Source organism: Hemiscyllium ocellatum, chromosome 47 (genome assembly GCF_020745735.1).
Source record: "Hemiscyllium ocellatum isolate sHemOce1 chromosome 47, sHemOce1.pat.X.cur, whole genome shotgun sequence".
Lineage (NCBI taxonomy): Eukaryota > Metazoa > Chordata > Chondrichthyes > Orectolobiformes > Hemiscylliidae > Hemiscyllium > Hemiscyllium ocellatum.
The window spans coordinates 21,522,810-21,594,898 of NC_083447.1; the positions used below are offsets into that span (position 1 = coordinate 21,522,810).

General features: G+C 40.2%; 1 long non-coding RNA gene and 4 gene segments (V, D, J or C); 3 read left to right on the forward strand and 2 right to left on the reverse strand.

Annotated features, from left to right (window-relative positions):
- Positions 1-3,771: 3,771 nt before the first annotated feature.
- LOC132836649 (T cell receptor beta variable 24-1-like) lies at positions 3,772-5,096 on the reverse strand. The segment is given in 2 exon segments: positions 3,772-4,133; positions 4,964-5,096. Coding segments are annotated over 2 exon segments (411 nt in total).
- A 4,160-nt stretch (positions 5,097-9,256) lies between these two features.
- LOC132836557 (uncharacterized) lies at positions 9,257-42,381 on the reverse strand. Of its 2 annotated transcripts, none has more exons than XR_009647376.1 (4): positions 41,469-42,381; positions 16,539-16,604; positions 15,830-16,005; positions 9,257-9,513 (listed from the first exon to the last, which is right to left on the reverse strand). It is a non-coding gene; the product is annotated as an uncharacterized LOC132836557 (long non-coding RNA). The 2 variants fall into 2 exon arrangements; XR_009647375.1 differs by having other exon boundaries at positions 41,275-42,381.
- On the forward strand, positions 12,111-13,227 carry LOC132836555 (T cell receptor beta variable 30-like). The segment is given in 2 exon segments: positions 12,111-12,195; positions 12,749-13,227. Coding segments are annotated over 2 exon segments (351 nt in total).
- LOC132836554 (T cell receptor beta variable 10-3-like) lies at positions 33,200-38,233 on the forward strand. The segment is given in 3 exon segments: positions 33,200-33,288; positions 33,570-33,889; positions 38,030-38,233. Coding segments are annotated over 3 exon segments (387 nt in total).
- Positions 42,382-44,816: 2,435 nt separating the features above from the next.
- Positions 44,817-65,408, forward strand: LOC132836650 (M1-specific T cell receptor beta chain-like). The segment is given in 6 exon segments: positions 44,817-44,898; positions 50,345-50,404; positions 60,558-60,899; positions 61,173-61,193; positions 62,383-62,489; positions 64,734-65,408. Coding segments are annotated over 6 exon segments (639 nt in total).
- The last annotated feature ends 6,681 nt before the right edge of the window (positions 65,409-72,089 follow it).

Here is a 72,089-nt window from a genome sequence, read left to right on the forward strand (position 1 = left end):
TGACAAACTGAAGGGAGAAAAGGTATTTCCTCTCATGGGAGAACCTAAAATGAGTACCAATGGTTCAAAATAATATGTCCTCTATTTAAGGCAAAAATGAGGAGATCAGCGGGTATTTGGAACTCTTCTTCAAAAGGTAGTGGAAACAGTCTTTGAGGTAGATAGACATATCAGAAGCAAAGAATCACAGTCAGACACAGGAAGGTGGAATAAACAAATCACAAAAAAAGCCTTCACTTTCTCTTAATTTGAATCTTTGCACGTTCATACATTGAAATGTGCTGCCTGGGAGTGTAATATGAGCACAATCAACAACATGTTTAACAACAAAAAAAAGCATTAATGCATCGAAGGGATTATACAGACGAAATGGGGGAGGAACAGATTGAGGCAGATAAATTGAAGCGAAAAGACAAAGGCTGGGAACGATACCTGATATGTAATCACTAATAAGTCCATTTGGAAGTTCTGGAAAACTGTCAGAGAATAGTGGAGAAAATTGTTAAAATAATTTTGATTGATTGGAAGATTGAAGAACTTTTAAAAGAAAGCCAAATGTAAGTAGGCGGGTGAAAACAATAGAAGAATATTCTGATCGGAATGATATCAAAATCAGAAAGGCTTTTGTGATATCATTTTAACAAGAACTGGCATAGATGGGAAGAGCAAAATGACCTCTCAACAATGAAACTCAATAGTAATTGGAACTTTTCCCCAATTGTACTCAAAGGAAATCCTTCTTGATCTTGAACATTTGTCTTGCATTTTCCAATGAGAGGACAGCAAACTCAGATTTTATTTTTCTTTATTTTTGAACAGATTGTGAACATTGCTGGCCAGGATGGTATTATTTTTATCTCCCGTTGAACTGACTGAGTTTCTATTCGAATAAGTTGGTGCTGGAAAAGCACAACCGGTCAGGCAGCATCCGAGGAGCTGGAGAGTCGACATTTCGAACATAAGTTTTTAATCAAAAATTAAGATCTTATGCTTGAAACGTGGAGCATCCTGCTTCTCGGATGCTGTCGAACTGGCTATGTTTTTCCAACACCACACTCTTCGACTCTGACTTCCAGTATCTGCCGCTCTCTTTTTCTCCTGAATGAATTTCTAGGCCATTTCAGAGGCCAGTTATGGTTAGCCACATGGTTGTTGGTCTGAAATCTTTGCCATGGCAAGTTGGAACAGCAGAGTTGTTTTCGTGACAGTCAACCAATGATCACATGGTCTCTATTAGGCTAGCTTCTAATTTTTATTTAATTCACATTTCAAGATCTGCTACGATGGTATTTAAACTCATGTCCCAGAATCTAGATAGATAGATAGATAGATAGATAGATAGAACAATACAGCACAGAACAGGCCCTTCGGCCCACGATGTTGTGCCGAACATCTATCCTAGATTAAGCACCCATCCATGTACCTATCCAATTGCTGCTTAAAGGTCGCCAATGATTCTGACTCTACCACTCCCACGGGCAGCGCATTCCATGCCCCCACCACTCTCTGGGTAAAGAACCCACCCCTGACATCTCCCCTATACCTTCCACCCTTCACCTTAAATTTATGTCCCCTTGTAACACTCTGTTGTACCCGGGGAAAAAGTTTCTGACTGTCTACTCTATCTATTCCTCTGAACATCTTATAAACCTCTATCAAGTCACCCCTCATCCTTCGCCGTTCCAATGAGAAAAGGCCGAGAACTCTCAACCTATCCTCGTACGACCTATTCTCCATTCCAGGCAACATCCTGGTAAATCTTCTCTGCACCCTCTCCAAAGCTTCCACATCTTTCCTAAAGTGAGGCGACCAGAACTGCACACAGTACTCCAAATGTGGCCTAACCAAAGTCCTGTACAGCTGCAACATCACTTCACGACTCTTGAATTCAATCCCTCTGCTAATGTATGCTAATACACCATAGGCCTTCTTACAAGCTCTATCCACCTGAACTTTCAAAGATCTATGTACATAGACCCCAAGATCCCTCAGTTCCTCCACCTGACTAAGAACCCTACTGTTAACCCTGTATTCCGCATTCTTATTTGTTCTTCCAAAATGGACAACCTCACACTTGGCAGGGGTGAACTCCATCTGCCACTCCTCAGCCCAGCTCTGCATCATACCTAAGTTTTGCAGCCGACAACAGCCCTCCTCACTGTCCACAACTCCACCAATCTTCGTATCATCTGCAAATTTACTGACCCACCCTTCGACTCCCTCATCCAAGTCATTAATAAAAATTACAAACAGCAGAGGACCCAGAACTGATCCCTGCGGAACTCCACTTGTAACTGGGCTCCAGGCTGAATATTTACCATCTACCACCACTCTCTGACTTCGACCGGTTAGCCAGTTTTCTATCCAATTGGCCAAATTTCCCTCTATCCCATGCCTCCTGACTTTCCGCATAAGCCTACCATGGGGAACCCTACTAAAATCCATGTACACTACATCCACTGCTCTACCCTCATCCACATGCTTGGTCACCTCCTCAAAGAATTCAATAAGACTTGTAAGGCAAGACCTACCCTTCACAAATCCGTGCTGGCTGTCCCTAATCAAGCAGTGTCCTTCCAGATACTCATAAATCCTATCCCTCAGTACCCTTTCCATTACTTTGCCTACCACAGAAGCAAGACTAACTGGCCTGTAATTCCCGGGGTTATCCCTATTCCCTTTTTTGAACAGGGGCACAACATTCTCTACTCTCCAGTCCCCTGGTACCACCCCCGTTGACAGTGAAGACGAAAAGATCATTGCCAACGGTACTGCAATTTCCTCTCTTGCTTCCCACATAATCCTAGGATATATCCCGTCAGGCCCGGGGGACTTGTCTATCCTCAAGTTGTTCAAAATGTCCAACACATCTTCCTTCCTAAAAGTATCTCTTCTAGCTTACCAGTCCGTTTCACACTCTTCTCTTCAACAAAACGGTCCCTCTCGTTCGTAAATACTGAAGAAAAGTACTCATTCAAGACCTCTCCTATCTCCTCCGACTCAATACACAATCTCCCACTACTGTCCTTGATCGGACCTACCCTCGTTCTCGTCATTCTCATGTTTCTCACCTGAGCCTGGAGCTTTTGCTTACTAGTCCACCGATATTACAATTAGGTTACTGACATTTCCTGAGCATAACCATGTTTAAATAAGTGAAATCCATTCACATAGTTACAAATCCAATAAAGCTATCTTAAACTTAGAAGGTGCCTATTCGTATATAAAGTTTGGGATATTAACCTTCTTTCATACTGCGACATCGACTGCCCATTGCAGTTTTTTTAATATCTCGAGAACTTGGCCGTGATAGTCTTTTCAAAATCTATTGACTCAATGAGTGAGAAAGAGAATGCAGAATAGATGGTGAAAATATATAAGAGAGGGAGGGGATTTAAGGACCTAAATGAAAGAAGGGAGGCAGAAAAAGTTAAGGGAACATGGGAGAGAACAAGATAGAAAACACAGAAGGTGGTTGAGGCAACAAAACGAGAAAGCAAAATAGAACACACAACTCAAGAGTGGAGAAACCTGTATATCTATACATCTGCTTATAAACGCTTCGTATCTTACTCTACCTGCCTCGTCATCTGCCCCCTCTACTGATATTTCTGCTTCTTCCTTTTTTGCCTCTTTTTCTTCCTGACTCTCTCCGTCTACTGAAACGTCGAATTTCCTGTTCCTTGGATGCTGCCTGACCTGCTGCGCTTTTCCAGCACCACATTTTCAGCTCTCTCCGTCTACTGACCGTTTATCCGCAATTAGATCTAGTTAGGCGACCGTGCAACGGGGTGAGTTTTTGTAGCGCAGTGCAGCGGGAGTGTTCCACTGTGCATCACTGGAGGCGCAGAAATATCGAGCCGTATCGCTGGGCTGCACCATCGCTATCCTTAGATCAAAGGAGCCGCCGGCTGTCCTCTTGGCGTTGAAACGATCTGAGATCTCGTCGGACCTTGTCGGTTCACTTTTCTCAATAGCGTGCAGGATATACTGGAGACCCTCGCCCGGGGACTGTCTGTACCAGTACATGTAACTATCAGTCCCACGTTGGGTGCACGGGATAACCACAGATTCGGCTTTTCTCACGGAGATATGCTCCTGGACCTGCACAATCTTCTGAGACTCTCCGTGTCCTCAAAGCAAAATGAGAATAAAGATTGTTAAATATTTGATTTTCATCGACTTATATTTCACTTCCCACACATTCTCCCATTCTAGGTCAATGAAATAATATCCTGCAAAGTAATTGAGATAAACAGCCAAGCGGACGGGATAGAAGGAGGAAAATAAAGCATTGCTTGTTGAAGCAAATTTGTCCCTGGTGCATCAGGCAGCACGTCTGCAGCACTGAGACACTTCAATATTCAAGCTGCGAGTCACTACAAAGCTGAAACATTATTACATATCACCCTATTAAGATATTAAGGGTACACAAATAAGGCAAATAAATGGGATAAAACTACACTCCATTCGTGACCAGATTGAATGACAGAGCAGGCTTTTGAGGGAGTTGAATGGTTCAGTCTTTTTCTTCAGTTTTTTTCAAACAGACAGACAAGTTCTACCTGAAGACGTCGTTGTTTTGTTACCTCTTTGGTCAAAATCAACACTATAGACTAATGATAGGGGGCAGTTGACTGAGCCAAGTCGGTATTGTAAATGAGACTCAAATGAGAGATACCACTTGATCGTTCAAAATGTAAATGTCCAGTACGCACCTATCTAACACTATTTCTATTTGCTTTTGAATGCATACATCGTGTTTGATGAATAGCCCAGTCACCTTTCCAACATTGTCATCCCTCCTCCTCTTGCCCAGCTTTTTCTGCCTACTTCCTCTCTGCTCCATTCTCCCGTTCTTTTCCCTTCCAATTTTTTAAATTATTTGGTCAGCGAAATTTGCAGCATACTTTCTCTCCAACTCCTCAATAAACCTGTGACATTGCTGTCCTGCATTACTTACTCATCATTAGAAGCAGTTCTGATGTGAAGAACAACAGCCAAGTCCGCATGGTCCGTTACAGAATGTCAGACTGCAGGACACTTAAGATCAATTCGCAGCTCAGAGATGGCACACTGCTGTTTGCGGTCATAGAATTGACTGGTGTAACGAAGAGCAAACAACCTAAGAAGTAACTCACTGGCTACACAAAGCCATAACACTCCCTCTCTGATTGACATCCCAAACGTCATTCTGTTATAATAGCCCCGCCCTCGCACTCACTCAAGGACCAACCTTTCATACATTTAACTTCGCGATGACAGAGTTACTTAAGCTGTGTTTGAGAAGGTCCCCCCCGTTTGCCTTATAACAACCTTCAGAAGCTAAACGGTATTCCTCCTGTATCCATTAACAAGCTCAAAAGAGTCGAAGTAGCCTTTTGCAATTTGTCGCTAAAGTAGCCGAGGATTTGAATGATATATCCCTGTCCATTTATTTGGATTAAATCACCTTTTCGTTATTCAATTACAGTCACAGTTGTTCCATGGAGAGTCCATACGCAGCATCAGTGCATAAATGTACCAAAGTTTCTTCTCTTTAACTCATGTCACTCATTAAAACATAGAACATCGAAATGTGCAGCACAGGAAACGGCCCTTCAGTGCCAAACATGATGCCAAATTTAACAAATCCCTACTTCCTGCCTTTGGTCCATATCCATCCATTCCTTGCATATGTATATGCTTAATTAAACGTCTATTAAATTCCCCTGTCACGTCTACCTCCATCATCGCCTCTGGCAGCGCGTTACATGTTTCTACCGCTCTCTGTGTTAAAAAAAAGAGCCCCTCACATCTCCTTTGGATTTTTCTACCTCTCGCATAAAATATGTAATGCTCCTTAATATTAGATATTTCAACTCTGAGAAAAATATTTTGACCATCAATTCATTACTTTTAAAATAGTGATGGTAAAGGACAGACCAGATCTAAAAGTTGAAGGTTAATTTTGACGGTATTAGACAAGAATTTTCAAAGGCTGATTGAGGGCAAATGTTTGCAGGTAAAGGGACGATTGGAAAATGGGATGCCTCCAAAAATATCCCTGTTAGAGTGAAAGGAAAGGCTGGTAGGTGTAGGAAATGTTAGATGACTAGAAAGATGGAGACTTGTTTAAGAAAAAGAAGGAAGCATATGTCAAGTAATAGACAGGAGAGATCGAGTGAATCCACAAACGAGTAGGAGTATATTTAAGAGGGAAAGCAGGAGGGCAAAAAGGGGACATGAGATAGCTTTGGCAAATAGGGTGAAGGAGAATCTAAAGGATTTTTCTTAATACATTGAGTACAAAAGGATAACTAAGGAGAGAATAGAGCTCCTCAAAGATCAGCAAGGCAGTCTTTGTGTGGAGCAGCAGGAGATGGGGGAGGTACTAAATGAGCATTTTGCATCAGTGTTTACTGTGGAAAAGGACATGGAAGACATAGAATGTCGGGAAATAGATGGTGACATCTTGAAAAATGTCCATTACAAAGAAAGTGGTGCTGGATGTCTTGAAACAGAGAAAAGGACCTGATCAGGTGTACGCTAGAACTCTGAGGGAAGCTAAGGAAGTGATTGCTAGGCCCGTTGCTGGGATATTTGTGCAATTGATAGTCACAGGTGAGATGCCAGAAGACTGGAGGTTGGCTAACGTGGTGTCACTATTTAAGAAAGGTGATAATGACAAGCCAGGAATTATAGACCCGTGAGCCTGACATCGATGGTAGGCAAGTTGTCGAAGGGATTCCTGAGGGACAAGATTTACATGTATTTGGAAAGGGAAGGACTGATTAGGGATGGTCAGCATGGCTTTGTGTGTGGGAAATCATGTTTCACTAACTTGATTGAGTTTTTTGAAGAAATAACAAAGAGGAATGATAAGGGCAGAGGGGTGGACGTGATCTATGTGGACTTCCGTAAGCCTTTGGATAAGGTTCCCCATGGGAGACTGGTAAGCAAGATTAGACCTCATGGAATACAAGGAGCCTTAGCCATTTGGATACAGAACTGGCTCAAAGGTAGAGGGCAGAGGGTGGTGGTGGATGATTGCTTTTCAGATTAGGGGCCTGTGACCATTGGTGTGGCACAAGGATCGGTGCTGGGTCCACTACATTTACTCATTTACACAAATGATTTGGATGTAAACATAAAAGTTGGTTAGTAAGTTTGCAGATGACACCAAAAATTCGAAATGTAGTGGACAGCAAAGAAGGTTATCTCAGAGTACAACGGAATCTTGATCACATGAGTGGAAAGTGAGGACTGCAGATGCTGGAGATTACATGGTATTGATCAGATGATCACATGAACCAATGGGCTGAGAGTGGCAGATGGAGTTTCATTTCGATAAATACCATTTTGGGAAGTAAAACAAATCAAAGCATGACTTATACACTTAATGGTAAGGTCCTAAGGATTGTTGCTGAACAAAGAGTGCAGGTTCATAGTTCCTTGAAAGTAGAGTCGCAGGTAGATAGGATAGTGAAGAAGGCGTTTTGCATGGTTTCCTTTATTGGTCAGAGCATTGAGTATAGGAGTTGGGAGATCATGTTGTGGCTGTGCAGGGCTTTGGTTAGGCTACTTTTGGAATATTGCGTGCAATTTTGGTTTCCTTCCTACTGGAAGGATGTTGTGAAACCTGACAGGGTTCGGAAAAGATTTATGAGGATGTTGCCAGGGTTGGAAGATTTAAGCTACAGGGAGAGGCTGATTGGGTGGAGCTGTTTTCCTTGGAGCGTCAGAGGCTGTGGGGTGACCTTATAGACGTTTATAAAATCATGAGGGGCGTGGATAGGCCAAATAGACAAGGTATTTTCCATGCAATAATGGAGTCCAGAAATGGAAGGCATAGGTTTAGGGTGAGAGAGGAACGATGTCATAGAGACCTAAGGGACAAGCTTTTTATGCAGAGGATGTTGCGTGTATAGAATGAGCTGCCAGAGGAAGTCATGGAGGCTGGCACCATTAGAACACTTTAATGGCATTTGGGTGATCATATGAATAGGAAAGATTTCGAGGGGATTTGGGCTAAGTGCTGGCAAATGGGACGAGGTTCGGTTAGAATAACAGATTGGTATGGATGACTTGGACCGAAGGGTATGTTTCTATGCCATACATCTATATGACTCTGATGATTATACTTATGGACCTTATAATTTTATAGGCTTCTATCAAGACTCCCCTCAGCCTCCGTCACTCCAGAGGAAATAACCCAAGTTTTTCTGGCCTCTCCTTATAGCTCATGCATGCCCTCTAATCCAAGCAACATCCTGGTAAACCTCTTCTGCATCCTCTCCAAAGCTTCAACATCCAAAGATGTGCAGGCCATGCTAAATTGCCCGTAGTGTTAGGTAAGGGATAAATGTAGGGGTATGGGTGGGTTGCGCTTCAGCGGGTCGGTGTGGACTTGTTGGGCCGAAGGGCCTCTTTCCACACTGTAAGTAATCTAATCTAATCTAATCTAATCCTTCCTGTAATGTGGCGACCAGAATTGAATTCAATGTCGTGAAGCCTAATCAAAGTCTTATAAAGTTGTAACATGACATTTTGTCTCATGTACGCAATTCACCAAAGTAAAAACAAGCATGTCATACGCATTCTTTATCGCTCTATCTAGTTGCGTGGTCACTTTCAGGGAGCTATGGACTTGAACCCCAAGATCCTTTTGTACATCAATGCTGTCCAGACTCCTGCCATGAACTCTATACTTTTCCATAGCAATTGATCTCCCAAAGTGCAGCAGCTCACACTTACCTGGATTAAACTCTATTTGCCATTTCTCCACCCAAATCTGCGACTGATCTAAAACCCACTATATCCTTTGACAATTTCTACACTATCCACAACTCCACCGATCTTTGTATCGTCTGCAAACTTACTAACCTATCCACCTACATTTCCATGCAAGTCATTCACTTGTTCTTTCCTAAAATAATCTTAAAATCTTATTATGGTCTTATCTAGATGTACTTCATTCGACTTTTACTTGAATGGAAAGTAAATGTTCACATGGCATCCTTGTCTTTGCTTCACAAAGACTCCCAGCCTCCCAGCTAGAGCTAACAATTCAATTCAGATGGTACACTTGTAAATCCTCTCTCTATATATTTTATATATGTATTATCTGCAAAATAAACCTCAAAATGACAAAACACAACTTGATACCAGGTCTTATATTTGTTTCCTGGCGCTTTTGGAGTTTTATTGAATAGCTCTTTCTCTCAGTCACTGTGAATGCTCCAAACGCAGTCATACACGGGCCGAGTGATTCGCCAACAAGCTGAAGGACGACAGAATGGATTGGTATTTACTTGGTCGCTTCATTGTGAAACCGACCGCCGGCTGATCTGAAATCACGCTTTCTGTGACTACAGAATAAAATAGCAACTGCAGTTCCTTCCTTGGATATTGTCTGTACCAGTTCAGATTGATTATACGGTATTTCCCTCCACAGTGCATTTCGGTTCTAATTTACCCCGAGGAAGTCTGGAGACAGCGGTGGGAGTCTGGAGATTGTTTGCAAGTTCATGTCTGGAAATGAGAGTGAAAGGGTGGAGGTCAGAAAAATGGGAACTTTTGGAACAATTGAAAAAAGTCCGAAAAATAAAGTTATGAGATGTCGATTAGGTAATGTTATTTTTGTAATATATTCCGTACAATGACACATAATCAGAATTAGCAAAGATGACATCATTTTTCGGACTGAGTTATTTTCTCAATCCGTAAGAGGCGAGTGAAGAATTGGATAGTGTGCGAGTGACCAACTGACTCTACTCAAATTATGGGAAGGACATGAAGGAAGTGACGTCGACTGCGTCTGTCTTTTCTCTTGGCGAACCATTTGAATCGAGCTGGGTCTAAGTACAGTTTCAGTCTGACTTGCTCTCTTTTCTCTCTCTCTCATTCTCTGCCACTACTGGTACCGCACAGATATAGCTATCATGCACATCTGAATACCCGTCTCACTTTCTCCATCTCTCAAAAGTTGTTACTTCTTTCGTCCATCAGTCTCCATGCTGCCTCCTATAGTTTATTTTTTGGTTCTGTTCAGAGGTATTTTATTGTCCCTCCATTTCTGACACACTTACATTATTCCACTGCCCCAATCTCTCTGTCGCAGTACAGCGCATTCTCTCTCAAGTTCTCATTAAAGGGAAATTACTGAAAGGTTACCGCGAGTTGACTTGAATGGACCATCAAGTCAGATTTTGGAACGGGAAAATATTTATTAAGACGAACTATTGTTTGGAAGATAAAGCCGTCATTTTAATTAGGCAAGGTAAAAGATGCATTTTTTGCCTGGAGTTCCCTTTCAATAAGGGAAGGAGCGAGAGCAGGAGCATTGATTCTTGTGAAGAGATTAACCACTTGTTTCAAGTTACTAAGTAGAATATTTGAAGTTCAAAAGTTACTGAGGACAACTTGGATACGCCTTTTCTACATTCAACATATGGGGACATAAAATTGTTGTTTCATTTATTCTTGCATGGGCCATGGGTGTTGCCTGTTAAGACAAGCATTTATTGTCCATTGTTGATTATGCTTGAACTGGCATTTCAGAGAGCACGTCAGTCAATCACACTCACATGCAAATCAAAGTAAGGATATCAAATTTCCTTACCTAAATAGAGTTAGTAAACCTGATGTTTTCTTTCACAACAATCCACACTAGTTACTTGGTTTCAATTACTCTAATTTTTAATTCTAGATTTAATTGCATTCAAGTGGAGCCATCTGCCATTGATTCGAACCCATGACCAAGAATATTAGCCTGGGTCTCTCGAACTAGCCTAATGACATAACCACGATGCCACCAACTCTCAATATTTCACAATTTGTTTGAAAAAAAATTAACTAAACACAGCTGCATTCTTAATTATCAAAACGTACATTAAAATTACGCAGTCAAATTTGATGACTTCCTTCTGTTCCAATGTGGCAGTCTATAGGGATTAAATGGTTTCACGCTGCCCGATAGAGGACTTGATGGACACAATAGGCTCAGTCTGTCCGTAATAGCAGGTTCTAATTTGCAAAACGATTTCTGCGTCTTTATACGTAACAGTGTCAAGGGGGAGGGGGGTGGGGAAGGTGGTGAATTGCTTCACCCGTGTTGCTCTGCAAAAGGCTAGAAGAGGCTACAGACGTCTGCTGTTCGCGTGTGACAAAGCAAATTCCAAGCAGTTGTTTGTTCAATATCCCTCGTCCAGTTCTAGACAGAGAGTCTATGACGTGCATGGATAAAACTCAGTCTTTTTAATGATCATATTTTCTGACATTTGCAACCTATAAACTCGATGCCACTTTTTTTTAAGCAGGAGGATAAAAAAGATCAAAACAATGACAAACTTACGTCATTTTTCTAATGTCTATAGGAAGCTGTTATTTGAATTTTAACCCACACAGGTAGTCGCCCAAGGCTGAAATTGAATCATGGTCTCTCGTGCTGTGATATTGCAGTGTTAACTACATTGCCACCGTGCCGCCCTCATGCTCAGTAAACTCCCCATATAGTCTCCAAAATCTCTATACTCAGAGCTGTGGATGAGCTATTCTGTAACAAGTGCATAATGTTCACGTTTTCTTGGAATCTCCATTTCAGAGAGCAATTAATCAACAACATTGGATTGTATCCTGAATCACATAGAGGTCAAATTGTATAAGGATGGACATTAGTGATCCAGATTAGTGTTTATTTTCGACAATCCGGTACTTTCATGCTGATAATACTTTTAGTATTGCAGTTTTGATTCAATTTTCTGCCAATGTGGATAGCTAAATGCATATAACGAGATCATTAGCCTAGAGTTCTATATAACTACTAGAACAGAAACAAAACCAACCGTGCTGGATTCAGACGTAGCACTGGTTTCGTATGACAAAGGCAAAAATGATACAGCGCCAATCGCATATTACATTGGTTACATTCAGCCAAAATCGAACATTTCACCATTGAAATATTGAATGCGTCAGCATAACTGTGTAGCTCCGCCTCGGAAATGGCATACCTCAGGCAAGAACCAATGAACAATGAACCAATTGCTTCCTGTCTCTTGGGTGAAGTACTGTGAGGAGAATATATAAATTTCTCTCAGTGTCTTGAATGTGAGACATTCTACAGTGAAATGGTTTGGTGATTTCATACAATAAGCCCACGCGATTCTGCAAAGATGTTTGTGTCACACCTTTATATTTTAATCCTGGTGTTAACTGGTAAGTAGAGCTGAACTCTGATGTATTTGTGCTCTGTCTTTCATTTCTAGGTTTAAACCGCCTTTCTGGATCCTTCTCACCGTCTAAACGTGTAAATTCTATCTGTCACCGTTTCTGTCGGTCACACTGCCTTCCTCACCACTTCAATTCCTCTTCCTTTCGCCCTCTCCTTACCTCTTCTGTGGTTTTTCTTTAGCTTTGGCTTTATGAATGAGTCCCAAAATGAGTTGCTATACACGAAACGTTAACTCTGTTTTTCGCCTCAGGATCTTGCCATGCCTGCTAATGTTCTTCAGCATTTTCTGCTTTTATTTCAGTTCTGCGGTATTTTGCTTTTGTTTGAGGGTCTCTGCTTCTGTGTTTTCCTCTTTTCGGTTTGCATGGATTCTCTATCGCTTTCTCGACATTGTGCTTCATTCTCTCTAGTGTCTTTGTTTTTCTAGGACCCTCTTTTTATGTATCTGTCACTGATTCTTTCTCTATTGCATTGTACCGCTCTGACCTATTTTGTGCCCTTTCAAAAGTGTCATTCTTTACACTCTCCACTTTATAGATGCGGCGTCAGTGCAGATCCGACAGACTCCCGCTTTTGTATCCCAACGCCCAGGCACTTCAATCAGTATAGAATGCGTTTGCACAGAAGCTACAGCTAGCTCATCCTTCTACTGGTATCGATGGCATCCTGGTGGACAGCCTCAGAACCTTTTTTATTCTTATGCTGGAACAATCACCCCGAACACTGAAGTTGACGGCTTCACCGCCAGGAAATCTGGCAGCACTCACTTCTACCTCGAGTCTTCCAGCCTGGGGGTGAATCACACAGCCGTGTATTACTGCGCCTGGAGTTTACACACTGACTAAGAGAGATGGGGATGTTTAACAAAAACCCTCAGCGGATCCGTATGTGTCAGTCTGCCAGCCTCTCCTTTCTTCTATGTCAATCGAACTATTAACTGATTTGCGTATCAATCTATTCGTTTCTATATCTTTTCCAATTATTTTTGAAAAGTCTTTTCTAAGAAGAGGATTGAGGTGCTGAAAAATCTTCTTTTTATATGTAAATATCTAGAGGCTGAACTGTCATTTTCCTTCTCTTGTAATAACAGATTGGAAGGAGCTGAAAGTCCTCCTCGAACTTCTACATAACATATTCTGCCTCCAAATCCAAAACAAGCCCGTGACACTGGTCCCCCGCTTTATGCACGAAACATTAGCAGGACTTCTGACGTGCAGAACAAGAGCAAAGTCCGTATGGTATGGCAAACAGTGTCTGGCAGAAGGGCATTAAAGCAGCTCACAGACAGTATATAAGTAGGAGGCTGGAAGAACACAACAAGACAGGCAACACAGGGAAGTGAAGATGTCAACATTTCGAGTGTAACCTTTCTTCAGGACTGGGGGTAGTTGTAAGGGAGCTGCGGATAAAGGGAGTGAGAGGCAAGGTGATGACATGGGGATAGGTGATCATAAGTAGAGCGTACCACCTGGTTGGGAGGAATGAATCCGGTTGGTGGCTCGAAGGAAGGGCTGATGAGTGGAATGGAAGGGAGTTGGATGATGGGAAGAAAGGTTATTTGAAATTGGACAACTCAATGTTAAGTCTTCTGGGCTGTATTCTGCCTAGATGGAAGATGAGATGTTGAGTAGATGCCATTCACCAGCGTGGAATTGATGGGTGTAATGGGATGCAGTTCTTAATGAATCATCATGCTCTCACACTGTCTGAATGACAGACCAGACCTTTTCAAGATTCAGGAACATGCTTTTGAAATAGTTTATTCTTCCATTCCCTAACATGCCCCCTCACTCAAGGACCATACTTTTGTGCCTTTACGTACAAAATTAAAGATACCCGGAGTAAAATTGACTTTTGTTTCAGCTATGAACATTTAGCTGGGATCTAATTCAAATGCTGAAAATGTTGCAAGAATTTGAAAAGTAGAGATGGAGAAGTGGCATTCTATGGTGAGACAGTACTTTTCCCTATTGTATAACGAAATGCACGTGACAGTAAATAAATTAAATAACATGTCAGTCTGCAGAACAGGGGCATTAGTATCGGGTTAACAAGTGAGCTGCAGCTTGCAATAAAGGGTGGGGGAACAGTAAAAGTCTCTCACTTGACATGGTGAATAATGAAGATTTGTAGAAGATTCTGATGTGATTAATAAGTATCTATTCACTAGGTATATTAAATGTGACTGAAACAAAATTAGAGTAAAGTCTTCAAGTCCAAATTGGACAGGATTTGATAAAATGTTAGAATAGGATTGAGGAACCGATCCAACTCCTAAACCTATTCAAGTAGCTAGAAAGGCTTAAGTGCCATTCTCCTTCTCTTGTATTACAGATTGGAGGGAGTTGAATGGCGTACTTGAATTTCTATATAATGGGTTCGTGTAGGTCGATACCACCTCTTGTTCCTGTGTTACAAACTAGTGGAAGCAGGATGGGCCTCCTCCTGTATCCCTCGAAGAATGGCTGAATGTCTTTCTGCCATTCCTATGTAACCGACCTCAGGCACGCTTAGCCGATTCTCTCATTTTCCCATGTAGCAATCTTCGCAGCCTGAAAAGGATTTCCTCCAGAACCTGTGTAGCAGGCTCGACAGAAGAGAAATATCCTCGTCCTTTCCCTCGATAACACATCTCAATTACATCCTTCTATCCATTCAGTCTGATTGAACCATCTTTCATGTGCCCTTGCATTTCGCTATGTAGGCCCTGTCACCGTTCATAGAAACCATACAATGCGAAAGGAGGCCGTTCGGCCCATCGAGTCTGCACTGCCCCTCCAAAGAGCATCCCCCCCAACCCCAGCCCCCTAACCTATCAGCATAACGCCACACTTACCATGGACAATAGGATATATCCCTAGACAAGCGGGTCTAAGTGGCTGATCCACTTAGTCTACATATCTTTGGATTGTGGGAGAAAACCGAAGCCCCGGTGGAAACTCACGCAGACTGAGGAGAAGGCGCAAACTCCACACGGTCACCCAAGGTTAAAATCGGACCCGGATCCCTGGCGCTGTGACGCAGATGTGCTCACCACCGCCCATTGATGCCTTTGTCTGTCCCTGTTGTTCATGTAGCGTCAGTGCATAAAACGTCGTTGTGGTTTTTTTTGCAAAAAAACCCTTATAGCATATACAATATTATTATAATTATCTGAAATTATTGTTACGCTTTTATCTACATGCATCTCATTTAACCTTAACTTTTAAAAGGCATCGGCGAGGTTACCCGATGGTCTTTTCTTCACAATGACTCCTAGTCTCCCAATTAGTATTAAGAACTCACTTCAGCTAGCACGCTTGCAAATATCCGTTTCCATTGTATTCAGCACTCCGCACACATTCTGAATCTTTATTTGAACCCGGCTGGTGTATTCATCAAGACCATTTCACTCTGTAAAATAAACCTCAATAAGACAAAGCGCAGCCTGGTTTTGATTCTCACAACTGTTTCCTGAGTTTTTGTTGAGCGGCTCCTTCTTTCTGAGTCACTGTGAATACTCCAAGCGCAGTAATACACGGCCGAGTGATTCACCAACAAGCTGGAGGACTCCAGAGTGAATTTGTATTCACTTGGTCGCTTGGCTGTGAAACCGATAACCGGCTGATCTGAACTCACTCTTTCTGTGGTTAGGGAATAAAACATCAACTGCAGTTCCTTCCCTGGATATTGCCTGTACCAGTACATGGAGATGCTATCGGTGCTCCCCTCCACAGCGCAGTTCAGTTCTAATTTATCCTGAGGATTTCTGCAAACGGCGGAGGGAGTCTGGCGGATAGTCTGCAATTTCACATCTGGAAAAGAGAGCGTGAAAGGGTGAAGGTCAGAGGAGTCATTTGGGCTAATGGAGAGAAATAAACGCGTATTAAAAGAACGGGAAACAGTTATGAAGTGTTGATTATGTCATATTGTTATTGATATATATTCCTTACAATGACACATGATCAGCAATAGTAAAGGATACATCATATAGTATATTGCCTTCTCGATCTATAAAGAGGCAAGAGCAGAATTGGGGGGTACGTGATTAACAATACTTTTAAAGGATTGGAAAGAAGGTTAAGGGAAAAAGGACGTGACGTAACTACACTCGCCCTTCCTCGAATTGAACCAATGTGATCGACCTGACTGTTAATATTTTCCTTTATCTCGCATTTTCATTCTGGGCTGTTCTCTTGTCCTTTCTCTCTTAACAGTACTCCCTCTGCATACGCCGAACCACGCTCCCTGGATTTCCAGCTCAGTGATTTTATCACTCTGCCCCCACGTCCAAATTAACATAACTTGCTAATAAGATGCAACTAAACACATCTATATTCTTACTTACCAAAAAGATACAGTACACTCCCACGTTTGTAATGGCATGGCGGATGAGGTCAGTAACTAAGATGTTCTGGGATAGAAAGAAAGTTATAAAGAAAGATTATTAATGAAAGGATTTGCTTTCAAACTTTTTCCAGAGAAACATTTCCTTCAGCCCTAGCTGATCGCAACACTTCTCTTTTAAGATTGTAAATCCGAGAACACTGCATGAAGTCACACGGGGAACTGAACTACTGTTCCAATTAATTGAGTATTTATGAAGAGAAAAAATGAATTATATTACAATGAATACGCCTCTTCCTTCAATCAAATCAACCCGACTGGACGTTGTCGCTAAACTAGCGATTATAAATGTAATTATTTATCTTTAATCAGCCTTTTTGGACACACCTCCGAGCAAATAGTTCTTGAAGCCAGACATTCTTGCCCAGAGATAAATAATTACCACTGACGCTTTCAGTTACTGTTAAATGTTACACAAAATGATGCCTGTCATCGAAATTGTGCTAGACAATTGAAATCACCACATCTAGATTTTCAATTATCACATTATCTTCACTGAATCCTTAATCAGTTCCCAACAAACCAGATGTCCCTTAGTGGTCACTGAAGGCCTTTTGGTACAAGTGGCATAATTTGCAAAAATTTCCTAGCACGCAGAAATAAGCATATTTTTAGGCACGGGAGGATCAGGGAGAACTAATGACTTTCCCTTGATCGAGAACATTGCACAGGACCCTCACGGTATTGAGACAATTGGTATACCAGGCCACAGAAGTAATCCCTCTCAATAAGCTGAAGTGCGAATATCCACAAGTGTAAAACTAAATGGAACAAAATGTTTCTAACTATATGTCATTAATATTCTTAATTTCTGAAAATCAATTTCTCTGGTGTAGTAAATTCTTAAATGGCTTAGTGGTGTGTGTGAACCAGATACACAAGATTCACCTCCTGTGCCACAAATATGGGTTCAAAGGAGGGATCTTATATTCTTTACAGATGCATTGTAAAAAGAGGTCTAAATCGGCAATTAAATATTCAGAGATATGCGGCTTTTAGAAAGGACAGACAGGAAGAAAAAAAATTATATGGTAGGGTTTTTTTGCATGGATGGAATAATTGCATTAGCAAGAAATCATCATTATGTCGAATCCATACAGGTGAAGTAATAAGAAGAGGACGAAGACGCTTGTTGGTCCTCTTGTAGTGCGGTGGCAGTGCCTTTACTCCTGAACCAAGAGATCTGGGTTCAAGCCCTTCCTTTCAGGAGTTGCGTAATAATATCTCTGAACAGATTGATTAGGCAAATAGGTTAAATAAAAATAATGGAGACAGCGGTAGGAATGCTATTGATCCTATAATAGTAGGCTTACGGTAAACAATATGAAAGATAGAAGAAAGAGAACTCAGTGAAATACATAATTATGCCCCAAATATACATTGTAGAAGAAGAGAGATTAGAGGATTTAAGATACATAGTAGTAATAAACGGCTGGCCTTGTTTAAATGTAACCCAGGACATTAAGATAAGGAATGGAAGATGCTGTGTGGCCACTAGCAGAGATACTTGTATAATCTAAAGCACAGGTGAGGTGCCGGAAGACTGAAGAATGGCTAATGTTGTGTCTTTATTACAAACAGGCTGGAAGAAAGTCCAGGGAATGATGGCCTTGTGAGTCTGACATCAGTGGAGGGTAAGTTGTTGCAGAGGGGATTCTGAAAGGCAAGATCTGCATGCATTTGGAAAGGCAAGGGCTTATTAGGAATAGTCAATATGGCTTTGTGTGTGGGAAATCGAGTCTCACATACTTGATTGAGGATTGTGAGAACAAAATGAGGGCCTTTGACAATGTTCCGCATTGTAGTCTGGTCAGATAAAATTGGATCCAAGGAGAGGTAGCCAATTGGATACAAGTTTCACTGGACAGTAAGAAACAGAGAGTGGTGATTGTTATGGACCAGAACGGATCCCCTCAAAATATGTTAAGGTAACAGCCCAGAGCATAATTTTTCTCATTTCAAAAACAGATAGAACATATAAAAGTACAGCACTGAACAGGCAATTTGGCCCATGATGTTGTGCTGAGGTTTAATCCTAATGTAAAATATAATAACTGAACCCACACACCCCTCAACTCACTGCTATCTATGTGCATGTCCAGCAGTCGTCTAAATGTCTCTAATGATTCTGCTTCCTCCACCACTGCTGGCAATTCATTCCACGCATTCACAACTCTCTGTGTAATGAACCTACCTCTGATGTCTCCTCTATACCTTTCTCCTCATACCTTAAAGCTATGACCCCTTGTACCAGTCAATCCTGCCCTGGGGAAATGTCTCTGGTTATTGACCCTATCGATTCCTATCATTATCTTTTATACTATGTTGTGGTTCTGTTCGCCGAGCTGGGAATTTGTGTTGCAGATGTTTCATCCCCTGTTCTAGGTGATATCCTCAGTTCTTGGGAGCCTCTAGAAGAGTTATAGCTCGGATGCTCATTGTTGTGGTTCTATTCGCCGAGCTGGGAATTTGTGTTGCAGACGTTTCGTCCCCTGCCTAGGTGACATCCTCAGTGCTTGGGAACCTAGACAGGGGATGAACATGGTGGCACAATGGTTACATCTGCATTTTTCCAGAATCTGCCTGCATGTGAATTCTTCAAATCTCACGGCTGCTATTAGGTGGTCTGTAGAAAATCCCGAATGAGATGGCTGTACCCTTGCTGTTCCTGTCAGGCAGCATCCGAGGAACGGGATCAGAGCCTTCCTGATGAAGGGCTCCTGCCCGAAAAGCCGATGTTCCTGCTCCTCGGATGCTGCCTGGCCCGCTGTGCTTTTCCAGCGCCACTCTAATCTTGACAGTATTTTAAACAGTCGGTCCATAGTTTCTTTTACTTTTTTCCTCAAGTACTCATGCAATCTCCTCTTTCGCAAGTTAGATTCCAGTTGAAGTATTTTCTCTGACTTGGAACTTACTGTTTAGTCTACTTCAGTCACACTTTCAGGCAGAACATTCTGTATTTTCATTAATTCGGACGGATTTGCCTGATTCTCTTTTAATATTTTGATCGCCTGTGGACATACCTGGTAAGGGGAACATATGTTATACACACTTAATTGCCCTCAAACTGAAGGCTTCACTAGGCCATTTCAGAGGATAGTTTAATAGTCAACTAAGTTGTTGTAGATCTGGAGTCACGTGCAGGTCGGACGAGGCAGGTACACTTTCTTCCCAAAAATGGATTAGCAAATAAGATGGTTTGTTGATTTCGTTGATGAGTTTGCATGAGTGTGAATGACTAGCCCAGTTATATTTGTGACGTTATTGTGGCTTTAAGGGAGATGTGTTCTGTCGTGTTTCTCTCGCAGAGATGTGTTTTCACCATGGCAGCGAGGTATCAGCTTCAAGCACGTGGACCAAATAGCTTTGCTTTTTTAAAAAATTTCACTGTGGATAAAAGAAGCATGAATGGGCGCAGTCACGACTCACACAGACCGAGGAAGGTTTATTTTTAGTTTTACTTTCGGTTAGTTGAAGATTTCTGCTGGCAATGAGCTAAACGCTTGAGTTCCAAGTTGCAAGAGTGAAGTCTTAGACGACAGAAGAGGCAAATAGTTTCTTTCTTCTGGGCTGGACACCGTCTCCCCTTAAGCTAGATATTTCTGTCAAGTATTCTGGTTCTGTGTAATCTGGCAACAGACACTTTTAGATTTTCTTTCAGAATAGGTAGACGTCGCCGGTAAGGAAGGTTTTCCTAGCTAACACTAAATACTTTAAGAAGGTGGTGGTTCCTTGCCTGTTTGAATCTGTAGTTAATCTGGTGCAGGTACACCCGCCATGCTGTTAGATTAGATTACTTACAGTGTGGAACAGGCCCTTCGGCCCAACAAGTCCACACCGACCCGCCGAAGCGACACCCACCCATACCCACGGGGAGAAAGTGCAAACTCCACACAGTCAGTCGCCTGTGGCGTGAAATGGTCCCGGATCTCTGGCGCTGTGAGGCAGCAGTGCTAACCACTGTGCCACCGTGCCGCCCATAATTAGGAATGGAGTTCGAGAGATTTGATTCAGCGAAAGTGAGGGAAATTTGATATAATACCACTTCAGGACAATGTTTGATTTGGAAAGCCACTTTCCTGTTTTTTCTATCCATTTCCTACTCAGTGGAAAAGGTCGCTGGTTTGAAAGTTGATGTGGTTGGATGCTGCAATGCATCTTGGAAATTGCAAATTGCACTACTGCAACTATTCCTTGGAGAGCTGCTACTGTGAGAGGAAAAATTGCTCGCATAAATACTCTGCCGAAGCGATAGTATCACGTGCCAAATCATCTAAATGCTCCCACTCTGCTTTAAAGCGAAGCATTCCATCTTTTCCCTATCTTTGGTACATCTATAACAAATCTCGCTTTAATCTTCTCTGCTCCAAGGAGAGCAATGCAACGTTTCCAGTCTGTGCCCGAAACAGAGGACATTTATCCCTCTCCCCATTCGATAATCGAAGCCATTGACTAATAGAAAGATACACTTGTGCAGAACTGAATTTGGAGAGGGGTTGGTGGAAGAGTCAGAATTCCCGTATTGAGAGAACGAGATATTTTGAAAGAGTCTATACTGAAAACACGGTCCAGAGTATGGGCTGAATTATTCTATGCTATCGGATCGTCAATACCGAGGACATGATTCAACTGACGCTTTGTCCTATTCTCTGTTGGACGTATAATTTCTTACGGGCATTTTTCTAAAGCGTCTGGAGACTCCCTTGCTTCCAAGCCAATATTTTAAATGCACAATGCAATTTCTGTTCATGGTCACAATGCTATTCAACTTCTTCAGTGCATATTGGCTAGCTCCTTTCAAATGTATCCTTCACCTGAATGTTATTTCTGGGTTTGGAAAGGACATGCCCCTCCTGAAGATATCAGAGGCCCTCAGAACTGGATGTCAGTTCGTTCTTAAGTAATTTTCGGCTCCGACAATTCCGTTTGTCTGTGACTACTAATCAGTGCCGTCGTCATCCTTAGTGGTGAATTGAGACATTTCAGCTGCCAAATCATGCATCTCCACTTGCTCACCTTCACTCTCTCGTAGTTTTGAGCCCGAGTAAGATATATGGAACTTTTAAAGTTTTGCACTGGAGGCCTTTGGGACATCTATTTGTTAAACTTAATTGCGCTGTTTTCGCATTGTACCGATGGACAATTATGAGAAACAATTCATATATTAATGTCCGCAGCATGTGCATCCGCAATCCGTACTTGCGATTTGCAACCGATTAACATTATTTTAGTTGCTAAAATATATAATTATATCAGATGCTTTTAGTATAACAACGTATTTCTGTTGTTTGTCAATTATTTACTACGGCCTTTAAATACCAGATTTACCTGTTGTTATAAACTGGAGTTAGATAATGAACCTGTTTTATCCAGAGGCGGCCCTCGGTTGCATTAGTTTTATGTCGAATTTCGATTACAAATTTCTAAAATGGAGCTAATCATGAAATGCGTCGCTTTTCTTTCAGACTGTCCGCTGGCAGATGTAATACATCAGTGGGCACTTTCGCGCTCTGTTACAAATGGTGAACAGCCCGTATTAAATTGCTATCAGAATGAGAGTCTGTAGCAACATGCTCTAGTATCGCCAGAAACCTGGAGAAGGTTTCAAACTCATCGGGTGTCAGTACAGGAGCAACGAAGCTGTGTATGAAGAGAACTTCAAGTCACGATTCGAAATCACACGAACCATTAACGAGAGCATGTCTACCCTGACAATCAGCAATGTTGGCCCCGCAGATGAGGCAAGTTATTTCTGAGCAGCCAGCGATGGAGTCATCGGAAACCCCAACAAAAACCATCGCAGAGAAACAGCTGATATTCCTGCCGAACACCTTGCCGCCTGAAAGTTCCGATCTCTTCAGCATGCTAAGTAAACTGGAGTGCAAATAATTACAGAACAAACAAATAGAATAAAGGAAGAAAGATGGAAGGAAAGATGAAAGAAAGTCCGTAGGTGTATTGAGAATTTCAAAGATTTATCACTGTCATCATTTTCTCAGTCCAAAATGGCCTATCTCTTATTCTGTGACCTCCCCTGAGGAAGTGGTGACATCGCGGCATGGTTACTAAACAGTAATCTAGAAGCTCGAACCCATGCTCTGGGGTCATAAATTCGAATCTCACCATTGCAGGCGGTGAACTTTGATCTAAATTTAATAATGATCACGTATTTACCATTTTACAGTCATATATGCCACCATTACCTGGTCTGGCCAACATATGACTTCAGACCTACAGCAATGTGATTGACTCAGTCTGTTCTCTGGGCAATTAAGGATGGATAAGAAATACTGGCCGAGCCAGAAGTACCCATCTCCCATGAACCTAGATAGTGGCACAAAAAAAGCTTCTTGAGGTCTTTACGAATGTTGTGTATTTCAATGATATTCGCATTTCAATCTTCCAAAATATACGCCTGCTCTGCTTATAGGACAAACACAGAATTCCAGAAACTAGTCTTTTTTTAAAAAAAACTGTAAGGATAAGTGAAGTGCGGTCTTGTCAAGCTCTTGTTTAATCGCAGCAAGACTTTTTTCTTTTGAAATCAACTCTTCTTGCAATAAGGAGCAACATATTACCTGCGCTCTTAATTGCTTGCTGCACATGCTTGTTAGTTTCAGTGACGTAAGAACCAAGAATATTCCATGTGCAATTTGGTAGTGGAAATAAAGCCGTTCTGAGCGGGAATTCTGTCTTGGTGGCGGTTGGAGGAGCGGGGCTCAAGGGCGGAGGAGCGGGAATTCTGTCTTGGTGGCGGTTGGACCTCCTCCCTCACTTCCCTCCAAGGCCCCAAGGGATCCTTCCATATCCGCCACAAGTTCACCTGTACCTCCACACACATCATCTATTGCATCCGCTGCACCCGATGTGGCCTCCTCTACATTGGGGAGACGGGCCGCTTACTTGCGGAAAGCTTCAGAGAACGCCTCAGGGACGCCCGGACCAACCAACCCAACCACCCAGTGGCTCAACACTTTAACTCTCTCTCCCACTCCACCGAGGACATGCAGGTCCTTGGACTCCTCCACCGGCAGAACATAACAACACGACGGCTGGAGGAGGAGCGCCTCATCTTCCGCCTGGGAACCCTCCAACCACAAGGGATGAACTCAGATTTCTCCAGTTTCCTCATTTCCCCTCCCCCCACCTTGTCTCAGTCGGTTCCCTCAACTCAGCACCACCCTCCTAACCTGCAATCTTCTTCCTAACCTCTCCGCCCCCACCCCACTCAGGCCTATCACCCTCACCTTGACCTCCTTCCACCTATCACATCTCCATCGCCCCTCCCCCAAGTCCCTCCTCCCTACCTTTTATCTTTGCCTGCTTGGCACACTCTTCTCAGTCCTGATGAAGGGCTTATGCCCGAACGTCGAATTTCCTATTCCTTGGATGCTGCCTAACCTGCTGTGCTTTAACCAGCAACACATTTTCAGCTATGCCCTCTTGTCCTAGTTTCACCCACCGGTGGAGACATCTCTATTTCTATCTCACTCATTCCCTTCAAAATTTTATGTTCCTGTGGCGATCCTCCCTAATTCGTCTAAATTCCAATGAATATAATCCCAGTCTACTCAGTCGCTCCTCATAAAACAACCCCATCTACTCCAGAATCAACTTAGTCAACCACTTCTGTACCTTCTCTAGAGCCAGAGCATTCCTTCCCAAGTCAAGAAACCAAAACTGTACACACTACTCCAGATGTGGCCTCACTAGCACCTTGTACAGCTGCAACATAACCGCCCTGTTTTTAAACTCAATCCCTTCAGCAATAAAGGAAAAAATTCCATTTGTATTCCTAATTACTTATTATACGGCAAACCAACCCTCTGTGATTCATGCACAAGAACCCCAGATCCCTCTGTATAGCAGCATGCTGCAACGTTTTACCATTCAGATAATAATCCTTTTAAACTAGTATTACGATCGTTTGTTACGATGTAATTCACTGAAGCTACTTGCAAATGCTCATTGAAGCCGAAAGGTATCGGCAAAAAAAAGTTACTGTTCGGGGCATCAATTGAACTTTTCAAGCGAGTTTTATTGAAGTTGATCAACGCTGACCAATCTATTTATGATATAAATAGTGATTATATATGTTAACTGTAGAATAGCTCGAGAACGTTAATTGCATCTTCATGCCTCTATGTTCCTACATTTCCATACCGAAAGATTAATGAAGTATCTCGTGGCACTACACCATGAAATGTGACAAACAAAATATAAGTTCATCGTCTTAGTAGTTTTCTTTGTGAGGCTGAAGAGTGCAGACGGGTTTTAAAATGAAAATAAAACAAGCCCTGAACTCTTTAACTGTCTGCCGACCTAATTTTGGCTATTCCAGATGAATTACTATTACATTATTGCAACAGCAGGTGGCAATGCCAGATCAAATACATTTGATTCTCACTGCAGTACATATTTGAATTATACAGAACATTGTTGTGCTGGAACATAAGAACTAAGACCCCCTACTACGATTAGCTAAACTCCTGGCACTCCTTTGCTAACCACACTGTGCATCACTCTGTGGGCGTCAGTAGCGCAAACAAAAATGAATAATTGGAAAGATCTGACGACTCTTCAAGATTTAGCACAAATGTTGGGCCTGACATCAAAATTCATACTCAATGACTGAATTAAAAAAAAAGTAAGCCTTTTATTTCTTAGAGTACAAAGTGAGGTCTGCAGATGCTGGAGATCAGAGCTGAAAATGTGTTGCTGGTTAAAGCACAGCAGGTTAGGCAGCATCCAAGGAACAGGAAATTCGACGTTTCGGGCCAGAGCCCTTCATCAGGAATTAGAGCCACCTCTACCATTCATTAAAAACAGTTTTTTTTTGCCGCCTTAGCTCTTCTTGTCTATGCTTATTATCTTTGTCTTACCCTTTGGCACAACGTCTACCAATCTCTGTCCTGAATAAAACAAATGACTGGACATTTCTTTGGAAGGAGAATTCCAAAAATTCACAACTCCTTTTGTGGAGAAATTTATGCTAATACTGAATAGTCGATCAATTATTAGAACATCTTGTCACCTATTGTTATTGTTCTTATTTGTTGGATGTAGGCATCACTGGCAAGTTCAGAATATATTGCAAATCCCTAAAACCTCCGGAATCGGATGTCTCGTCGGGCCATTTCTACTTGTTGTTCTCTATTCTCACCATGAGAGAACAAAATCCTATGAAACCTCTTCTCGCAGGTCAAACCTCTCGTTCCAGAGGTTACTCACGCCATAATAATGCCTCTGAGAGAAGTAAGATTTTTCTTTTGCAAGTATAGTTTAACAGTAAACGTGTGCAATTTCACAAAAAATGAAGTATTTTTGCTGCTTGAGTTCATATTCTATCACCTTAAATAAATAAATCGATAAATAAAAACAGATTTATTGCCTCAACGTTTTTCCTGAACATAAATGGCACCTTGAGATGATTCATGTGCACGGTCTCCCAAAAGCCTTTGAGCATCAATACCCACCTATATTACACAGTTTTGGAAGATATTCTGCTTCTCTGTCAAATTAAACATATCAAACACAAATTTCGCAATCTCCGTAAAACAGAATACACTTGAACTGTTCAGATCACATGGAACAGCACAGAATCTACAGCAGGGTCAAGGCAATTCCGCACAACTTTGCCAGCCTTTATTAGTTGCACCTTCAAATCACGTTGTCAAATCATAGTGCTATCTCTGTTTTAAGCCATTTCCCATTCAATCATTCTTCGATCGTGTGTAATTATCCAATCATTTATTTATCTATTATCAACGGAATTCTTCATTTGGACAGTATTTTTATTTGGCAATTTTCTTTCTATCTTTCTGTAGAAGGCAAATGCATTTGGAAACTTTACTGTGCTTTACTGAACGTATTGAATGCACTTTACTAATTCCCCACAAATACCACGAAGGTGTAGTCACAGTTTTCCAACCACTTCGGAATGTCGGTTAAAAGAAAGGAAATTAGGCGCATAAGTGAACACCCAAAGCAATAATAACCTGAAATTAACTCTTAAAGTACTGAAATTGCTTAGAAGGTATTGTCAATTCGATATAATTAATGCTTCAGGTCTTATGCTACTTAAAAATCAGAAGATCTTCAAATATTTTGCTTTTAGATCGGATCTGAAATAGTTAACGTTCTTCCTACTCAGAAAATCACTTATAGTAAGACAACAGAAGTCGGAGCATTTGAACCAATTCCATATAATATTAATTCACTTCCGTACACAGCTTTTATTCAGCAAGGCTTGTCACATCCGTGGCGTCATTTCCAGTTGGCACGTTGCAACTTTCACACATGCCTTCAACAATAGATTCCGTATGTTATTTATCTCTTCGCTTGTCAGACTTCATATTGGGCTCCCTAGAAAGATGGAAATAAATCTCCTGTTCTGTGCCTTTGCATTGCTGATGTTTTGTAAGCTAACTTCAAACCCATTGTTCTTGCGTTGAAACAAAGTTTACTTACGTACGATTAATGATCGATGTAACTTTTTCCTTTGTTTTATTGCTTTTGCTTTCTCTATGTAGAAAGCGAAGTATGAGTTATGTTATACTAATATTTTGCTATATAACAAATATGTATTCATTAAGTCTCTCCTGTTAATTTACATAGAATTCCTAGGGAGACATTTTGGCTGTGGAATCTTTTAGATTAGTTTATACAAAAAGCTGGAACAAATTAGCTGGGAGAATTGACTTCCTTTTTGTGCCGTATGATTTGTTAAGATTATTTTCGGTAGAAAACACACTGTAATGTACGGAAGCCATCGTTCTTCATCCATTCGACTACTGTCGCTACATTAACGGAATTATATATCTTATTTTCCACTTCAGGCCATTGTCGATGCGTTTCAGTGTCTCAGATTCCCAGAGAACTGACTGTGCGCCGAGAGGACACCGCAGCGTTGACCTGTCAACAGGAGGACAGTGATTACATCACAATGCTCTGGTACCGGCAGTCTGGTGGACAGGGTCTGCAACTTGTGGCGATTGACGTGTCTGGGAATAAACCCACTTTCGAGAGAGGATTCGAGAAGGGGTTCGACGTGGTGAGACGCAATCTGAAAACGTCCATTCTAAAAATTCTGTCTGTAAACCCGGGTGATACAGCGATGTATTTCTGCGCTGCAAGTGAACACAGTGTTTCAAATCTCTTATGCGGCATGACAATAACCATCTTGTAGCATTTCAAGAGCTATATTTTCCTGCTTGTACCTTTCCGATGTCAGTTCCTGGCTATCCCTCACGTGTTGGCATGTCCAACTATATTGGACAGAAAGAGAGTCAGATAGTTCACAAAATCTGTCAACCAAATACAAAGCCTGAATCAGGAATTTAGTGAATACTGCCCAGTTGTCTGGATGAATGGACCTTTAAAACTTTCAAGAAGCTTGACATACAAATCAGCTCACTTGATTGGCACCACATCCACAAAAAAATCGCTAATTTCAGAATTGACATTGAACAGCAGCAATGTGTACCAGTTACAACGTACTCTATAAATATTCATCAAATAAACAACACCTTCCAAATCCATGATTGGCACCGACTAAAAGATGGGCAGGAGAGACATGGGGGCATCATCACCTGCAAGTCCCTCTCCAAACAATTCGCCATGATGATTTGAAACTACATCACTATTCGTTCAGTATCCCTGGGTCCGAGTGTTAAAACTGCCAACTATTCCTCCAACGGCATTTTGGGCTTACCTATAATAAACAGACTGCAATAGTTCAAAAATACAGCTCACCATCACATTTCAAAGGCATCAATGGATGGGAAATAACTGCAGGTTTAGGTATCGATACCCACATCCCACGAATGAATAAGAACAGGATAGCATTACGGTTAATGATAACCAGGGTGTGAGAGAAAAACAGATTGCATATACAAATAGGCTAAAATAAGGTTTAAGTGAAGAAAAATGGTAACAGAAGCGTGAAAATTTAAGTATCTTTCTCAAAATACGTTTGCAATTCGTATCAAGATGGCTATAGCAATGTGATATCCCATACAGAGAAATGATCGCAAGGTAAAAAAGAGAAATAATCAGGGAAGTGCATATGCCAGGGTAATTGACAGTTTGGAAGTATAAACAACACACATGAGATGGTCAGATGATTATCCAATAAATGATGAAATGATAAATGAACCAGGTCTGATGAAGAACGTATGCCCGAAGCATCGATTCTCCTGCTCCTCGGATATTTGCCTGACCGGCTGTGCTTTTCCAGCACCACGCTCTTCGACTCGCATCTTCAAATAGGCCTCTATTTTTTCTTACCTGAAATATTCAAAGCTGTGGTTGGGGTCTGGGACATGAGCAGGTGGGGAATGATTCTGACGGTAATGGGGAATCCAGAAGAAATCATATCCCAGACTGCAGGTGGGATTTGTACTACACAACGGATACAAGAGATCATCACCTGTAAGAAACTAAGCCTAATTGACAGAGAGACTTTGAGTTGATGGGAGCCAGTGAATGAAGGCTGGTAGATGAGGTACATTCATGTAGGGACTGGGGGAGTGATGAAAATATGGTGGTGATTGTGAGCCTGAGGGGTTTGGGATGGATCGAGGGAATGAATAGATCGGATGCCAGGGGTGGCATTGCTAGTCTTAATGGGAGATTGTGGTGTTGCCTACAGATGGTGAAAAACTTATGTCTTGGGCTGTTGGATCAAGAGGTGGGTCGTGGGTTTGAAGGCTGAGGGACAAGGAGGGAACAGGAGGCAACGTGGGGTGTTGCAGAGAACGGTTTAGGAAAGATAGATGGCTGCCCATACATGGAACTTCCACAGGCCGGCCTGCTGAATTCGAGAGGTATTGGAACGGTTTTCATCTCCTGGATCTACAGATCCTCACCTAGTTGCGGTTGGCTTGTTCGCCAATGCTTGGAAAACCTGGACGACCAGCGTTAAACTTGAAAAATTAAATGATGTTATTGCCCACTGCATCATTGCCATATTTGCTTCCGTGGAGTGAGATAGCTAATTACAACTGTGGAGGGTGTACATTGGGAAGTGGCTGGTTTATATCATAAAGATTCCCTTTAATGCCGGTCAAATTTGCTTTATTTAGGATAAAATTTCCCAACAAACTCGATGCACAGAAAAAAAACCAGGCAGTGACTTTTGCCTGGAAATTTGCGAAATCATGATGAAAGTAAGAAAGTATAAAACAATAACAGGAAATTGGCAAATCTCTTTAGACATTCATAACCAGATACTTACAGTAGTTTGACCCTGGAAAGAAACCAGGGTCAAAATGTTGTGCTGGCATAGGATATGCATTCCTCTTACATTTAGTTGTTGCAGCCATTTACCTTCCTTGCAGCTTCTGATGTCTGAGTACACTTGTATATTCGGGTTAATATTGTTGTGGTTCTGCTCGCCGAGCTGGAAGTTTTTGCTGCAAACGTTTCGTTCCCTGGCTAGGGAACATCATCAGTGCTGTTGGAGCCTCGTGTGAAGCGCTGCTTTGATGTTTCTTCCGGTATTTATATTGGTTTGTTCTTGCCGCTTCCGGGTGTCAGTTTCAGCTGCAGTGATTTGTATGTGGGGTCCAGGTCGATATGTCTGTTGATGGACGTTCTTGCCGTTTCCGGGTGTCAGTTTCAGCTGTAGTGGTTTGTATATGGTGTCCAGGTCAATGTGTCTGTTAATGGAGTTTGTGGATGAATGCCATGCTTCTAGGAATTCTCTGGCTGTTCTCTGTCTGGCTTGTCCTATGATAGTGGTGTTTTCCCAGTCAAATTCATGTTGCTGGTTGTCTGAGTGTATGGCTACTAGAGATAGCTGGTCGTGTCGTTTTGTGGCTAGCTGATGTTCATGGATGCGGATTGTTAGCTGTCTTCTTGTTTGTCCTATATAGTGTTTTGTGCAGTCCTTGCATGGTACTTTGTAAACTACGTTAGTTTGGCTCATGCTGGGTATTGGGTCTAAACTATGCCAGAAACGGAAATGAGACAGGACTTATTCATGATCTTACATCAAAACAAAATCCTCATACCATGGATGATTACAATGTGATAGAAGAAATTCAGTTTGAAGTTGAGAAATTTGTAGCTGAAAATCGAATTTTAAACTTAATTAAATAAGAGTATGCGTTAATGAGAATGAGTTGACGAAAGGGAATAGCTCAGATAGGAAAAAAGTGAAGCGGTTCGTGTCAGATCTTGTATTGAGGAAAACAATTTACTACTACCACCTCGAAGCAACCCAAGATAGGGTGTTCATATTGTATCTGTTTGTAATGACAATATGCACTGAAATCTCAAAAGAAAACAAAAAAAACACAAACTTTTCCACAGCACTGGCATCAACGGGAGAGGGCATTAGCACACACAAGGCTACTAAGCACGCTCTAATACAAAGTGCTAGTTTCTCAACTTAATCATTCAACTGTAACTTTGATATAATCCGAATTCACGTCTTCCCAAATGATGCATTCCAATTGTTGACTATTATTTTGTTCACGTGCTTCCAGATATATCGTTGATCTGTACCCCATTACTCGAATAAAAATGCAAAAGATTTCCGATTTCCTCATTTGTTCTAAGTTCTTTGTACAGGAAATGAATAATTTTCAAAGTCTAACATTTAAAAAAAAAGGCACACATTTGTGGTTGGCGTTCGCTCGTGGCAGACAGAGGTGTATCGTCTGTTGTCACATAATATAGACTAAAAAAGACATTAAAGTGTAGAAGCAGAAATAGCTCATTCAGCCCACAATTCAGTAAGACCATGGCGGATCTGAAAATCTTCAACTGCTTTTTTCCTTATGATCCTTAATTACTTTACTAATTAAAAGTCTGCCTGTTGCAGTATTTAATATATTTAATGACCCAGCCTCCACAACTCAGTGGTTGTTGAGATTCAATAGAGTCAATTCCCTGTGAGTAAAAAGTACTCTCTGTTTTAAATGTGTAACCAATTATTCTGAGATGTCCTCTGGTTTTAACCTTTACCACAGGGAGAAACAACGTTTCCACATCCAACTTGTCAAGTCCCCTGAAAATATTTCAAAAAGATTGCTTCTTGCTCCTCTCAATTCTAACATGTTTAGACACAGTCCATGAATCTCTCCTGGTAAGACAATCTCTTCATAGTGGGTATCAGCGTAGTGAACCTCCTTCAGTTCCTGTAAACCTTTCCTTAAATACTGGCCAAAAACAGTTCACAGTTTTCCAGCTGGGGTGCGATGCGTGCCTTGTATAGTTTTAGAAAATCCTCTATTCTTTTATATCACGTTCCCATTGAAGTAAAGGCCAGCATTCTGTTTACGTTCCATATCACCCGCTGAATTGGGTGCAAACTTTTAGAATTCATGGATGAGGACTCCCAAATCTTTCTGTTCTGCAGCTAAATTTAGTCTTTCTCCATTTAAGTAACGTTGAGCTCCTCCGTTTTATAATGTCAGGATGCGGGATTCACGTTTTCCCACATGGTATTTCATATGCCAAGTATTCTGGTCACTTGCTTAACTATTTGCATCCTCCTGCATATTTTGTCATTCGTACCACTTGCCATTACATCTATTTTTGTGCCATCTGCAAATTTGACGAATGTACATTCAATTTTCTCGCCTGAGTCATTAATATATATCGGAAATGATATATATTAGTCACATATTTTGGCTCCACCATTGATTCCTATGGCATTCCACCAGTTACAGGTTTCCATTCTGAAGATGCTCTCCTTCTCCTAATTGTCTGTCTGCTATTATTGAAAAGTCATTAATCATTTCCATTATGGGTACAATACAGACGACACCAACTGTCACTTCCTGCTAAAAAGATACTATTCTGCAGCATCTGATTGCAATTCTACCTTGTGTGAAGGGCAAGAGAAATATGTCCTCTCCCATCGACGTCTATACGAAAATAAGAGGAATTATTTCTCACTTTCGCCTTCTTTAATTTATAATTATATTAAACCTGAAGCACTTTCTATCGTCTTTGACTACCATCGCAAGTCAACGAATCTTCAAAGGTGTCTTTTTTCTGAAGCCTAGCACTGTTGCAATGTGTGGAACGTGGCAATCAATTTCTGCCAAAGTCTCGACAAATAATAATGTAACAACGATCTTCACGGCTTTCCGTGAAGTCGTTTCAGGATTAAACTGCCTCCCCAGGTTACTGAGCGAATTCGCTGCTTTTCTTCAAAACTGTGGCACTTGAAATGTTAACGTCTTCTGAGAGTTCAATAAAAAAAAGACATCCGAATCTTCCTCAGTACTGAGCCTCCGGCAAATCCAATGTCCACTCGTTACCGGTCTTCTGACTTTGCAGTATTGTTCTTCCGAGAGCGCAGGTAACTGTCATATTCCTTCAAACATGCACTCTCCCTCCCTGCTGACCCACCGACAACGTAACACTCTGTCAATACTTCTCCTTTCAGTCCAGCAGAACTTCTTTTGCACTGCACTGAGTGTCGCTCACGGTTGTGCTTTCGTTTCAATCATGTGATTTAAATGTAATAATCTCATTGGCGTGGGTGCGGCCTAGGGGGTCTCAGCTCGTATATCAATACACGCAGGACTGCTTAAGCTCCTTCCAACTCAGCAAATTGCGAAAGCAATATCACCTGGTGTTATTCTATAAGACAGCTAGAACATCAGGAGGCAGAGATTGGGATAGAATGCATTTGGGCCCGAATTCATGCATCATTATTTTATTGTTGCCGTGTAAGTCACTTGGCCCTCCCACTGAGTTTATTGAGGTCATGTTCAGAGATATTGGAAATATTAGGAATTACAGTATTAATTGTCGTTAGTGGTGAACTGATTAGGGAAAGGTTTTTGAAACATTTAACAATTGAGTGGTGATTGTGAAAAGGCAATTGTTGGATCTCGGCGATGAACCTCCTACTAGTTTGCTGTATCTTAGACACATTAATAATGGTTTGTTTTCGAAAGCGTTGCCAGTAACTTTAAAAGCAAGTTTCGCTTTTTCTTCTGTTACATAGATGTGATCTCTCAGGAGCATCGGATCTTCCAATCGCCAACTCAATTGTCTGTTGAATGGGGAAAAGGCGTGAGCTTGAACTGCCGACAAAGTCAGTCGTTAGAGTACATGTATTGGTACCAACAGAAGAAAGGTGGAGGACTGCAAATGCTTTTGCGCTCATATGGCTATGACAGCAATATAGAGAAAGAGAAAGGTGTCTCCGATCGGTACCAAGCAACAAGGAATGGTATGCAAAACATTAACTTGAACATAACTGGGGCGAATACAGAGGATGAAGGGACATATTACTGTGCTGCCAGTAGTGTCACAGAGGCGCAAGTAAGTGATCCTTCAGTTCAAAAACCTACCACACCTCTCACTTTCAGATCCACAATAATAATGGAATCGCACGTTGTCAATCGTCAACACACAAGGACATAAAAACTAAGGGCAGGGGATAGGTAATTCAGGCTCTCAAACCTGCTTCGATAGGAGTCAGTATCATCATGCTTGATCTTATCTCGGTCTTAACTCCACTTTCCTGCCCGCTGTTCATTTCCCTCTAAACCACCACGAATTAAAATATGTTTAGCTCTTCCTTAAATATACTCAGTGTCACGGCGTCCACCATGCTCTCCGATAGCGAATTCCACCGATTCAAGACCCTCTGAGATAAGTAATTTCTGATCTCAATTTTGAATCTATCATCCCTTAGCTTAAAACTATCTCTTGGATGTTTTGTCAACTAACATTTACACTGGGGTTCAGAAGGAGAAATTAAGTAAGAAATTATAATAATTTTGGAGATCGTCCTCCTTTAGAGGAGGACAGAGGCCAATAACTTTAGGGAGGCAGTTACAAACCAGAGGCCCAGAATGAGAAAAGATGTCGAAGAACTACATGCATTATTGAGACAATGCTGACACCTATCGCTCTGCTTTCGCTATTGCATGTAACTCGTTGATTGGCTAAAACCTGGTTAATTTGGAAAGTAAGAAGAAAGAAACCGTCTCCACTGCAGCCCCTTCATTTAGGTTTTCTGAAGTAAAGCTTGTTATGATCCTAGATGAACCCATCACATTTCCGTTACGAATTGATTCGGGGCTAGTAATCTTTTTGCTTACTATTTACAAAGTTTGATATCTCAGACATATAAGATTCAATTTGTGAACATATGTCAAAGCACATCCCATTGATTTCTTAGCAATCCACCCAGACGTTACTGTCACTGCGTCCCCAAATCTCATGAAACGTTTTCCTCCTTCACAAGGAAGTGCAGTCTTTTTCTTTTCCAGAGCTAGCTTGCTCTCCAGTTTAAAACCCCTGCCGAATTTCAGATTACGATCCTCAGCCAAACGGCATATGAATCCAGAGTTCCCTCAGATCTATTCCCACACCTAATGTGATGAACCCACCGCAATTCCGTTACGAATGTAGGTGGGACCTCTACAAGCAGATGGTATTCATCTAAACCAGAGGGGATACAATATCCTGGGTGGGAAATTCGCTAAAGCTAATAGGTGGATTTAAACTAATACAGCAGGGGGATGGGAACCAAAATTGTAGGACAAGTACAGAAGAGGATGAGAGTATGGAGTTCCCAAATCAAGAATCTGACACTGGCAAGCGAGAACCTGGTTTGAAGTGTGTGTACTTCAACGCGAGGAGCATCCGAAATAAAGTGGGTGAACTGGCAGCATCGGGTGGTACCTGGGACTTCGATGTTGTGACTATTACGGAGACATGGATAGAGCAGGGACAGGAATGGCTGTTGCAGGTTCCGGGATTCAGATGTTTCAGTAAGGACAGAGAAGATGGTAAAAGAGGGGGAGGTGTGGCATTGTTGATCAGGGACAATAGTTGTAGAAAGAATATGTGTAGACTCGTTAGCTGAGGTAGTATGGGCTGAGTTAGAAACAGGAAAGGAGAAGTCACCATGTTTTCTATAGGCCTCCGAATAGTCCCAGAGAAGTAGAGGAAACGATAGGAAAGATGATTCTTGATAGGAGTGAGAGAGGCAGGGTAGTTGTCATGGGGGACTTCAACTATCCAAATATTGACTGGGATCACTACAGTACGAATACGATAGATGGGTCAGTTTTTGTCCAGTGTGTGCAGGAGGGCTTCCTGACACAGTATGTAGACAGGCCTACAAGAGGCGAAGCCTCTTTGGATTTAGTACTGGGTAACGAGCCTGGCCAGGTGTTAGATTTGGAAGTAGGTGAGCACTTTTGAGACAGCGATCATAATTCAGTCAGGTTTACTTCAGTGATGGAAAGGGATAGGTGTACTCCACCGAGCAAGAGTTACAGCTGGGGGAAGGGAAATTACGATGCAATTAGGAAAGATTTAGGAAACATAGAATGGGGAAGGAAACTGCAGGGGTTGAGCACATTAAAAATGTGGAGCTTATTCAAGGAAAGGCTCCTATGTGTTCCAGATAAGTAAGTACCTGTCAGGCAGGTGCAGGTAGGTACCTGTCACGTGTGAGCCATGGTTTACGATGAAAGTGGAATCCCTGGTCAAGAAGAAGAAGAAAACTTATGTTAGAACAAAATGCGAAAACTGAGTTAGGGCGCTTGAGGGTTACAGGAAGTCAGGAAAGACCTAAAAAGAGAGCTCAGAAGAGCCAGGAGGAGACATGAGACGTTGTTGGTGAATAGGATCAGGGTTAACCCTAAGGCTTTCCATAGGTATGTCAGGAATAAAAGAATGACGAGAGGTAAATTAGGGCCAATCAAGGATAATAGTGGGAAGCTGTGTGTGGTGTCAGAATAGGTAGGGGAAGCAGTAAATAAATATTTTTTGACAGTGTTCACTTTACAAAATAAAAATGTTGGTGAGGAAGATGCAGAGATATTTGCCTCTAGACTAGAAGAGATTGAGGTTCACAAGGAAGAGGTATTAGAAATACTGCAGAGTGTGAAAATAGACAAGCCCCCTGGGCCGGATGGGATCTATCCTAGGATACTCTGGGAAGCAAGGGAAGAGATTACCGAGCATTTGGCATTGATCTTCAAATCATCATTGTCTACAGGAATAGTGCCTGAGGACTGGAGGATAGCAAATGTGGTTCCCTTGTTCGAAAAGAGCAGTCGAGACAACCCTGGTAATTACAGACCAGTGAGTCTCACTTCAGTTGTTGGTAAAGTGTTGGAAAAGGTTGTAAGAGATAGAATTTATAACCATTTAGAAAAGAATAATCTGATCAGGGACAATCAACACGGTTTTGTGAAGGGTGGGTCGTGCCTAACAACTCTTATTGAGTTTTTTGACAAAGTTACCAAACAGTTAGATGAGAGTAAACTGGTTGATGTGGTGTATATGGATTTCAGCAAGACGTTCGATAAGATTCACCACAGTAGGCTATTATATAAAATACAGAGGAATGTGATTGTGAGAGACATGGCAGTTTGGATCAGTAATTGGCTTGCTGAAAGAAAGCAGAGGGTTGTAGCTGATGGAACATGCTCATCTTGGTGTCCAGTTACTAGCAGCGTACCGTAAGGTTCGGTGATGGGTCATCATTTTTATAAATTACCTGGATGAGGGCTTAGAAGGGTGGGTTAGTAAATTTGTGCACGACACTAAGGTCAGTGGAGTTGTGGATAGTGACGAGGATGTAGTAGGTTGCAGAGAGACATAGATAGGACGCAGAGCTGGACTGAGAGGTGGCAAATGGAGTTTAATGTGGACAAGTGTGAGCTGATCCACTTTGGCCGGAGTAATCGGAATGCAAAGTACTGGGCTAATGGTAGGATTCTTAGGAGTGCAGATGAGCAGAGAGATCTCAGTGTCCATGTACACAAATCCCTGAAAGTTGCCACCCAGATTGACAGGGTTGTTAAGAAGGCATACAGTTATTTGGCCTTTATTAACAGGGGGATTGAGTACTGGAACCAGGAGGTTATGCTCCAGCTGTACAAAGCTCTGGTATGGCCGCACTTGGAGTATTGTGTACAGTTCTGGTCACCGCATTATAAAAAGGACGTGAAAGCAGAGGAGATTTTGTTAGGATGTTGCCTGGTACGGAAGGACTGTCTTAACGAGGAAAGGCTGAGGGCCTTGAGGCTGTTCTCGTTCGAGAGAAGAAGGTTGAGAGGTGACTTAATAGAGACATACAAGATCATCAGAGGGTTAGATAGGGTGGACAGGGAGAGCCTTTTTCCAAGTATGGGGACGGCAATCATGGGGGGACACAACTTTAAAGTGAGGGGAGATAGGTATAAGACAGATGTCAGAGGCAGTTTCTTTACTCAGAGAGTAGTAAAGGTAGGGAATGCTTTGCCTAGTAGATTCACCAAGTTTAAGTTCATTTAAGTCGTCATTGGACAGGAATATGGACGTACATGGAATAGTGTAGGTGGGATGGGCTTCAGATTAGTATGACAGGGCGGAGCAACATCGAGGGCCGAAGGGCCTGTACTGCGCTGTAATGTTCTATGTTCTATGTTCTAACCCTTTGTTCTTCCTTTCCAGCGTATTTGTTCTACTTCTTAGGTCACTGCTAATGGTCAGGCGATACACCAGCTTCTTAACACAGGTTCAATTGCTGCTCCACGACCAGGCTGTATCTCGTTGAGACTCAAGTACTGAACTCTAGCATCCATTCAGTGGCACAATTCCAAATCTCCAGCTGCTCCAAGCGAAACCTATTTCCAGTTTCAGGGAACCAGCAAACAGTAGTCGATTAGCAACCTGACTTCAATTTCTATCGCCCCTGATTTTCGTTCAGCCCCATTTTGTTTATAGCTGCGCCAAGCATCAGGTTACATTCCTTTGACCTACTCCCAGCTGCACTGGACAATAAAGGCTTCCAGATCTTCACTTTATTTAAAATTCTTACAGATAATAGCAAAATGTTCAGCTTTTTGCTTCTACTCTGCCATTTCCATGACGAAACAATTCTTGGCTGACTTTCTGAATTGAGTGACAATCTGTGCTGTTGTTGCTGGGCAAAAATCAGTTATAACTGGCATCGTAATATCTGTGCATTAAATATTACAGTGCTAGCTCACATGTCAGAACTTCATGCCAGATTGATTCTGTCACACATATGATGTGCAAACGTTGCTCAGGAAGCAGATAACCTTAATTCGACACTGGAAGAGATTTTTGTGTATTACATAGATGTATGTGCTGCAATTGGTAACCCCCTGACATCTGAGCCATATGCTTCAAGATGAGGGTCGACTCCTGAGAGTTGGATACGAGTTGAATGTTGGCAACCCCAACACTAGAGCAGAGAGGGCGCTGCGTTTTTGGAACGTCTGCTTGTGGAACACCACACTGTTGGTGGATTAGGAATGCGGATGTACTGAATGGTTGGAGGAACCAATGAAGCGTTAGTACTTACTGAGCAAGCAATTTCAGAAAGTTAGGACTAAGGACGGCCAGGCAGCAAAGACAGACTGCCACACTATCACAGGTTCAATGCTGACAGAGAGCTACAGTACCAGGTGTTCAGTGATGAGTAAGAGCACCGGGCTGTGGTAGACTGTCTGAAGAACTGTAGTGACCAACCTATGAATTGTGAATTAGTAAATTTGAAGTGCCCCATTGTAGATAAATACAGATAGAGTGCTCTATATCAGAGGGACAGCGTTCAACTGTCAATATCAGCGCTGTGGGAACTCAATTGAAAGAGACTGATTCATGAGGGAGTGGTTCGCTCGCAGGAGAATCCTGCACAATTGTAATGCCTGAGAGAGCCCTTACTGATGGCTGGTTAGTGCCGAGGAGGTGAAGCATTGTCAAAGGACTGCATAATTATATTACCAAAAGATCAGTGCTACATGCATCATCAAAGCGGCTTAATTCAAGAAAATATATCAAATTGAAAGCCCATCTGACGTCTTCAATGTAGAAAGTATCATTTAAGTGAAGAGCAGGACGAGCTCTGCTTGCGATTGCAAGACCATCATTTTCCCCTCAGCTAACAAAATTAAAAATAGATTTCCTGACTATTGTTCAATATTTTGCTTGTGAGAACATCTATGCACAATCGGGTGACTGAAAGGCATGGCATTCTAACCAAAACTCCAAGAATAAACACATCGACTTACATCCCATCTATCCTGCCTTGAGAGAAAGAACCGGAAATGACATCACCCACTTAATAAATAGAGAGGCGAGACATACCACTAGCGATTCACCGAAGACTCTCACTGATGATGTTCCCTAATTATGGTGAGGAAACGTCTGAAAACAAACCTTCCAGCTCAGCGAGCTGACTTTTATACTTATCATCAGCCTGAGCTACAAATCTTCTCAAAACTCGCTGACACTGATGAAAACTCCCAAAGTGTTGAGGATGTTTTAATGGAATTATCTTTTACTTAATTTAAAAAGATTTAAACAACAATTTCCGAGGTTAACATGATAAAACAACTCGAGATCATTCACAAATCTGGAGCCATTGTAGATATTTTGTCAAAGGCAAGTGTAAGTCCTTTGTCGCTGCTCAATTCTTCAACAAAAAAAAGTTCAGAAAGCTTATTTCATGCAATGATAAACACAGGTACGAACACACACATTATAAGCAGGACGATGCCACTCATTGAGTCTGCTCAGGTATTCAGTACGATCATGACTGATATGATAAACAGAACAACTGGAATTTTAAACTGTCTATTGTTGGTATATGTACAAAAATCATCTGGTTCACTAATAAGGGAAGAAAAGTTGCCATCCTTACTTGGTCTGGCCCCTACGTGATTCTAAACCCGGAGCAATGTCCTCTGCATTGGCTTAGTCAACCAACAAGCCCAGGGCCTGCCGACGATGCCCTCCTCTCATGCGAGAATAATAAGACAAAACGCCGATAATCTAACCCCGCCCTTCATTACTGTACATAAGCAATAATCAGTTCCATTATAGGACTAAAACATTTTGGGAGCGCGCTTTATGTATTATAAGATGTTTTGGAACATGTTGATGCTTGATGTCAATTTTATCCTCCGCCTACGCACTTCCTGTAACTTTGCCAGCATTTCGTTCTTCTCCTTTCATATGTATGTCCAATCAGAACCCTTGCCTTAGACGAAGCCTTTTCTCATCACTTCCCGGTTGGATTTATCCATCATTATTTTATATCAATGTTTATTTTGCACTCTAACCATTTTCTTTACGCCGACCCTAACAAACCAATTGACCACAAACAAAACTCTCTGCCACCACCAGTTTCTCTCATCCAGGGAACAGTGCATCAATCTGATTGATTCGTGAAAAGTACAACCATTCAGTTTCTGTCTTTGAAAATCACGTTTGCACCTCCTTCAATGACATCACGTTTCTTTCTGTGAAATGGATACCAGACCTATACACGATTCACATATGGTCGAGTCAAGTTCCTTTATAGGCTTAAAAGAACTTCCCAATGAAATAGTGGCTTAATATTTTGTTCGCAAGGGGAGAAACTACAATATCAATGGTATTGTATTCAATAATTCGTTAACATTAATTAGAGTATTAATTCCATAGCCACTCACATTCAGTATCGAATATGCAATCAGGAAAAGAATCTGGTAAAAGCAAGTTAGCGAATTGAGGAACAATGGACGGAAAGCTAAAGGAAGTGCCATGCCTATTTAGATTATATTGCAATTACAAGTAAATAGACATTATCGGCACCGACTCTCATGGTAATTTCAACATTCAAGTATCCCATTAAAGAATTGAACCACATTAATAATAGGAAATATGTAATAGAAATATGACTGCACCTGCATCATTCCACCTTGCAGTTTTGAGATATCAATTCGATCGAGTTTATGATTTTCATTGAATGTTCTGAGCGTGATTATAGGCACCGGTTCTGGAAGTTGGTAGATGGCACAAGGGGTTTCCCCAACTTAGTGCAAAGGTTATCAATTCTTCTTAATAACGTTTCAATCGTTATGAAGGATTGTGCACTTACTTCCATACAGCCGTCACCTCTCTACCGCCAGTATTTGACATCCATGTCCAATTCCTCAATTCCACAACCTGAAGTTTTGTGCTGCATTCGGTCAAAGATGAAACACCTTAAGACACACGACAAACGGTGGAGTTCTCCATGGCTGCTGTTAGTGGCAGGTGCATGGTGAGCTGGATTAGTTTGAAGTAAGATCAACTGAAATGATAACAGCGTCGCACGCTTTACGGGAGGCAGTGGCCTGGTAGTATTATCACCACTCGAATTGAACTAATGTTCTGGTGGCCAACGTTCGAGTCCCGCTACGTCAGATGGTGGGATCTGCTTCCAATTTCTTCTTAAAAGTCTGGAATTAAGAATCTACATATAACCTTCAAATCATTGCCAATTGATGGTTGAAATCCCATGTGACTCATTCCTGTCCTTCAGCGAAGGAAGAAAAATTAGCTTTTCAAGTGATAAGATTACCAGCTTACAATGCACTTGATTTACTGTAGATATCAACGGTCTTCCGGTTGAGAAAATGTGTTAGGTTTCCAGCGTCCTGTACATTTCAGAAAGGATGCAACAAGTAATAGTTCCTCTCTCTTTCTCTCTCTTACATGGTTAAAAGGGCCTTCCCACTCGTGTGTCACAGATGGAAAGAGGTTGAATAACCTCCTCCAGTGTCTGTGCAACTGAAGATAAAGTAATTGAATGGTCTCTTATTTTCAGCTTGAACATGCTGAATAGCCTGTTCTTGTTCCGATGTAAATAGCTATATTGGTTGGAGGAATTCCTTAAATGCCTATTTTACAAGTTAAAGTGCAGTTGATTGGTTTCCTCTTCCATTTTTTAACGACCTTTGATGTTGTATGTCCTCCTCAAGCTGCTGTGCTCTATGGTTGACGAGTCCACCCCATTTTCTTATGCACCAAGTTTCAGAAGAGGTCGTGGAGTTCAACTACGATCTAGTCAATCCCAAATGACATTGCAAACTAAAGCTGGGCAGAGGGACTTAAGAGGCGGGGTCTTATGTCGTTCATCTTCGACATTTTTTTGTATGAGAGTATTTCACCGTGGGGACAGCAGGGCACTGTGATTAATTCCAATGCAACCTCTGTACAAAAACCTCCTTCGAAACAAGCTCAACAGAAGACATCAAGGTGAATGCACCACCATCACGTTTCAATTAAAGCGGTTCAGCGAAAGACCATGAAAGGACAATTGTAACTGCAAGGCACTTCTAACGAAACAAAATGCCTCATCTTTGTGCCATTTTTCTGAACATTGATCACTCTCCATCCCAACTTCCTTTGATAAGCTTGATAAAGAATCATTCAGCCATTTCTCACATTGCCATTCCGTGCAACTTCCTTGACGGAATTCAAATGCTTCTCCTCCGTTTTTAAAGTATTTTGTGCTCCACCACCCTTTGTGTGTTCTCATGACTTGACCAGTAACTCTTAATTGCGACAACAGTCCAATTTTAGGTGACTGTTCCGTGGTGTTGGCATCTGAGAACATGTGGAGTCAATAACATACTTCGGGATGGGCACTAAATTAATGGTAAGAGAATGAATGTTATTCACCTCAGAAATTATCTAGCAATAAAAGTTCACAGTCCTCTGAGATCTGAGCTACTTAAAACGCCAGAGACTATTCTGATATGTGTCAATAACCTCGAGAAATGCGCCCAGTGCAGTACAGTGACAGCATTTATTTATCACTTCCGAGCAATATTCAATTCTGGAGAAGGCATTGACTCCCTCTTCTGATTCACAAAGGAAGGATGCCTGGTTCATTCTCGGGCAAGCTGGAGGTGGCTCATGTAATCTGTCCAATACAAGAATACAACAACGCAATGTTAACGTAGGTGTAACGTGCCATGCAATTAAATTATAATTCTACCCACACATTCAGAATCTGTTCAGAATAAACTGGTTGACAGGGACCAACATTTAATCACGCAGGTACAGATGGAACCAATCGATTAGAACAACGTCTTAGAGGCAATTACAGCATCCAAGATGCACATAGAGGATGCATAACCTGGAAGCATACAGAGTCAAATGAGATTCATAGGTTTGATATCAGTATACTTCATTTAGAATGGCATCACGCAGACTAAAAAGTGACGCTGTTTTGAGGCTGTCTGTGACGGGGTAGTGTCACTGTGCTTCAGAAGTAAATTATTTCGGGCCAGGCACTAAATTAACAGTTCTGGGTAAGTCATCTATCTTATTTTTCCCAGTGTGTCCGTTAATACTTTATTGATGACTAATGAGCCGAGCCTTTCATATTCTCTCCAGTTCAATACATATTTCTTAAATTTTTGCCTGTGAAATGCCGATCTCTTTCATTTCGTAAGAAACAATTCCCGAGACCGTTCATGATTTAGAATTGAACATTGTTCAATTAAACTTTGGTCCTGGGACCAAGTAAACAGTGTTAAGTTAGTCTACGGTTCTAGTATTGATCAGAATCCATGTCAATCTGCAATTGAACATGATGTGGGGGGGGGGGGGGGGGGGAGATGTGATAAGTTCAAGATTAAAACAAAACATTGATGAGACCTACAACCTGATTCACTCTTTCACTATTTTCTCCTTATTCCAAGTTGCCTTTGTACCTGGATGACTTGTTAGCCCTGTACGGGCAGTTAAGAGTCAATTATGTTGCTGTGGGCCGGGAGGGCAGACTAGTTGTCCTTTCCTAAAAGGATATTAGTTTACCAGATGATGCTTTACAACAGTGGATTCAGATCATCTCTCGATTTCCAATTGCCGATTTTACCGAATTCAATTTCTGCCATCACCACCTTGGCTCCAAGGACAGTACGTGGGTTTCTGCAAAACTAGTCCAGAGAAAACGCTGCATATAATCCCTTCCTAGAAGATAGCATACATATTGTAACATATTGTGGGTAACATGACCAGAAATGTTGCATTCTTTAAGTATATATCACATTACGGGGTGATGTAGTCAATGCGTTAAGATGATTAAAGAAATCGAAAACCTACATTTTTAATACCTTTGGTCAGTGAGATGGAGAAGCAAGGAGCGGTTTGCAGCATCTTAAATCAACAACAGTGTATTTTGTTGAGGCATGTGAAATGTAGAAATATGTTGTTCCAACAAATCTCCCGAGATTTGCTGTCCACTTGATATCTCAACTATGAAATCGGTAAATGCTTGTTCGGCAAAGGTATTGCGTGTTAATAATCATGGCGGGGTAGTGAAGTCAAAATACCAAAAAAACACACGATATAATTAAATGGTGGAACAGAATCTAAAGAGGGAATCATCACTCATATGTTCGTAAGGTCAATTCAGGAACTTCAACAGAACTGACTTAGCAACACAGACTCAATGGGGTTTTGCTACAGCTTGGTACCGCTGTGCTTTAACAGCGAAGCTTACTTTGGAGATGGGACGAAGTTGGTCGTTTTCGGTAAGTGATTACATTCTCAGCGCTACAGAAAGTTGTTTCAATTCATGTCTTAATGCAGAGTTTGGTTGAGGGGGTTGAAATGCAGGAAGTTGGTAAATAATTACGGCTTTTATAGTGGAAGACTTGACAAGTCACTGGACTGGTGGAAAAGAGCTTGAGAGAAAGCATAACTGAAGGTCCTTGGAAGAAAACTGAACATCCTCAAAATAAACAGAAATAGAAATAACATTATTGCAAACAGAATTGTTGAAGTTGGCCTCTGAGAGTAGAACAAGAGCGCAAAGCAATACTGTACAATGAAAAAGTATCAGATTCAATTGGTCTTTATGTAGTTCCAGGAATATAATATTAAAGTCATAGAGTCAAACAGCATGGAAACATACCCTTCCGTCCAAGTGGCCCATGCCTTTCAGATTTCCTAAACTGAACTAGTTCTATTTGCCTACATTTAGCTCATATCCCTCTAAACATTTCCTAACCATGTACCTGTCTGAACGTCTTTTACATGTTCAAATTGTATTCATCTGTAACACTGTAGCGACATTGGCTGAATTTATAAACATAATAAAGATTAACTATGACCGCATCTGAACTGGGAGGTGTTGGCCGAGCGGACTGTTAATCCAGAAACCCAGGTAATGTTCTGGGGACTTGACTTCGAATCCCACTATGGCAGATGGCAGAATACCGAAATTAATCAAACTCTAGTATTAGAAGTTTCATGATGACCATGAATTAATTGTCAGGCAAAGTCCAGTTGGATCATTAGTGTCCTTTACAGAAGGAAACTGCCATCCATACCAAGTTTGGCTTACATGTGACACCAAGCACTTGCACTCGGGGCAATTAGTGATGGACAATAAATACTGATCTAGCTGGTGACACCCTACGTCCGAGATGCATTAAAAAAAACTCAACAGTGTGAGCTCACTTTGCGGAAAGTAGTAGGGTGAGACGTGACCTGACTGAACTTTTTTCAGATGATGAAAGGAGTTTATTTGAATCATAGAATCCCTACAGTGTGGAAATAGGCAATTTGGCCCAACAAATCTACACCGACCCTCCGAACATTCACTCACTAGGACCTATTCAAAACAGCTTAAATAGAAAAGTACTTTGATTGCAATTGAGACCATGTTCAGAGGCTATAAATATAAAATAATTGGTAATAAAACCAATCGGGGAATTCAGGAGAAAGTTCACCAAAGACTTGGAATAAATGTTAAGAATTGTTATCATATCAAATGATTGAAAGTAATTACAGTTGATGCATTTAAGATGCAACACACTTGCGGGAAAAAGGCATAGAGAGATATTGTGATGAAATAGGATAGGGAGAGTTGCGGGAGACATTGGCATGAACCTGGACGATAGAGTGGTCTGTTTCTGTTATGGAGATTTTTATTATTCTATGCATTTCCTATTGATCTAACAGTTTTTAATAGATTAGTAGATAACAGAAAATAATGTTTTCAGATTATAATCCTATTGAGAGACGTGAAATATCAACTAAAATTCTAGGATAGATTTGCAGTGACCTGTCAACATTTACTAACATTTACTAGCTTGACATCAGAGCTAAAATTGAGAAAGGTTTGTATACAGTTCTTAGTGACTGATATCAGAGGTGACTGACTGGTTTGACTGATGTGTGTAAGATAATATAAAAGTTAATCCATCAGCTATTTAGACGGTTGGCATAGTTCATAGTAAAGCATGGAATGATATTTGCATAGTGAAGAGTAACTTTAACATTAAAGTCCGACTGTCCAATACTGATGTCAGGAAATTCATGACTTTTGAAGGGTGTTAAAATTTGGGTGCCTTCCCTCAAGGAAACTACTGAAGCTGGGGAGTCAATTGTAACTTCTTCAGCTGAGATTGGTAGATTTTGTTTTTTGCCAGCAAGAATATTAAAAGATATCGAAGTAAGCGAATGATATAACTAGTTGAAGGTCAAAACAACTCCAAGGGCTGTGGAGTCTATCTTCCAGTTCCTATGTTGCTTTGTTTGTTGGGCTAAAGTTTCCATATTTCCACCTGTATCCTTATTCTGAAGAGATTGTGTTAGAGAGAGGTGAAATGTTTTAATAGACACATCTAGCTTTCTATTTTGTTGACATTTGCTACCTTGGACGTGAGATTAAGTTGATTGTTTTCAATAAGTTTGTGAGTGCGCAAATGTCTAAATATCCATTAGTCCTTTTATCCTCTATCTATCTGTACTGGCCTGGCCTGCAAATGTCACCTTTTGCTTCCTTTTTATGCATGCCTTGAAATCTGTATAATCATTTGCATTTCTGTGCATCTGTCTACTTATGTTGCAATTTGATGCCAAGATTTAGTGCAGTGTGGTTGGGAATGCTCAGCCTGTGCATTTCGGAAAAGGGGCATTCTTAACAGTTTTGGGTGAGTTGGATTATTTTTATGATGGAATCAAGGAGGTTCAACTTGAGTGCAGAGTTTAATTAAAAGTTATGAAGATTTCTGAGAAAACTATTCTAGTATGAGCAGGGCTAACATGTCGAGAGGTGGATAGATGGTATTGAGAATATTTGCAGTCAAATTCAAGAAGACTAAAGTCAAATAGTAATGGAAGATGCAGTTCAAACTAGTAGGACACTCGAATTTTTGTTTTGTGACATGATGATATAGGAGCAGGAAGTACACAATTATCGCATTTTGGTGATGGCAATAAGTTAACAGTAAGTTAATGCTTTTTTGGACTCAAGCAGCTTTGAAACAGGAGAAACAATTTGCTCTCCTCAGTTTGAAGAAAGGAAGGAGAACTGGAAATTAGGAACACAAATTGAATTGAACTGAATTAAATTAAACTGAATTGAATTTATTGTCACGTGTACCAAGGCCAGTGAAAAGCTTTGTCTTGCGAGCAAAACAGAGAGATCACATAGTTAAAGACCATAGATAAGTAAATAATATGTAAACAGCAGCAAAAACAAAAACAAAGATATAGGTGAAAGTTAAGAGTTTGTGAGTCCATTTAGTATTCCAACAACAATAGACAATAGACAATAGGTGCAGGGGTAGGCCATTCTGTCCATCAAGCCTGCACCACCATTCAATATGATCATGACTGATCATCCTTAATCAGTATCCTGTTTCTGCTTTATCTCCATAACCCTTGATTCCACAATCATTGAGAGCTCTATCCAACACTTTCTTTAATGAATCCAGAGACTGGGCCTCCACTGCCCTCTGGGGCAGAGCATTGCACACAGCCACCACTCTCTGGGTGAAGAAGATTCTCCTCATCTCTGTCCTAAATGGTCTACCTCGTATTTTTAAGCTGTGACCTCTGGTTCAGCACTCACCCAAAGGAGAACAGTAGAATAGAAACTGTTTTGAAACTGGCTGGTGCATGTGTTCAGGCTTCTGTACCTTCTCCCCAATGGTAGAGGTTGTTGAAAGCATTGCCAGGGTGAGATGGATCTTTGATGGCGGTCTTTCCTTACAGCAGGCCCAGTAGATGGATTATATAGATGGGAGGTTGGTCTTTGTGATTATCTGGATCAGTTCACCACTTTCTGTAACCATCTCCAATCTTGAATGGTGCAGTTGCCATATCAGGTCGTGATACATCCAGACAGAATGCTCTCAATGGTGCACCCATAACATTTGGCAAGGTTATTTGCCGTCATGCCAAATTTTCTCAGCTGCTTGAAGAGGAAGAGACGTTGCTGGGCCTTTGTAACCAGTGCATCCACATGACGAGTCCAAGAAAGTTTGTTGTTGATGACCATTCCCAGGAACTTGACAGTCTCCACGCGTTCCACCTCTGTGCTGTTAATGTGTAGGGGGACATGAGTAACAAATAATTGCTACATTAAAGAAGCAGCAAACAAAACAACTAAATATTGGGGTTTGTCTAGGTGGTGGTGCATGAAGACCCATAAGGATAGCCTGAAATGCAAAGAGACAGATATAAAGAAAAATGGAGACCATGAAAGAATGAATGAATGCAATGCAATCATCAATCGACCAAATGAGCTTATTTAGATGTGTCTGGAGAATTAAGGGTTCAGAATGTGTTGATACAGCAATATAAAATTGTGTCAAGAAACTGCGACTGTACATTTCTCAGCAGGGTAAAGACTGTATTTAAGGTTGGTGATGCTAATACATAAAAATAATGCTAACCATAGCTGGAATGAAGTTCCCAAATCTTTCTGAAATTTCCAATATTCCTTACAAAGGAATCAGTGACTAGGTGGAAATTGATAGTGATAACTACCAAGTATACAAGATTTTGAAATGATTACTTAGTACATAATTTTACAAGATCAAATCAAGGTGGGATTGTGATAGAGGGGCATTGGTGTTAATGAATACTCAAAATATTTGGAAGGAAGCGTTGAGGGTGCAGAAAGTACTCATTAAAAATTTAAGAGGAGATAAGAAAATAGGTTTTGATCAACTTTTAGGAGTCAGTTGTTGAGTCTCTGTTAAAGAAATGTGTTTGCTTTTGAACAAAACACGGTAGGTTCTTTTTCAAGCCTTGGATATGGAGCAGTAATTATTTACTAGAATGGCTCCAGACGTGGGACAGCTGTGGGAACCTGACATTTTCTATGATTCTCTACAGGTCAGTAAAGAACAATTAGGGATTTCATCAACATTTTCAAAATTAATTAACATCTTGTGTTGTGTAAACAATCATAAAGCTCACATTGGCAGAATGATTGGTGACCAATGTTATTGATTTTGAGGTAATTGATATGAAGTAATTGATATAAAAGATGAGGTAGAGTGATTTCTCATAGAGGATTTGATATGGAATGTGTTTTGCTGGAAGCTTGTTGAATGGAAACAGGGTAAACATTTTTATTGAAAAAATATTTATGAGGCTATGAGAAAGCAGAAAAGTGAGTGAAATTAAATGAATAGCTCTTTCGAAGTTTTACTGACTTCGAAAGAGCTTTATAATTTGCTTTATAATTATGGCACTTTTAGCGTGGCATTGGACATAAAATAAATTAAGGAGATGAAATAAGGAATCAGTTAAGTAAACATTGGCCAATTGCAAGACTGCTTTAAAAAAGTTTTCTGACAAGGGTCTCACATTGTGTTCTGGAACTCAATATTATTTCGGAAGAGGCACTAAATTGACTGTAATCGGTGAGTCTAGAAATGTTAGGTTAACTTGGAAAATATATGTTGTTAAACTTGCTAGTAAAGAGGTCTAAGATATCGGTTCAATTGCTGAAATGCCTTTTGTATTCAATGCATTTAGGGGATAGATGGGACCTAAAAGACAGAGAGGGGTCATCATTGATTGAAGAATTGTATGAAAGGAAAACTATTTTAAAGAAAGCTTTTTATTATTCCACGTTATGGCTTCTTATAGATAGCAAAAGGTTACTTGTATTATGAATTAAAATTTCCCGAATGCTTTAGAAGGTGGAATAGTTTTGTAACCATGTTGAAGCACTGTGCTCTGGAAGCTATAATTATTTCTTTGGTGAAGGGACTAAACTGACCGTTTTTGGTGAGTTGCATGTTAAAATATACGGTTAAAATTTTCATCTTTAAAATAAATAAATGAATTGAAAGTTAGGTATTCTGCCATTTTTCTAAGACAAACATTTCTGGTGGGAAATATCAATTTCAAAATTCATTTAGAATATGAATATGTGAATTTGTTGAGAAATATAGAAGGAATATTTTTGATTGTTTGCCTGTTGTCAGAACCTCTGGAAAGGCTAACATTTATCACCCAGAACTAATTGCCCTTGAAAAGTTAGTAGCGAGCTGCCTTGCTGAACTCCTGGAGTCCATTATTTTGGAGATATCAGGAGCCTTGTTAAAAAGAATGTTCCAAGATTATTGTCCACTTCCACAAAGATGGATTAAAGATCTTGTGGATTATTCATTCTAAAAATTGATATACCAATAAATAATCGAAATGCAATATTCCAGATGCACATCATCCTAATTTTAAAAAAAAATTCTCACTGATTCAAACTGTCATTCTACTTCTATGTCCTCTCTGTATCTGCTTTCATTTCCAATACTTTTTTTTCATCTCAGGCATTCCCTGTTGCAGAAAGTTTGACATTCCGACAACTGAGTTATGATTTCCTCCAGAATTCCTGAAGTTGAACTACAATACAATTTTGCAATCTCCATCATTCCCTCATCCCCCAGTTCTGCAGAACTCCACCATTTCTGTGTCTCTTCAGGTCGAGTTTAGATTAGATTTCCTAAAGTTATGGAAATAGGCCCTTCATCCATACTGACCTTCCAGAGAGTAGCCCACCTGAACTCATTCCCCTACCCTACATTTGCCCCTGATTAAGGGACCTAGCACTATGGGCAATTTAACATGGCCAATAGACCTGACCTGCACATCTTTGGATTGTGGGAGGAAACCCATGCAGACACGTGGAGAATGTGCAAACTCCACACCGACCGTCACCCGAGGTGGGAATCGATCCCAGGTTCCTGGTACTGCGAGGCAGCAGTGCTAACCACGGAGCCACCACTTAGCTGTATGCTTGACTGCTAAGCTACTAAATTCTAGAAATTAGCTCCAGATTTCAGCATCATATTCTGCTCTTAGTTTGACTAATTCTTAAAGTTTTTGATACAGTTAAGGGGTTGGATGATAACCGCTGGCTGTCAATACTGCTGCAAAGCATCACTTATTTATTGAAATTTTTTATCTTGTGTGAAATGCAAGGTGTGGTGTTGTAGTGTATTTTCTATCCATCGTCAAAGTTAAGTTTAAAAGGACGTGTGTCATTTGAGAATCCTTCTCAGAGGACAGCATTTTAAATAGTTGGCAGTTTTAACATTGTTCTGTAGCACTGTGCTCAAATAACTATGACTATACATTTGGCGATGGGACCAAATTAGTAGTTTCAGGTAGGTGAAGAATTCAAAACATTATTGTTTGTACGTTATCTCCAGTGGGTAGTGGCATAGGTTCAGCTAATCATTTGGCTCTTTGTTTAAAGCCAACTTTGGAATCCTGATTTGCTTTAAGAATAGCATTTCATCCTGCCTCAAGTGGAGATGACCTTCACTGTTGAGTCTATTCTCTGAAATGCCTACTGTTCACACTGAATATATTCAGTGCAAGATTCTTCCCTTTCTTGACTAATGCAGTGGGAGACAGACTCATATACAGTATCTTTTATTGATCAGGAGAATTTCACTGCGTTTATACATGGGTATCTTGCTGAATTGAAAAATCTCTTCACATGTGTCATTCATGAGGCAAAGCTTTCCTGGCAACTGTTAGTAGAAATGCACTGTTAATTACTGGAAGTGTCAACTAAGTAGGGTGTAGTAAGGATAAAGGTGACATTTGCGACCTCAGTGTGCAGTAGAGTCAAACATTGTCAAATAAAGGATAAAGAAAGCAAAGCATTGTGAGAGGGAGGCAGTGAATATGAGGAAAGTTCACAATAGAAAAAAACAAACAGTGAAAGAGAGAATGACTTAACTATAGTAAGAGAAAAATGAAAAGAAAGAAATGTATGAATGATTGAAGAATTGCTTTTTAAAGTGATCTCAGAACAGTTTACTGCCTGTAGGTTTGAGAAGTCAATGTTAAAACTGTTCAATATCTGCATGATAGAGATTGATTGGCACTGTATCCACAATATTATACTTGTATTTCCATTCCAAATTCTTTGTTTTATCTTTTTGCAGTGAGTGTGACATCAATGTTGTTATTTTCAATAATTCGATAGACCATCACTGAAATTTTGTAAATGTTCATTACACTCTAGTATTTGAATCAACCTATTGTTAGCCTTGCTCTAAGTTCCAAGTTATACGCAACTTCAACAGCAAGGAAATTCACTGAGATGTCTTATAGCATATAATGGTCTTTTTTGAGTTTGACTGACGGCCCAAATAATTCAAGAGACATTGAGACTAAAGGATGACACCTTAAAATTAGAGATAGAGTGGAGTGTTCTCAGAAATCATTTCTTCACATAAATTCTAATAGAACTTAGGAACTCCCTCATTAAATTGCAGTGGGTGCTAAGATTCAACTGAAACATTAATGCAGAGTAAAGTACTGTTTTAGATGCTTTCAATATCAGGGATATGGACCGAAGTTAGGAAATGGAAATGTGGTACAGATTGGTCATTGAATGGAGGAGAAGGTTGGGAAACTGAACGCCCTCAAAACAGTTGATTAGATGTTAGCAGTTATGCAATACAGTCGTAAAATTGTTTTGAAAACAGCAATGAAATATAATTTGAGGGACAAAAGGTTTGGATAGGTAAATGCAAATAAAAGTGTTCTTGCTTATATTATGGATCTTTATGTGCAAGATATAATATCAGAGTTTGCAGATGGCAGTCAACCAGGGCGAACTTTGAACTGTGTGGCAAATTTTGTGATTTCCAAAAGGTCAGTGACAAGATAGTGAAGTGGGCAGGTAATTGGCAAGTGAGATTCAATGTAGGGAGGTGTGAGGCAAAGCACTTTGGTCAGAAGAACACTGAAAGGCAATATAAATTAAGGATTTCAAATCTAAAGGGGGCTCAGGAGCACGAGCACTTTGGTGTAGATCTACACCGATTATTGAAAGCAGCTGGACACGTGGAGGGAACTGTACTTAAAACATGCAGTGTTCTTGGCTTTATTAATGGGTTCGAGAGAAAGACACTAATATTGAACTTGTACAAGGCACCTCAGTTTGTGTTTTATGTACTTTGCAAGCTCCACATTATAGGAAAAATGTGAATACATTGGGGAAAGTGCTGAAATAATTTCACAGTGCAGGAAGATTGGATGGGATGAAAGGCGTCCTTCTGCATTGTAACAATATTGTGGTTCAATGATATCCATGTTCCAAGAAATATTAACTAAACTTTTGAAGTTAATTTTCTGCTCTCAAATGTGTCTTTATAATTAGACAGTTGAGAAAAGGCCAGCTAACTCAAAGACATTGTAGTCAATCAAATAAAAGTGTTAATATGAATAAAAGAGTCAGATCGACTCTTATTATATAATCATCAAGAACCAGATGCTGTGTTTTGATATAGATCGAAATAATGCCCTGGATCAAAGTCAGTTCTCAACTTCAGACATCGTACAATTTTGACAGTATTGTGTTTGCAAATGTGAAGCAGTGGGAAATTGAGGACTGTAAGAATAAGCGAGTTGTATTGGTAGGGGATTTTAACTTTCCAAACATAAATTGGGATGGCCGGTGTTAAGAGCTTGGATGGGGATGATTTTTTAAAAATATGTTCAAAAAAGTTTTCTCAATCAATATATAGATGGTCTGACTAGAAAAGGGCAAAGCTGAACCTCCTCTTGGAAAATAAAGCAGAACAAAGGTGTCAGAGAGGGTCATATTTGGACCAGTGACCATAATTCTATTAGTTTTAAAACAGTTAGAGGAAAGGATAGGCCTGCTCTGCGAATTAAAGTTCAAAGCGTGGGCAAAGCCAATTTTGATGGTATTAGACAGGTCTTTGGAAAGTTGATTTGGGGAGTTTGTTTGCAGGTAAAGGGATATTTGACAAATGGGAGGCTTTCAAAAATAAGTAGCGAGAATTCAGGGGCAGCATATTCCTCCTCAGATGAACGGCAAGGCTGGCAGGAATAGTGAACACTGGATGACTAGAGATATTTAGGCTCTGGTTAAGAAAAAAGAGGAATATGTGTCAGGTACAGACAGCTGGGATTAAGTGAATTCCTTGAGCAGTAAACGGGGTATAGGAGCACACTTCAGAGAGAAATCAGAAGTCGCAAATAGCATATGAAATAGATTTAGTAAATAAGGTTAAGGAGAATCCAAAGTGATTCTGCAAATATTTTAAAGGCAAAAGAGCAATTAGAGAGAGATTAGAGCCCCTTAAATATGCTTGAGGCTAACTATGAGGACCATAGGAGATGGATGAGATGTTGATTATTGTACATCAGTACTTACTGTGGAGAAAGACATGGAAGCTAGGAAATGTTGGTAATAAATAAAGATGTCTTGAAAAGAGTCCACATCACAGAAGATGAAATCCTGGAGATCTTAAAACACATAAAGGTAGTTAAAGCCCTGGAACCTGATCAAGTGTATCCCAGGACATCCCAGGAAACTAAGGAAAAAATTGTGGGGCCCCTAGCAGAGATATTTGTATAATCGATAGCCATGGGTAAAGTGCTGGAAGACTGGAGGGTGGCTAATATAGTCCCGTTATTTAAAAAAGTTTAAAGGAAAAGCCAGACATGCACAAACAGGTGATGCCAGTGGTGGGTAAGCTTTTGGAGGAATTCTGATATACAGGACATTCATGCGTTTGGAAAGATGTGGACTGATTATGCATAGCTTGGATTTCAGCTTGGATTTCTGCGTGGAAAATCATGTCTCACAAACTTAATTGAGATTTTTTTGAAGAGATAACCAAAAGGATAGATGAAGGCAGAGCTGTAGTCTTCATCTACATGGACATTAGCAAGGTCTTCAGCATGGTTCCACATGACAGAGTGTTTGGTAATGTTAGATTAGATGGGATCCAGGAAGATCTAGCCAATTGCATATAAAATTACCTTCACAGTAGGAGACATGAGGGTTGTGGTAGAGGATTGTATTTCAGTCTGAAGGCCTATGACCAACAGTGTGGCATCAGAATCTACGCTGGGTCCACTGTTGCTTGTTGTTTATATAAATGATTTGGATGAGAATGTAGGAGGCATGATTAAGTAAATTTGCAGATTACACCAAAATTGATAGTATAGTAGACTGAGAAGAAGTTATCCATAAGTTCAGACGTATTTTGATCCAATCAGCTGAGGAATGGCAGATGGAGGTTGAAGTAGTTAGATGTGAAATGTTGCATTTTCTTAAGACAAGCCAGGGCAGGACTTACACAGTTCATGATGGAGCCCAGGGAAGTAGAAATTCATAGAAACTGTACCGTGTGGAAACAAACTATTAGGCCCAACAAGTCCACACCGACCCTCCAAAGACTATACCACCTAAACACATTTCCCCACCCCGTTACTCTATATTTCCCCTCACTGATGCACCTAACCAACACATCGCTAAACACTATGAGCAATTTAGCTTGGCCAAATCATCAAACCTGCACTATCTTTGGATTATGGGAGGAAACCGGAGCACCTAGAGAAAACCGGCAGACATGGGGAGAATGTGCAAACTCTACACAGAGAGTCACTTGAGGCTGGAATCAAACCTGGCCCTGAGCACTGTGAGGCAGCAGTGCTAACCACTGAGCCACTGTGCTGCCCAAAAGTGATTTAACATCATGTGTTGTTGAACAGACAAACGTAGGGGTGCAGGTACCTAATTCCTTGAAAGTGGCCTCACAGGTGGACAGGGTGTCGGTGAAGATGTTTGGCATGCTTGCCTTCACCAATCAGAGTATTGAATACAGGATTGGGACTTCATATTACGACTGTGCAAGACATTGGCAAGGCCACATGTGGAGTGCAGCATTTAATTTGATCACCCTGCTGTAAGAAAGGTATTAAACTGGAAAGGGTGCTGAAAAGATTTACAAGGATGTTAATGAAGCTGGAAGGTTTTAATTGGAAGGATAGGGTGGGAGTTTTCCCCCTTGGAACGTACAAAGTCAAAGGGTGACCTTACATGAGGGCTGTAGATAAGGTGAACAGCCAAGATCTTTTCCCTGGGTAGTGGAGTCCAAAAATAGAAGACATAGGTTTAAGGTGAAAGGAGAAAGATTTAAAAAGGACCTGAGGGGAAACATTTTCACACAGGTGGTGGTGCATATATAAATGAGCTGCCAGAGGAAATAGCAGAAGCTAGCACAATTACAGTGTATAAAAGATGTGTTAACACGTTCATAAACAGGAAAGGTTTAGAATGATTAGGGCCAAATGCTGGCAAGTGGGGATCCTGGATGGTATGGATCAATTGGGCTAAAGATTCTGTCTCTTTGCTACATAACACTATGACTCTTCTTATGTCAATCTGAAATATATATTTTTACTGAATAACAATAGGGTGAAGTTAAACAACAGATCACCTGGTTGAAATCACTGTTAGTCTGACAGGAGGAGTGACAGGAAGAAAATTATTAACACTCCATGATTAATTTAAATATAAAACACATGAATAAGAAAGTTAAGAACAGCTTTTGACTTGCTGTAGTCAGACTTATGAATGGAGTTCTTATTACATTAGAGTTGATCTTTCTCTGTACCTTCTCTGTAGCTTTAACACTATGTCCTGCATTCTGTTCAATTACCCTGATGTATTTATGTAAGATATGATTTATCTGGTCAAGATAAAATATAATACTTTTCATTGTATCTTGGTACATGTGACAATAATAAATCAAATCAAATCAAATTAATGCTGCAATTGAGTTGGTAACTGCTGTAACTCAAAACCAGTAATTTTTGAAAAGGAACCAACAAACTCAGTTCTTTCTTAATGAAACAGGGGAAGCAACATAAGGCCAGGAAGTAATCACTGATCACTTGAATCTGTTCCATCATTTCATTAAAGTACTGAATGTTAATAAGGATGAATGGGTTCTGGTATACATAGGATCTCCTTAGGGCTAAAAACATTGATGGGAAATAGAGCCGAAAGACTTGAATTACTTGGAGACACTGGGGAAGTTGAGACCATTTCCTTAGGCTGCTAAGTGAGAGATTTAATATAAGTGTTCAATGTCATGAAGTTTTCAAATACATGGAGGTTTGACAACCATAGAAACACATAATTTATGTGACCTTTAATTTTTCTGTATATATCCTACATTTGGAGCCTTTATGTTCAAATCTTTGTGACCTAAATACTGGAATTCCTTCCATAAACTTTTCCACACCTGTCTGTTGGGTCACTATATCAATTTATTAAAGTCTGTCTTCTCATTTATAAATATCATACAGTTTTCTTTAGTTGTTAAGACTTTAGTTATGTCCAGAATATCTTTGACCCAGTCTTAAGCGTTGTTCAACTTGCCCTGATGTTGATGGTCTTGTGAAATCTTTATTTCATCAACTGCACAAGATAAATAACAATGTATTTACCTTATGAAGCATGACTTATTCCTCTCCTTAGCATAATGGCAAATTCCTAGTGACCTCAATTTAGGTAAGGTGTTGTGGCAATGCAAAAGGTATAAGCTGGTTGCTGAATTAAGTCCAGTGTGGAGAGACTTTCATTTAACAAAAGCATGAAAGAAACTGGGATCATTCTCTTTAAAGCAGAGACAGTGAAGTGGAAATTGAACTTGTTGTTATAATTATAATAGACAATCTATAAAAGACAAGCAAAGTATACAGACAAGTAAGCAGTGACACTAACAAATATGATGGACACTATGGCATATGACAGCATTTGAATTCGATAATAACATAATATCAGAAGAACTCGGAGCAGGTGTATACAATTCTGTACTCGTCATGTAACATGATTCAGCCGATCTCATCTTGGCCTCACCTCAACTTTTCTGCCTGCACCCAATACCTTTTAACATGTTGCTACTTAAAAATCTGTCCCTTCCTTAAATTTATTTACTGTCCCTGTATTCATCTTACTCCATGATTGCAAATTCCACAGATTCATGATCCTACTAGAGAAGCAATTTTACCTCATCTCTATTTTAAATCTGCTATTCTGCAGCGTAAATACATGGCCTCTTATTTCAGATTGTCTCAGAAAGGGAAACAACTACTTTACATCTACTTTGTCATCTTCCCATTAATACTTCATGTAGCTCAATTAGATCTCATCTCATTCCTCTAAACTCTAGCTTGTATTGGCCTAAACTGCTCAATCTTGCCATTACTTTCTGGAAAATATGTAGTGAACCTTCTCTGAATTGCCTCCACTGAATTACAAACATCCTCAATTAAAGACCAAAACCCAAATTAAAAGCTAACCTTTTGACTACTACTGCTGCTTGTTGTAAAAGCCCTTTTGGTTCACTATTGCCCTTTAGGGAAAGAAAATTTGTCATCTTTACCCTGGTCTGGTCTACACTTGATTCCAGGCCCATAGCAATCTGGTAACTCTTAACTACTTCTGTGGCCCAGGCAGCGATTCTCACATCCCATTAAGATATTTCAAACAAATGTTAATTGCAGCTATTGAACAGAAATGCAAATCTGAGGGAGAAGATCCCAGTAAAAGAACAACTATTAGGAACAGACTCAAACTTTAGTTCTGGACTTTTCAAAATGGAAATGGCAGGACAAATGTTTGGAGACAAGACTTCAAATCCCATGACAGTATCTGAAAAATTTAAAGTCAAGTTAGTTGCAATTCTGGAATTAAATACTAGGCCCACTCAGCAATGTTGACCTTGAACATTAAGGATCATCCTCATAATGTATTTTGTTCAGTTCAGTCGTTTAGGGAAGTGCATCTGATATGTATACACTGTCTAAATTATTCTGACTGCAGACTAACCAAATGTGGTTGACTATCAGTTATCCTCTAAAATCGTTGGCAGTCAACCTCAATCATTTGAGAGCAATTTGCGCTGAGAAATATTATTGGTATTGTCAACAATGCTTGCATGCCAGAACAAATAAACAAAAAGTAAACTTCACAAAAGACATTATGAACATTTGACTGAATATCATTTGCAGGGCTTTTGAGGGGATAGCAGAGTGGTGATGAATTGAATATGTTACCAGAAATGAATTATATTCTTTATTTTCTTTTATTCTAATTCCATGTTCTAAGTTCATCTCTAATTACCTTTCAAAATGAATGTCTTGCTGGGTCATTTCAGATAATTCACTAAAGAAGGAAACACATTGTAATGGGTGTGAAATCTCATGTAGGCTTATTAGATAAATAGAGTTGAAAAATGTGGTGCTGGAAAAACACAGCAGACCAGACTGCATCCGAGGAGCAGGAGAATCGACGTTTTGGGCATAAGCCCTTCTTCAGGAATCCTGAAACGTCGATTCTCCTGCTCCTCGGATGCTGCCTGGCCTGCTGTGTTTTTCAACATTTTTCAACTCTGGTACTCCAGCATCTGCAGTCTTCACTTTCTCCTTATTAGATAAATATGATAGATATCTTTCTCGAGAACATGTTGCCTTCTGTTCCCACAGCAATCGATGATAGTTCCGTGATCATTACTTCTGTAATGAGATTTATGGTCTAGTGTTATTAGCTGAGCTCAAATTCCATCGAGGGCATTAGCCTGTTAGTCGACTCGCTACCACTATGCCACAGCTCACCAATTTGTCTAGTATCTTCCCTTATTGCTGTATCATTTCACGGCCGCACACATTATATTTAAGATCACATTTCAGATATTAGACAAGAGTTGAATTTGGAAGTGCCTTCATCAATGAAACATTGTGAGCAAGAGTCCAATAAATTAAGGTAAGTAAGATAGCATATTGGACCAGAATTCTGTTAAAAATTTCCAGATTAATAGGAAAATAACACTGGCAAGAGGCAGAAAGAATTAGATCAAGAAAAGATTCAGATTATCATTAATTATTTAACTTCAAATGCTTCCAGTTTCTGATGTGATTAGATCATTAATTGATAATAATTAACATGTGGTCAGCAAATAGTTAGCTTCAGTTGAAAGCGCCAAAGAACTTAATTATTCTGGGTACGATTGAAAGGCCCATTTCTTAAAATTCTCGTTAGATTTTCATTCTCATCAATGCTCTTTGCATTAATATTTATTTAATTCCCTCACAGAAGGTACTATTAAGGAACCCAGCATCACTATTTTTCAACCCTCTCCAGAAGAAGTTAATAAGAAGCAGAAGGTGACAGTGGTTTGCCTCATATCTAACTTCTATCCAGACAATGTCAAGATTACCTGGTTCATCGATAATGAGATTCAGCAGGCCAATGACGCAAGGATTCTGACTGATCCTAATTCCAGATCAGCGGATGGGGGCAAATCCTACAGCATCACCAGTCGGTTAAGATTGGAGGCTCGTGATTTCGTCCAGCCTAGAAATGTTTCATGCAAAGCGGATCACTATACTCCAGAAGAAGTGAAGACATGCCGTGCATATTTGAGCATCAGTATTGGTAGGTATTTGGGTAAAACTCATTAAAATGTTCTGTGAGTTGCAAAGAATTTATACAGTTCCAGACTTTCAATTAAAAATATTCAATTGATAATTCCAGAAAAATCTAGACTGGGTTGCAACTGTAATGACAAATATCAAAGTAAAGACTCAATTAAAAGACTTAACAGTTTGGTAAGGCTTTGTGACTTACACCTTTGATTATCTGTATCTACACAATTGATGCATAAAGTATTCTTATGCTAACGGCTTGTCTTTCTTTTTTTCTTTTCAGCAACCTGTGGTATTCGTAAAGGTGAGTCTCTGACTGTTTCTAACTGTGTCTGGACAACACACTAGAGAAAGGAGGGGAAGATTCTTTAAAAGATGCAAGGGAAATTTACCACAATAATTCTAGCAATGAGAGATTTCAGCTAATAAGTTAAAGGAGATGAGATTTTTCTCCTTGTAGGAGATTGTGGAGAGATTTGAAAGATTATTTCAGATTAGAGAAGGTAAATCAAGAAACTCTTTCTTTTCCCTGAGCTGATATCGGAAGAACTAGAGTAAGCTATGGGAAGTGAACTGTGTGGAAATTCATGATTCAGAACCATAGCAATGGCCTAGTAATGCAAAGGACCTTTGTGGGAGTAGCGATGAGCTATTATTTCAAAAGGAAATTGAAATATTTGAAGGAAATAAATGATCCGAAAAGCAGACTGGAATTGATTAGTTTCTCTACAGTGAACACATATATATGTGTTGAATGTCTCCTTTTGTGCCCTGAGATTTTAAATGATCATGGCATTTGTTTTGTTGATCTTGTTTAGTGGATGGGTATTGGCTTTGAAACTGCACAGAACTCAATGCTGCTTCAAGATCTTGCATTTCAAATTGATGTTTGATCCCAATTTTTAACATGTCAACATAAAAGAGACTCATCCAAATAGCAGATCTCCCTCTTAGTAAGAGTAAGAGTGTAGGCCTCAATGATGAAGCTCACTTCTCTGGAGAAAGGGCATGAACATATTATCTCGTTACTCAGAGGAATGAACACAAATCACGATGATTACTAATTTACACACTTCTGAGTTCCCAGTTCAGACATTGCTTTAAATTTTAGGGTGCAAAAGTTACTTTAATTCAAAGATGCCCAAAGAAAGTAGAATGTTTAAAATTAGATATGACATTTTCGAACAGACATTTTCTGATCAACTTGCTTCAGAGATGCTGGTACTCAGCCCTGAAGTCAATGGGACTTGAACCCAGGCATCTTGGTTAAGCATTAGAGACACTGTGGCCCAGGAACCCCCACCTTGTTTGTATGAACTTAATATATTCAGGTAGGCCCTAGCGATAATTCTCGTGTCAAAGCTAGATCTTTTATGTTCTTGAAAATTGACACTAACAGTAGGCTTCTGAAGTTCAAGTGTGTTATACTTTTAAATATATATGTTGTTCACTTTGAGAGAATCTAAATGTTGTTCACTATGATCATTTCACAGAAGAAAGAATCCAAAGCATGGGAACAGCAAAATTGACGTACTTGATCCTGTTCTGCAAAAGCATCTTGTATGCAGTGTTCGTGTCATTTCTTGCTTGGAAAACTAAGGTTGGATTGGACTGTCTTGTGATCTTTGAAATATGTATGATAGATGTAAACTGTGCATTTGAAATAAGAATGAAAAAATGCATTCTACCCAGAGAATGGTGGTGTCTGAAATATACTGTTTATAAGGGAAATGGAAATGGATAACCTCACAATGTTTAAAAAATGCTTGAATGAGCACTTGCAATATTACTAGACTGAGGGGCGAGTGCTGGAAAGTGGGACTTATGTAGATTTAGTGTATCTTTGGCAGTACAGATTTGATAGGCTGAAGAGCCTCTTCTATACTGTATGATTCTATGATGTTTGCTAAACAGGTCTTTTTTTTGATTCATGTGATGTGGGTATTATTGAAAAGGATATTTATTGTGCAATCCCATTGCCTTGAACAAGCTGGTGGTGAGCTGCCTTTTTGAAATGCTGCAGTTCTTGTTTCTCCCTGATACCCAATGATTCAGTTTTGCCAATGCTTAATATTGCTATCTTCAGTCAATTGTTGCCTTAATGTCAAGGGCTGTCACTCTCATCTCACATGCAGATTCACCAGTTTACATTTGTATTTTATCCCATGCTATGGACTTTTCCAAATAAAATTCTATTCCACATTCATTCTAACTGCTCCTGATATCTCTGAAGTTATTGTGGAAACTCACCTACTCATTATTAGAATTATGAAAAAATAATAACAGAGAAAGAGATCATTTGGTCCATCTTGTCCTATCCAATGCGCATACACTACACTAACCTGCTTCGATTCCATTTAATCTAAACTTTCTAGTAACTTGATCCTCTTGCATTTGTCTACCTTTCAAATAAAGATATCTATGCTATCACCTCAGCAACTCTTCACAATTGCAGATGAAAATGAAAAGCAGAAACAGAATTTATTTTGACCTATCAACCTCATTTTTCCATTTAATTCAATAAATGGTTAATTCTGCCCAATCCTTAAATCTTTCATTCTGTTAATCCCTGCTTTAATTTAATCTGTTGGGGTACATGCTCAGTCACCTTGTGAGAGTTGCATTTGTTTTTGAGGTTAGCTCACATTCTTCTAAATTCCATGGAATATAATGCTTTTCTACTAATTCTCTCACCTTTGGCCCATCCTTTCATCTTGGGACACAATTATTTTGCATGCCTTTCTAAGTCAGGTTTATCCTTGAATTTGAATACTGATCAGGGAGGAAGTAAACAGGTAGGTATTGCACCTTCTGCATTTGCAGGGGAAGGTGCTGTGGGGGGCATTTGGAGTGAGGGATGAGTGGACCAGGATGTCCTGAAAGGTTGAAGGCTGAAAAGAGAGGGGAGGGGAATATGTGTTAGGTGGTGGCATCCAACAGGAGATTCTGGAAATGGCAGCTAATGATCCTCTGGATGTGGATGCTGGTGCGATGGTAGGTAAGGCAAGGAGGACCTATTGCTGTTGTGTGATAAAAGAGAGGAGGTGAGAGCTGATATCCGAGAGATAGGTCCGACCCGGCTAAGGGCTCTGTTAACTATAGCACGAGTGAATGCTTGGTTGGAGGGTTTTTTTTTAAAGATCAGATTACTTACAGTGTGGAAACAGGCCCTTCGGCCCAACAAGTCCACACCAACCCGCCAAAGCGCAACCCACCCAGACCCATTCCCCTACACCTAATTTAGCATGGCCAATTCACCTAACCTGCATATGTTTCTTTTGGGAGGAAACCGGAACACCTGAAGGAAACCCATGCAGGCACAGGGAGAATGTGCAAACTCCACACAGAGATTTGCCTGACACAGGAATTGAACCTGGGTCTCAGGTGCTGTGAGGCAGCAGTGCTAACCACTGTGCCACCATGCCGTACCAAGTGCTTTGCGCAACTTCATGGTATAGTTTGTCTTCCACCTTCTTGGCCAATCTCCTAACCTACATAAAACCTTGTCTCCCAAAATGCATTCCCCTCAAAGATGACCAAGATTTGCATTAGCAGGCAGCAGTGAGAATATGAGAGATATTTTACTATTGGAGAAGTGTTATGATTAGACAGCACTGCTTAAAAGGAAGGTTAATAGAAGGAGATTCAGTTATAATTTTCCAATGAGAGCAGAAGAACTCCTTTGAGCAGGGACAGAACTTGGAAAGTGGGGAATGAACAGGATAACAGGATAGCTCATTCAAAGTACTAGAAGGGATACAACGGGCAAGATATCTTCATTAAATATTCTGTCATTATATGATCCTCCTGATGGTAATACGTCTGTTTTCTTATTTGGCAATAGATCTCTTCCAGCAAGCGGTTTGACTGATCATCATAAAGCACCGAACTTAATAAATGGATAATAGCCGAACACATGAAAGAGGGAGAAGAGACAAAGCAAGTGAATTGTGAATATCGATGGTTAACTTTATCCAGTCCATTCCTGCTGCAATCCTGAAACTTTGATCTTTTCCCGGACTCTCCAACAGTGTTGCTTGAGACTATCAAATTAAATTTATGCCTTGACTTGCCTTTTCAACAGAAATAATTATTTCATAGTCTAATTTCTTTAAGTGTCTGTGCTTTGAATAGATTAAATTTTAAGGGTGCACCATTCCCATTCCAGTCTGTCATTCATTATCAAACGCTAGCCATTTAAAAAAAAAGACCTTTAAGTAGAATTAGGGAGATTAAAATGCAAGAGGAGGATATTCAATGAATCATGCATGTGCCTGTTCTTTCAATGTCAACCATGAGTTCCAATAATTACAAGGCCAACAGTATCAGTTTCTCTAATCCATCCATGCAAGTGAATTTCTGCATGCGAAATTGCATTTTCATAAAGCAATGCATATTATGAAGTAGTGTAATGCCTTTTGCAACTGTCAATGCTAATCACCTCATAGATTGCAATGAAAACGGAAATTAGAATCATGCATCATTTGTAACAGTGTTCAGTAGGTAAAGTATAGTCAAGTAATGTGTAATTTTGTACATATTGCTGTTTGTTAATTGTTTAAGAAATAAAAAGAACATTTTAAAAAAAATAATTGAACTTCTCTTCATTATTATTTGAATTTTGTCCCACGTCCTCTGCATTACAATTCCTAGGTATCTTACAATATGTATTTTGTTGAATGCTGTCGATGAAAGTATCAAAGGATAACACATGGAAAATGATGTACAGGGAAGTTACCTTCATTATCCTTCAAAAGGAAGAGATGGAATGGTGGCGTTATCATTAGAATATTAATCTAGGGACCCAGATAATTTTCTGGAAACCTGGGTTGTAAGTCTACTATGGCAGAAGGAGAATTCTTTAAAAAAAGGTCTAAAATTGGGAGTCTAATGACAACTGTGATAAGCAGTTTGATAGCTTGAAAAGCAATGATGGAATGCTTAGAGTCAGCACAATTATGAATGGAAAATCATGTTTGACATATTATTTCGTTTTTGTGAGGATAATTAATAGAGTTGAAAAGGGTGAGCAAGAGCTTGAGGTCCACAAAACTTCCCACATAAGATATTAGATTTACATTAGTGTGGAAAATTAGGGCATATATGGGATTGGGGATAGCGTGCTGACCTAGATTTAAAAACTGATTGACAGACAGGAGTAGAAATAAACAGATCTTTTCCAGAGTGACAGGCACTGACTAGCAGAGTTTCTTAGTGAACAGTGCTCAACCCCAGCTATTTGCAATATATACTAATAATTTAGATAAGAAACTAAAAAGATTGCAGACAGAGCCAAACTTGGTGGAGGATGTACTATAATGAGGAGGCAGAGATGTTTCAGTGCGATTTTGATAAGTTGAGTGAATGGGCAAATGCAGTGTGCTTGAAGTATAATGTGAATAAGTGTGAGGTTATCCACTTTGGCAGCAAAAATAAAAATTATAAAAATAACAATAAGATTATTACCCAAAGAATGACAGATTAGGGTGGTATAGGAAGGATAATATTAAACTGGAAATCATTCAGAAAAGATTTGCCAGGATGTTGCTGGGAATGGAGGGATTGAATTAGAAGGACACCCTGGATAGGCTGGGGCATTTTTCACTAGAGCATAGGACGTTGAGAGATGACCTGATAGAGGTTTATAAAATCATGAGGGGCATATATAAGGTGAATAAAAACCTCGGGTGGGTGAGTTCAAAACTAGGGGGCATGCTTTTAAGGTAAGAAGAGAAAGACTTGAAAGGGACCTGAGCGACACTTCTTGACACAGAGTGTGTCAAAGGTAGAATGAACTGCCAGTTGAAGTGCTAGATGCGGTTAAGTTACAACATTTAAAGACATTTGGGTATGTACATGAATAGGAAAGGTTTAGGGATATGGGCCAAATGCAAGCAAGTAAAACTAGTTTGGTTTTGGAAACTTGATAGGCATATATGAGTTGGACTAAAGAGTTTCTTTCTTTGCAGTATGATTCTATGACTCTAGGTGCAATGATAACTAGATAACCTTGTACACCAGTCACTGAAAGTAAGCTTGCAGGTGCCAGCAGGCATATGAAGAAAGCAAATATATATTGGCCATTATAGCAAGAGGATTTGAGTACAAGTGCAAGATGCCTTACTACAACTTTACAGGTAAAAAATATATCAGAGGTCTTAGTTGCAGTTTTGGACTCCTTATTTAAAGTAGGGTGTTCTAGCTATGGAGTGATTGTCCTAAAGGTTTAGTAGACTCATTCTATGGTTGGCAGGATTGGTGTATGAAGATGGAGTGGATCGATTATGACTATATGTAGTTGAGTTTTGAAGAATGATGGGGGCATCTCATAAATAAAACTATAAAATTCTGGCAGGACTAAAGTGGGTAAAACAGGAAGGAAGTTCCCAATTACTGGGAAGTACAGAACCAGGACTCACATTCTTAGGATGTAGGGTAGGCCACTGAGATGAGGAGAAACATCTTAACCCAGAGAGTGGGAAACCTATGACAGTGTTAGGGGCTAGTGTTAGAGTTCACCTATGGAATTCTTTTCCAGAGAAAGCAGTTGAGGTTAAAAGTTTCTGAATGAGTCTCATTATCCTTTTTTTTAATTTCCATCCAATTCTTGCCTTGTTTATTTCTTGCTCTTTCTCTCTCTCTGTCTCTCTATGTATCTATCTATGTATCTATGTATGTATGTATGTATGTATGTATCTATCTATCTATCTGTCTATCTATCTATCTATCTCTGATTGCTTTTCTTTTACTATCCCTCATTGCATGCCAATGTCTCTTACTTTTTCTGTTTCTCTCTCTGCCCACTGTCCCCACACTCTCTCGCATGAATTCAATTGTGTTCCTAATCATGTACCTTCTCCTTTCCAATACTATTCCCTCATTGCCTTCTTACCCACCAAAAACCCACCTTTCCCAGCTCCCCCAGTCACTCTGAATATTTTCTTCAAGCGAAATGCAAAGTGCAACAAATGTCTTTTGACAGTGGAAGAAGGAAGAGTGAAGAGAAAGCTTATTGGCATTTTATAAAAATAGTAATTTTGCTTTTGGGAAAGCTATAAACTAAGTACAAAATTTGATAAGGCAACCATGTCTTTTGACTTTAAAGATGATGTCAAGGAAAACACATTGCTGAAAAATATTGCTTCAAAACAATATTTGAATTGCAAATGGAAAGAAAAACAAGCTGAAGTGTAGTGAAACATATGTTGAACGGAAGTTGTGGGATCTGAGTTTTCAATTGGCGTGGTACAGCTTTCTGCTTGAGAGGTTTCAAATGTAGGTCATTGCATACAAGTTTCTCTCTGTGGTTTAACGGAATGGGCTAGCTACAGTCAAGCTGCTCTCTGTTTGGAGGTGCACTGACTGAGATAGTGCTGTCTCTTCTCTTTTTGAGTGATAAGAATCATGAATGCCTACCACCTGCCACCTCCATGGAAAAAACTAGGTAAAAACAATGACTGCAGATGCTGGAAACCAGATTTTGGATTAGTGGTGCCCTGATGAAGGGCTTTTGCCTGAAACATCAATTTTGTTGCTCCTCGGATGCTGCCTGAACTGCTGTGCTCTTCCAGCACCACTAATCCAAAACCTCCATGGAAAGCAATGCAGCTGCTGGGGATGCTATGAAGTCATTGACACATTTCTTCAGCTAAATATCCACAGTTACCATTTTTTTATTACAAACATGCTTCTTATTTTCACTTCTTTTTTCCCATATAATCAGTTTTTCCATCCATTCTGGTTTTCATAACTGTACTGATTGATTCTTTTGTTCCTTTTTTAAATTTCTTTTGCAAAATTACATTTGCCCCTTCTGCCTTACTTTGCTTCTATCAACTCTTCGCCCATTATTTTCTATCCTACTCTTTCTCTTTAATTTTTATCTATTTTTTCTTCTCTGGTTGTTTGCCTTTCTGACAGCTTTCCTTTCATGTCTTCAGTCCATTACATTTCCTCCCATGGCCTCCTTTTCCCACTTTTCTCATTGATTCATTTTTTTGTTCCTTTGCATTTAAATCATTTCAAACTGGCATTCCTCCTCACTTCTTTTCTCACCATAGCCTCATATTTGTTTCTTCACTTCCATCTTATCAAAAAAAACCTCATCATTGCCTTTATTTTCACCTTGCTTTCATTCTCCCATCTCATCTTTGTTATTGAATCTCAGGATGAACGCACATTTGAAATAATGGTTTCTATTGCTCCTCAAGCATCACATTATGACCCTGTCATCTCAAATTTGCTGTGAATAAGAGAGAAAGAAAATGAGACACTGAGAATGGGAGGAAACAATAGAAAGATGGGACAGAGAGAAAGAGAAAGAAGACAACAAGAGTTAGGAAACTAGGTAGATAGAGTGATCAGTTAGCAGACAAATAGACACATGGGTAAATCAGGAGAAAGATAGAGGGGATAAGTAGATAAAGTTTGGGACTGAAACTTGCAATGCAATAATAGGAAATACAGGCTGTCTGCAAAAGAGCAACGATTTAACAATGAATTACAATATCAGGGTATGGAAATGCAAACATCTATAGATCTATTCAATTAGTAGTAAGTCCTGAATACATATTAGGGTTTTCATCTGGTACTGGTTTATCATCAATGTATTTTATTTGCTTTATGTAAACAAATCTGTCCAACTCTGTGAAAAAAAACATAAATTTTGACTGTTATTCTGATGCTGCCTGAGAGGATAATATTTTGTGCTGAGTTTTGATGTTTATGCAAAGGATTAGTTTGCCATCTGTGTCACATGATCATGGTTTTTCCATTAATTCTTGATTTAAGTTTCATATAGAGACTGTAGAAACAGCTGTTCAGTTATTCAGAGCAAATAAATCTACAGTGAAATTCCCTATCTGGTACAAATGTAAGGCGCAGGGGTTAGGTGGCAAGGAAATATCATTTATCTGCCATGATGAGAAACCTGAAGTTCTGATCAGAGTGTAGAAAACTTAGCTGTCTTTTATCAAAGGTACTGGGATGATGGGAATATCACATCGTGTTTACTCAGCTTTCGGCTCTACACATTAGGGAAGTCTCCAGTGCCTTAGCAATGATATAGAAGGCATTTGCAAGAATGGTACCAGCATGGATGGACTTCCAGTTACTGGATGGATTAGAAAAGCAGTGATTATTTGGTGAGAGTGGCAATGTTAAGGAGTTAAGATGGAGGAATGTGAGAGAGCTACTGAACATAAGAGTGGACTTGATAGCGAGACTAGAGAGAAGCTGCTTCCTTGGAAGTGAGGTCAGTCAAAAGATGACACAGATTTCAGACAAAGGAGCTGGAGGCACCTTTTTGTGAAAGGGTTTTTGAAATTGAAAAATAAGTTTGAAAATTTAATTTGACATGTATATGCTGAGCACAGAGCAATTTGCAAGTTGAATAGATCTCTCTTAGGATGGACTTCATTCTGTGCTGTATCATTTGGTGACTGTAGTTGTGAATTTTGGAAATTACAAATGAGAGAAGCATGAGCAAATGCTTGCCAGAAATTCTATTATTATGGCTGTACTAACTGTGATATTGGCATTAATGAGCAATCACATGAAGTGATACATACTGTGCACAAGTACATATCAAGTTAATTTCTTTACTGTGTTGTTGGGTTACCAAGCTGTCACCCAATTGCCCTAGTATGCGATCACAGGACCATTCAGTCCTTTGAGCATCTACTGCCACTTGAGAGCATCATAGCGTGATTCCAACTAAGTTCAAACCGGCAAGCATTGTCATTAAAATATTTAAAATATTTTCAAATTACTGTGCAGCCTCAAGAATGTACTGGGCAAGTCAAATTCCACTGCTGTTTGTGTGAAGAAGTAGATCATAACATCATCTGGGATAACCCTATCACAGTTTAATGATGTTTGGTTTTATTCTATAAGCCACCCTGAAAAATTAATTGTTTTCTGTTTAACTTCCAAATCATCTGATCAATATGAAGTCTTATCATCTCAAAGAAATGTAATGCCACAAAAGAAAGCATTAGGAAAATACTTGGCTGAGCTCCTGACCATATGATTCTAAATACTCTCTTACAGAAGAGAAAACACACCCAGCCTCTTAATGTGACAGAATTGTTACAACACAGAAGTAGATCATTCTGCCCCTGAGTCAATGCCGGCTGTATATAGGAATAATTCAGCAAGTCCCAGTTTTCTATCTACCCATCATTTCAATTAGTTAGCTTGAACACCTGCAAATCTGTCTGTACTCTTCAGTTTTAATGCTCATCTGGAAACGTTTAATAAAATGCAGCAACATTATCAACTTACACAGAAAGCAAAAACAGAATGCAAACATGCAGGATGTGTGGTTATCACAGAACAGCTGCAATGTTTTAAATAGGTCAACAGGTGCAAAATGTGCAGAACTACAGCCTGGTGTGTGAGTTTAACAATAAGTGAGTTAGAACATCAAACGCTGATTACAGAAGCAAACCCACAGCCATTGTGTTTTTCCACCGGCGAGAATGAGGCAGAACATTACCTTAAAGGGTAAGTTAGCAGAGTAATCATTTGACTAAGCTAGTAATCTAAACGTGTGAGCTAATAATAGTCATAGAGCCATAGAGATGTACAGCACGAAACAGACCCTTCGGTCCAACTTGTCCATGCCGACCAGATATCCCAACCCAATTTAGTCCCACCTGCCAGCACCAGGCCCATATCTTTCTAAACCTTTCCTATTCATATACCCATCCAGATGCCTTTTAAATGTTGCAATTGTAACAGCCTCCACCACTTCCTCGGGTAGCTCATTCCATACATGTACCACACTCTGAGTGAAAAAGTTTCCTTCAGTCTCTTTTATATTTTTCCCCTCTCACCCTAAACCTATGCCCTCTCGTTCTTGACTCCCCCACCCCAGGGAAGACACATTGTCTATTTATCATATCCATGCCACTCATGATTTTATAAACCTCTATGAGGTTGCCCCAGCTTATTCAACCTCTCCCTGTAGGTCAAATCCTTCAACCCTGGCAACATCCTTATAAATCTTTTCTGAACCCTTTCAAGTTTTACAACATCTTTCTAATAGGATGGAGATCAGGATTGCACACAGTATTCCAAAAGTGGCCTAACCAATCTTGGGATATGAGATCAGAAGCTGTCATGACAGATAATTTAATCTGTGCAATGAATGCCAGTATTGATATTTTAAAAAATAGTTTTAGAATGGGGCCGTAGT